The sequence below is a fragment of the Mauremys reevesii genome, linkage group 1 (assembly GCF_016161935.1).
Source record: "Mauremys reevesii isolate NIE-2019 linkage group 1, ASM1616193v1, whole genome shotgun sequence".
Classification (NCBI taxonomy): domain Eukaryota; kingdom Metazoa; phylum Chordata; order Testudines; family Geoemydidae; genus Mauremys; species Mauremys reevesii.
Genome location: NC_052623.1, coordinates 355617177 through 355680913, shown reverse-complemented (window position 1 = coordinate 355680913; position 63737 = coordinate 355617177). Strand labels below are relative to the sequence as shown.

Sequence of the window (63737 nt, the reverse complement as noted above, 5' to 3'; positions counted from 1 at the left end):
GATCCTGAGGATATCGAGGAGTTTTTGTCCACCTTTGAGCGCCTCTGCAGTCTGTACCGGATCCCCGAGGGTCAGCGAGTGCCCGTCCTGCTGACCAGACTGACTGGAAAGGCCAGGGAGGCATTTCATGACTTGGGGGAACAAGAAGCCTGGGATTATGGGCGGTTTAAAGGTTCTGGGTGACGGCGGTTCACGGTGACTCCTGAGTCTTACAGAGTTCGGTTTGGAGAGTTCGAGATGGCTGGTGACTGGACTTTTGTGGAATGTGCTCATAAGCTGAGGGGTTTTGTTAAGAAGTGGGTTGTGGGAGCCAAGGCACAGGGGAGTTTGGAAAAGCTGCTGGATTTAATAACTTTGGCACAGTTCCTAGCCCCTGTGCCTGACCGGGTGAGAGCTGCTGCGTGTGCTAGGGACCCTGAGTCAGTCCTGCGGGCAGCAGAGATTGCGGATGCCCACACCCAACACAGGGCTCGAGAAGGGTGTATCCCCCGGGGAGACTAATCCCCATTCTCCCCAGTTCAAGAGCAGGGAAGGATTTAAAGGTGAACCCGGCCCTGACTCTTCCCGAGGAGCTCATGGGGGCCCAGAGGACAGGAACTCTCACCCCAAGAATAAACAGGTGACCTGCCATCACTGTGGGGTCCTTGGCCACATCACCCCGGCCTGACCCTAAAGGGCAGCCCAAAACCAGCAACCCCAAATGCCACAGCAAATGCTGATCCTGTGGCATAAACTCACAGGCAAACCCCACAGAGCCTGGCGCTGGGGCCCTGCCTGCAAACGCTCTTTCCATGGTCTCCGGAGAATTGGACCTTAAAACCCATATGAAAGCTAAATATGGGAACAACACTGCAGAGTTTATGAGCAGCACGGCAGTGACCGGAGTGAGGTGCGTGGCAGGGAGGGACACTGCAGAGTTTATGAGCAGCGCGGCAGTGACCGGAGTGAGGTGCGTGGCAGGGAGGGACACTGCAGAGTTTATGAGCAGCGCGGCAGTGACCGGAGTGAGGTGCGTGGCAGGGAGGGACACTGCAGAGTTTATTAGCAGCGCGGCAGTGACCGGAGTGAGGTGAGCGGCAGGGAGGGACACTGCAGAGTTTATTAGCAGCGCGGCAGTGACCGGAGTGAGGTGTGTGGCAGGGAGGGACACTGCAGAGTTTATGAGCAGTGCGGCAGTGACCGGAGTGAGGTGTGCGGCAGGGAGGACACTGCAGAGTTTATGAGCAGCGCGGCAGTGACCGGAGTGAGGTGTGGCAGGGAGGACACTGCAGAGTTTATTAGCAGCGGCAGTGACCGGAGTGAGGTGTGTGGCAGGGAGGGACACTGCAGAGTTTATGAGCAACGCGGCAGTGACCGGAGTGAGGTGCGTGGCAGGGAGGGACACTGCAGAGTTTATGAGCAGCGCGGCAGTGACCGGAGTGAGGTGCGTGGCAGGGAGGGACACTGCAGAGTTTATGAGCAGCGCGGCAGTGACCGGAGTGAGGTGAGCGGCAGGGAGGGACACTGCAGAGTTTATGAGCAGCGCGGCAGTGACCGGAGTGAGGTGCGTGGCAGGGAGGGACACTGCAGAGTTTATGAGCAGCGCGGCAGTGACCGGAGTGAGGTGTGCGGCAGGGAGGACACTGCAGAGTTTATGAGCAGCGCGGCAGTGACCGGGATGAGGTGTGTGGCAGGCAGGGACACTGCAGAGTTTATGAGCAGCGCGGCAGTGACCGGAGTGAGGTGAGCGGCAGGGAGGGACACTGCAGAGTTTATGAGCAGCGCGGCAGTGACCGGAGTGAGGTGCGTGGCAGGGAGGGACACTGCAGAGTTTATTAGCAGCGCGGCAGTGACCGGAGTGAGGTGCGTGGCAGGGAGGGACACTGCAGAGTTTATTGGCAGCGCGGCAGTGACCGGAGTGAGGTGTGTGGCAGGGAGGGACACTGCAGAGTTTATTAGCAGCGCGGCAGTGACCGGAGTGAGGTGTGCGGCAGGGAGGGACACTGCAGAGTTTATGAGCAGCGCGGCAGTGACCGGAGTGAGGTGAGCGGCAGGGAGGGACACTGCAGAGTTTATGAGCAGCGCGGCAGTGACCGGAGTGAGGTGTGCGGCAGGGAGGGACACTGCAGAGTTTATTGGCAGCGCGGCAGTGACCGGAGTGAGGTGCGTGGCAGGGAGGGACACTGCAGAGTTTATGAGCAGCGCGGCAGTGACCGGAGTGAGGTGTGCGGCAGGGAGGGACACTGCAGAGTTTATTAGCAGCGCGGCAGTGACCGGAGTGAGGTGTGCGGCAGGGAGGGACACTGCAGAGTTTATTGGCAGCGCGGCAGTGACCGGAGTGAGGTGTGCGGCAGGGAGGGACACTGCAGAGTTTATTAGCAGCGCGGCAGTGACAGGAGTGAGGTGAGCGGCAGGGAGGGACACTGCAGAGTTTATTGGCAGCGCGGCAGTGACCGGAGTGAGGTGTGCGGCAGGGAGGGACACTGCAGAGTTTATTAGCAGCGCGGCAGTGACCGGAGTGAGGTGTGCGGCAGGGAGGGACGCTGCAGAGTTTATGAGCAGCGCGGCAGTGACCGGAGTGAGGTGCGTGGCAGGGAGGGACGCTGCAGAGTTTATTGGCAGCGCGGCAGTGACCGGAGTGAGGTGTGTGGCAGGGAGGGACACTGCAGAGTTTATTGGCAGCGCGGCAGTGACCGGAGTGAGGTGTGCGGCAGGGAGGGACACTGCAGAGTTTATTAGCAGCGCGGCAGTGACCGGAGTGAGGTGTGCGGCAGGGAGGGACACTGCAGAGTTTATTAGCAGCGCGGCAGTGACCGGAGTGAGGTGAGCGGCAGGGAGGGACATTGCAGAGTTTATTGGCAGCGCGGCAGTGACCGGAGTGAGGTGTGTGGCTGGGAGGGACACTGCAGAGTTTATCAGCAGCACGTCAGTGACCGGAGTGAGGTGTGCGGCAGGGAGGGACGCTGCAGAGTTTATTAGCAGCGCGGCAGTGACCGGAGTGAGGTGTGCGGCAGGGAGGGACACTGCAGAGTTTATGAGCAGCGCGGCAGTGACCGGAGTGAGGTGAGCGGCAGGGAGGGACACTGCAGAGTTTATTAGCAGCGCGGCAGTGACCGGAGTGAGGTGTGCGGCAGGGAGGGACACTGCAGAGTTTATGAGCAGCGCGGCAGTGACCGGAGTGAGGTGAGCGGCAGGGAGGGACACTGCAGAGTTTATGAGCAGCGCGGCAGTGACCGGAGTGAGGTGAGCGGCTGGGAGGGACACTGCAGAGTTTATGATCAGCGCGGCAGTGACCGGAGTGAGGTGCGCGGCAGGGAGGGACGCTGCAGAGTTTATTAGCAGCGCGGCAGTGACCGGAGTGAGGTGTGCGGCAGGGAGGGACACTGCAGAGTTTATGAGCAGCGCGGCAGTGACCGGAGTGAGGTGAGCGGCAGGGAGGGACACTGCAGAGTTTATGAGCAGCGCGGCAGTGACCGGAGTGAGGTGTGTGGCAGGCAGGGACACTGCAGAGTTTATGAGCAGCGCGGCAGTGACCGGAGTGAGGTGTGTGGCAGGGAGGGACACTGCAGAGTTTATTGGCAGCGCGGCAGTGACCGGAGTGAGGTGTGCGGCAGGGAGGGACACTGCAGAGTTTATTAGCAGCGCGGCAGTGACCGGAGTGAGGTGAGCGGCAGGGAGGGACATTGCAGAGTTTATTGGCAGCGCGGCAGTGACCGGAGTGAGGTGAGCGGCAGGGAGGGACATTGCAGAGTTTATTAGCAGCGCGGCAGTGACCGGAGTGAGGTGTGCGGCAGGGAGGGACGCTGCAGAGTTTATGAGCAGCGCGGCAGTGACCGGAGTGAGGTGTGCGGCAGGGAGGGACACTGCAGAGTTTATGAGCAGCGCGGCAGTGACCGGAGTGAGGTGTGCGGCAGGGAGGGACACTGCAGAGTTTATGAGCAGCGCGGCAGTGACCGGGGTGAGGTGTGCGGCAGGGAGGGACGCTGCAGAGTTTATGAGCAGCGCGGCAGTGACCGGAGTGAGGTGAGCGGCAGGGAGGGACACTGCAGAGTTTATGAGCAGCGCGGCAGTGACCGGAGTGAGGTGTGCGGCAGGGAGGGACACTGCAGAGTTTATTGGCAGCGCGGCAGTGACCGGAGTGAGGTGTGCGGCTGGGAGGGACACTGCAGAGTTTATGAGCAGCGCGGCAGTGACCGGAGTGAGGTGCGTGGCAGGGAGGGACACTGCAGAGTTCATTGGCAGCGCGGCAGTGACCGGAGTGAGGTGTGCGGCAGGGAGGGACACTGCAGAGTTTATTGGCAGCGCGGCAGTGACCGGAGTGAGGTGTGTGGCAGGCAGGGACACTGCAGAGTTTATTGGCAGCGCGGCAGTGACCGGAGTGAGGTGTGCGGCAGGGAGGGACATTGCAGAGTTTATGAGCAGCGCGGCAGTGACCGGAGTGAGGTGTGTGGCAGGGAGGGACACTGCAGAGTTTATTGGCAGCGCGGCAGTGACCGGAGTGAGGTGTGCGGCAGGGAGGGACATTGCAGAGTTTATGAGCAGCGCGGCAGTGACCGGAGTGAGGTGTGCGGCAGGGAGGGACATTGCAGAGTTTATGAGCAGCGCGGCAGTGACCGGAGTGAGGTGAGCGGCAGGCAGGGACACTGCAGAGTTTATTAGCAGCGCGGCAGTGACCGGAGTGAGGTGAGCGGCAGGCAGGGACACTGCAGAGTTTATTGGCAGCACGGCAGTGACCGGAGTGAGGTGAGCGGCAGGGAGGGACACTGCAGAGTTTATGAGCAGCGCGGCAGTGACCGGAGTGAGGTGTGCGGCAGGGAGGGACACTGCAGAGTTTATGAGCAGCGCGGCAGTGACCGGAGTGAGGTGAGCGGCAGGGAGGGACACTGCAGAGTTTATGAGCAGCGCGGCAGTGACCGGAGTGAGGTGAGCGGCAGGGAGGGACACTGCAGAGTTTATGAGCAGCGCGGCAGTGACCGGAGTGAGGTGTGCGGCAGGGAGGGACACTGCAGAGTTTATGAGCAGCGCGGCAGTGACCGGAGTGAGGTGTGTGGCAGGCAGGGACACTGCAGAGTTTATTGGCAGCGCGGCAGTGACCGGAGTGAGGTGTGCGGCAGGGAGGGACGCTGCAGAGTTTATTAGCAGCGCGGCAGTGACCGGAGTGAGGTGTGTGGCAGGCAGGGACACTGCAGAGTTTATTGGCAGCGCGGCAGTGACCGGAGTGAGGTGTGCGGCAGGGAGGGACGCTGCAGAGTTTATTAGCAGCGCGGCAGTGACCGGAGTGAGGTGTGTGGCAGGCAGGGACGCTGCAGAGTTTATTAGCAGCGCAGCAGTGACCGGGGTGAGGTGTGTGGCAGGCAGGGACACTGCAGAGTTTATGAGCAGCGCGGCAGTGACCGGAGTGAGGTGTGTGGCAGGGAGGGACATTGCAGAGTTTATGAGCAGCGCGGCAGTGACCGGAGTGAGGTGTGTGGCAGGCAGGGACACTGCAGAGTTTATTGGCAGCGCGGCAGTGACCGGGGTGAGGTGAGCGGCAGGCAGGGACACTGCAGAGTTTATGAGCAGCGCGGCAGTGACCGGAGTGAGGTGTGCGCCAGGGAGGGACACTGCAGAGTTTATTAGCAGCGCGGCAGTGACCGGAGTGAGGTGTGCGGCAGGGAGGGACACTGCAGAGTTTATGAGCAGCGCGGCAGTGACCGGAGTGAGGTGTGTGGCAGGGAGGGACACTGCAGAGTTTATTAGCAGCGCGGCAGTGACCGGAGTGAGGTGTGTGGCAGGGAGGGACACTACAGAGTTTATGAGCAGCGCAGCACTGACCGGGGTGAGGTGTGTGGCAGGGAGGGACACTGCAGAGTTTATGAGCAGCGCGGCAGTGACCGGAGTGAGTTGTGTGGCAGGGAGGGACACTGCAGAGTTTATTGGCAGCGCAGCAGTGACCGGAGTGAGGTGCGCGGCAGGGAGGGACACTGCAGAGTTTATTAGCAGCGCGGCAGTGACCGGAGTGAGGTGTGTGGCAGGGAGGGACACTGCAGAGTTTATTAGCAGCGCGGCAGTGACCGGAGTGAGGTGTGTGGCAGGGAGGGACACTGCAGAGTTTATGAGCAGCGCGGCAGTGACCGGAGTGAGGTGCGCGGCAGGGAGGGACACTGCAGAGTTTATGAGCAGCGCGGCAGTGGCCGGAGTGAGGTGTGTGGCAGGGAGGGACACTGCAGAGTTTATGAGCAGCGCGGCAGTGGCCGGAGTGAGGTGTGCGGCAGGGAGGGACACTGCAGAGTTTATTAGCAGCGCGGCAGTGACCGGAGTGAGGTGTGTGGCAGGCAGGGACACTGCAGAGTTTATTGGCAGCGCGGCAGTGACCGGAGTGAGGTGTGTGGCAGGGAGGGACACTGCAGAGTTTATGAGCAGCGCGGCAGTGGCCGGAGTGAGGTGTGTGGCAGGGAGGGACACTGCAGAGTTTATTGGCAGCGCGGCAGTGACCGGAGTGAGGTGTGTGGCAGGCAGGGACACTGCAGAGTTTATTGGCAGCGCGGCAGTGACCGGGGTGAGGTGTGTGGCAGGCAGGGACACTGCAGAGTTTATTGGCAGCGCGGCAGTGACCGGAGTGAGGTGTGCGGCAGGGAGGGACACTGCAGAGTTTATTGGCAGCGCGGCAGTGACCGGAGTGAGGTGTGTGGCAGGGAGGGACACTGCAGAGTTTATGAGCAGCGCGGCAGTGACCGCAGTGAGGTGTGTGGCAGGCAGGGACACTGCAGCAGATATTACTCTGGTTAAAGCGAGTCTCATCAAGGAGGAAGATTATTGGCCATGTGAAAGTGTAACTCAGGGGTTGGCAACCTTTCAGAAGTGCTGTGCCGAGTCTTCATTTATTCACTCTGATTGAAGGTTTCACGTGCCAGTCGTACATGTGAATGTTTTTAGAAGCTCTCTTTCGATAATATAGAACTAAGCTATTGTTGTATGTAAAGGAAATAAGGTTTTTAAAATGTTTAAGAAACTTCATTTAAAATTAAATTAAAATGCAGAGCCCCCAGACGGGTGGCCAGGACCCGGGCAGTGTGAGTGCCACTGACAATCATCTCGCGCGCCGCCTTCGGCACCTGTGCCATAGGTTGCCTACCCCTGGTGTCACTGTTGTAGCTTTATCTGAGTATTTTGTCAGGGTGCCTTTGGCTAAAATCCACCTGAAATGGACGGGATCTGAGGGCACCATGGTTGTGGGGGTAAAAGACACAATCCCTACGGATCTTATGATTGGAAATGATATTAAAGCCGTGTTCAGTCAAGTTAACACAACCCAGGCACAGGAGAGGATTAACCCCAAGGTTGTGTCTGGGGAGAGTTTCTCCAAATGTTTGTCTGAGGAAAAGAGCTGTTTGTCTGTGAATGAAGTTGCTGAATGTCTGTCTAATGTCTCAGGAGTGAATCTGGAATTAGATCAAGACAAGGGAGAGGAGGACAAGATTTTGGAGGAGCCTAGGCAGCCTTGTGAGCTGATGGCTTTGTCTAGTCAGCAGTTTGGGAAGGGAGGGATAGTGGAAGATGAGTGTCCCTGTCCCTTACCTGTGTCCTGTGTGGAGAAATGTGACAGTGGAGGGAATGTGCCTGTGTCTGTCAGGGGTATTGACTTGCCTAGGGAGGAAGCTACCTTGGTCCCCAAGCAGTTGTCTGTGAACGGCCCTGTGTGCTGGGACAAGGGGAATGAGATCCCAAGCTGGGTGTCTGGTGAAGGAGAATGTGTCTCCAGCTCTTCTGTGTCCGTGGAGCAGACAGAAGGGGCCTTTCAGCCTGGGAGGTTGAGAATGGTGCAGTTGTCCCAGAGTTGGTTGTGGATACAGCTAAAGCCCAGGAAGGGAACGGTCCTAAGTTTGTGTCTGCTGGGGAGAATGGCACTGTGACTAGGTTGCATCCAGTTAGTGTCTTAGCAAAATCCCAGAGACCAGACAATTCTGGTGCTTGTAGTTTGCCAGTTGCTAATGTGTGGTTGGAAAAGGGTGCAGCAACTCTGTCTGATCAGGGTGATACCCCAGCCAGGGCACAAGGAGAGCAGGAAGGTGATTTAATTGTGTTACCTACTGATGGTGGGGAAACTTGCCACAAGGAGAAAATGATTCCTAAGCTTGTGTGTGGCGAAGGGAAGGAGAATGCTTCTGACCTTTTATCTAGCGAGTCTATACATTTCCCTGAAAGGGGATTGTGTAGAAATCCGCCTAATGGGCCAAAGGTGATTGTGGATGTAAGTAAGACCCAGGAAGAGTCTGTTGTGGCTCAGGGAAGTGCTCCTTTAGAGCAAGCCCTGGGTGAAGAGGGTAAGAGCAGAATTTCTGTGAGAGGTAAATTGTTGCTAAAGCTGCTAAGGAGAGAAATCCTCATCGTAATCTGTGCAAGCAGTTTACTGGGACTGAAGGGTGTGAAAGTGATTTAATCAAGAAAGTTTCAGTTCCTAACAGCCAGAAATTTTCCATTGTGAATGGATCCCCTGACGTTCCTTTTGAAAGACCCAGTGTGGGCAGCTGTGAGATGATCTCAGATGGAGTAAGAGCTGTTAAGAAAGTTGAGCGGCCCTATAACCAAGTGGCTGGGTTTGGCCAGCTTGTTGGGAAGACCATGGTGTTGGAACAGGAATGTTTCCATGCTAATTCTTTAAGTGAGCAGTCTGTGCTTCAGGGTCTGAGGACAGATTTGGTTACTGGTGTTTCAGAGCAAAACAGTTTTATGGCTGGATGCTTGAGGATGCAGGGGACAGCAAGCAGACTCTCACCCTCAGACCCTTTGGATTTGTGTGGTAACTGTAAACCAGAGTCCAGCCTTGGAATGGGTAGCAGCTAAAAATCTAAAAGCTAGTGTCTGTGTTGATGCAAATTACTTGGCTGGCAGGGAGAAGAAAGAATTGCTAATAGCTGTTAGCACAGAGGGCCCACCCCATCAGCCAGTGAATTCTGTTAAGCAATCAATTCTGTTTGATCCCGGACAAGGAGGAAAGAAAAAAACTGAATTTTGCAAAGGGAAGTCACAGGTTAACCCTAAAATGCCCAAACTCCAATGGTATTGAGCCAAGGGTGCGGCATGACAAACATAATTGCAAATGGACACTTGCAATGAATTTGTTGTTATTGCTGATGGTAATGTTTGTAACTAATGTGTTGCTATTACCAAGAAATGTAAAAATGTACAATATGCCTAATCTTGTGAAAAATCCCTTGAACATGTTGGAAGTAATGCATGAAGACACACTTTATGTTAGAAGGCCTTGTTATACTGATGTTTCACAGTTGATGCCTATAAACAGTCTTGGAACTTTTCACAGGGGAAAAGACATTCCAGACCTAATGTGCTGTATTAAAAGGGAAACTGAGGCACGCTACCATATTGCTTGCATGGCTAAATGCCAAGATACCTGTACAATGAACAACATTAATATCTACATTGGTTTGATGTTAATTGGGTTCCAAACATTGGCCAGAGCTTATATAGATAAAGTAGCTCTGTTCTTTAGCTCTTGGCAAGATCACATGAGACATACAGGAACCCTGCTGCAAGAGCAGATCCAATCCACTATTTCTACAATAGCGGATTGGATCTGCTCTTGGTAAAACCAAGTTTTACCTTAAGTTCATAAAAAGATTCAATCATGTTATTGAACATGAGTTGGGTAAACCATTTCTGTTATACAGTGACATGGCTTCTAACCCAGTACAAGCTGTAATGAGACAGAACCCAGGGTGGGGAGCTTTTGGGAGGCACTCAGTGATGTTTATGTCATCCCTTCCTGCATCAATTTTGCGTTGGGGGTGTGACGTTATGAGTGTAATATAATATCTCATTGGAAGATGACAGGGCCAGAAAGAGTTAATCAACTCCCAGACTGACCTGACCCAGGGGTGAACATTAAGAACTGGTTAGGAAGATCTGTAAATGAATAAAGCTTTGAAATGCAAGTCTGCATTGTTAGACATAGTAGGGGAGATGTTTGCTCAGGTCTTGTAATGTAAGCAAACAAGTCTTGTCTATTGCTATAGTTTTAATGCAAAGATCAAAAAAGGAATATTAACATTTATGATGATACTTGAGTGAAATAGTATTATTGTCTCCGTGTCTCTTTGAAGGTTGTGGTGACCTGTATCTGAACTGTTTAATGGATAAATTACCCTGTGCTAATTGCCAGGATGTTTGGAAGGAGAGTTAAGCCTATTGTTTTCTCAGGCCAAGAGGCTGCTGGAAATGTATAAGAACCTGGGACACGATCCTGCTTCATAGAATCATAGAATTCAAGATCAGAAGGGACCATTATGATCATCTAGTCTGACCTCCTGCAAGATGCAGGCCACATAAGCCGATCCACCCACTCCTGAACTAATTCTCTCCCTTGACTCTGCTGTTGAATGCTCCAAATCGTGATTTAGAGACTTCAAGTAGCAGATAATCCACCAGCAAGCGACCCCTGCCCCATGCTTCGGAGGAAGGCAAAAAACCTCCAGGGCCACTGCCAATCTACCCTGGAGGAAAATTCCTTCCCGACCCCAAATATGGCGATCAGCTGAACCCCGAGCATGCGGGCAAGACTCTCCAGCCAGACCCTCTGGAAAGGGCTAACAATATCCCAACATTGACCCTTTGTACTAATTACCAGTGGCACGTTATTGACCAAACCCGTTATCCTATCGTACCATCCCCTCCATAAACTTATCCAGCTTAATCTTAAAGTCCTGGAGGTCCTTCGCCCCCACTGTTTCCCTCGTAGGCTGTTCATCTCAGATCTGCTTTGGGTTTCAAGAGGGGGAAACCTTAAGCCACAAGGATTGAGATCCCCAGTCACTGACTGGAGCCACCCTGAATATGGATATTGGACTATGAACTATTTCTGAAAGGACTTTTGGCAACTACAAGCTCATCTCCACTGTGTATCTGAACCTCAGGAATTGAACTCAAGTCTGTCTGTAGATTGATCTTTTAACCAACACTCTCTCTCTCTTCCTTTTTTAATAAATTTTAGCTGAGTTAATAAGAATTGGCTGTGGCGTGTATTTTGGGTAAGATCTAAGTTATAATTGGACCTGGGTGTGTGGCTGATCCTTTGGGATTGGAAGAACCTTTTCTTTGATATGATGAAGTAAGATTTTCAGGAATCATCATCATATCTGACAGGTGTGTCTGGACGGAGGCCTGAGGCTGGGCACTTGAAGGGAACTGCGGGGTTTGGACTTCTGAGTGACCAGTGAGGTGCTAGAGAAGCTGTTTTGTGCTGGCTGGTAAATCTAAGTATTGGAATAACCACCAGCTGCTGGGGTTTGTCTGCCCCGTTTGGTTTGCAATTCACCCTGATTGAGTGACCTCAGCTGGCTCCCCTGGGCAGCACCCTCACACCCTTTTTTGATCTTTGAATCAAAGCCATAGCAATAGACAAGACTTGTTTGTTACACCCCAAGCCCTGAGCACACCCCCACCCTTCTACCTCTAACACTGCCGGCTGCATTTCAAAGCTCTGCTCATTTACAGCTCTGCCTAACCAGGCTCTAGAGCTGGGCCCTGGCTCAGGCCAGTCTGGGAGTTATTAACTCTTCTGGCCCTGTCACCGTTCAGTGAGATGTGACATTACACTGAGAACCTCACATGCCGTACGGTAGGTAGGTGGTGGGAAAAGGTTGTTGACACTGGCCCTGTGGCTCGGGCTGGCGGCGCTTTCCCTGCAGGCCCCGGCGGCCGGCGAGCCGGGCCCCGAGCTCCCCTACGGCGAGAACGGTGAGTGAGCCCCGCTCCGACGGCCCGGCCGAGGCGACCCCCGTGCCCCGCCGGCTCCTCCCGGGCGTCGGGATCCGCTGCCCCACGGGGCCCCGCTGGGCTCGGGGTTTGCCTGCTGGAGCGCAGCTCACCGGGCTTGGCTGGGGGGTTCTCAGCGGGGGGCTTGGGGCTGGCTGGGTGGCACGGGGGGTCCCTGCTGCAGGGCCTGGCGCTGGCCCTGGAAGGGGTGAGCCCCCACTGGGCTCAGGGCATTTCCCTGGGGCGCCAGGCAGCCCTGGGCCCCCATGGAGAGTCCGAGAAGACAATGGCCCCTGGCAACTAACACCCATGGAGCCCCCGGCCGGGTGACCAGCCGGGGACCCAGGGGCTGGGAGGAGGCCAGGGGAGGATGCCCACAGAGAACAGAAGAGGGGCCAGGTGGGGGCTGCTGGATGGAGGAGACGAACCAGGCTCAGGGGGCTGGGGGCCGAGCCAGGCGGTAACTTCCCCTTCTCTGGGCTAACCAAGGACTTTCCAGGCTGTCCCCAGACATCCGATAACCCGACTCCCTGGCCCCGCTGGCTGAGTCCTGGCAGGTGCGGGGGGGGGGGGGCTGCTCCCGTTGGGGGTGCGGGTCTCCCCGGGTGTCCAAGCCAGGAGGACCCGCTGCAGGGAGCTCCCGGCCGGACGCAGAGGGTCTGGGGGCGCCAGGATTGGGTCCCAGGAGGTGGGGAAGCCAGGGGAGCATGTGACCCTGCGGGGGCCCAGGGCAGCGGGCTGGGGACCCGTGACCCCCCATTTCCCAGCCGGAACCGAAGCAGGGAAACCAGGGGTCCGGTTTGCACAAGAGCCGGGGCTTGGCCCGCAGGGTTCTGGACCCTGCCCGGCAGGTTCGGGCCCTTGGCCCGGGGCTCGGCTCTGTCGCGCTCGGGCCGAGCTGTCCCCGCCCCTGGTGGGGGGGAGACGCCCCCTTCGCCCAGCTCTGAGCGGGTCCCTTCCGCGCTGCCTCTCGCCCGGCTCCGCTCCGGGTTTTCGCTCCGGCCCCCAGAGGGTCCCGGCGCCGGCCCCCTTCCCCGCAGGGGGGTCCCGCTCCCGCCGCTGCATTGGCACCGAGGGGCGCACGGAGACCGGAGCGCGCCCGGCTGCTGCTCCCCGCGCCGCCGCCCCCCCAGCTCCGCTCCCCGCGGGCCGCCCCGGCGGTGCCCCCAGAGGGGACGGGCGCGGTCCCGGGCCGCTCCCGCTCCGGGCCAAGGCGGAGCCCGGCTGCGCTGCCGGGGGTGGCGCGGGGTCCCCCCGCCCCGTGCGCCCTGCTGCCGCCTGGCTCTGCCCCGGGGGCTCCCTCCCCCCAGCTAAACGTGCGGGACCCTGCGCCGCGCTGCCGCCTGGCTCTGCCCCGGGGGCTCCCTCCCCCCAGCTAAACGTTACAGGGCGGGACCCCCGGCCCCGATCCGGCCGCTCTCCCCCCGCGCTCCGGGCCCCCGGCCCCGATCCGGCCGCTCTCCCCCCGCGCTCCGGGCGCCTGGCCCCGATCCGGCCGCTCTCCCCCCGCGCTCCGGGGCCCCGGCCCCGATCCGGCCGCTCTCCCCCCGCGCTCCGGGCCCCGGCCCCGATCCGGCCGCTCTCCCCACGCGCTCCGGCCGCTCTCCCCCCGCGCTCCGGGCGCCTGGCCCCGATCCTGGCGCTCGGCCCATGGCGCGGCTGCCCCTGGCCCTGTGGCTCGGGCTGGCGGCGCTTTCCCTGCAGACCCCGGCGGGCGGCGAGCCGGGCCCCGAGCTCCCCTACGGCGAGACCGGTGAGTGAGCCCCGCTCCGACGGCCCGGCCGAGGCGACCCACGTGCCCCGCCGGCTCCTCCCGGGCGTCGGGATCCGCTGCCCCACGGGGCCCCGCTGGGCTCGGGGTTCGCCTGCTGGAGCGCGGCTCGCCGGGCTTGGCTGGGGGGTTCTCAGCGGGGGGCTCGGGGCTGGCTTGGTGGCACCGGGGGTCCCTGCTGGGGGGCCTGGCGCTGCCCCTGGAAGGGGTGAGCCCCTGCTGGGCTCAGGGCGTTTCCCTGGGGCGCCAGGCAGCACTTTGGGCCTAGTCACGTTTCTTCTTCCCCGGGGGTCAGGCTGGTCCCTCCATTCTCCCCCGGTCCACGTGCTGCTTCGGCCTGGTCACGGGGCAGGGGGAGCGTGGGGGGGCCGAGAGCCCCAGGGCGTGGGGCTGGATTCCCCTGGGGCCTGTTCCCTCCAGAGGGCCTGCCGGCTGGGACCCAGGCATCCGGGGGCCCCGGTGACATGTGGCTGAGAACGGCACTCTGTGCAGCTGGCCTCCCACGCCCCCCCCTCTCCCCCCCCGGGGCCATCTCCAGATGTTCCTGCCTCTGGCATCTCACCAGATGTGGGGACACTAAAGACACGCGGGCCGGTGCCCTGGGGCATGAACCCACTGGGCTGGGAGTGGGGGATCCTGGTGCTGGTGTCCCCAGGCACAGACCCTGCTGGGCTGGGGGGGGAATGAATCCCAGTGAGATCCAAGGTGTCTGCCTCTCTCCGCCTCTCCTGCCAGTGCCCCCCAGGCAGCCCTCCACCTTCCTCAGCAGGGCTCCCCCGCACAGGGCTCCTGCAGGCTGCATGTGAGCCCAGCCCCTGGCACGCTGCCCCTGGCATGCCGCCCCTGGCACGCCATCCCCAGCACAGCTGCACAGAGCTGTCAGGAACAGCCGGGGACCCCCCCAGCCATCCACCCCCCAGCCCAGCGGGGTCTGTGCCGGGGCACCAGTATCCAGCCCCAGCCACAGCCCCGCACTGGGGTGAGGGGATGGGGCGAGTGGGGGGTGGCTCTTCATTCCCATTTCTTCCGCCTCGCGGCTCCCACTGGGTCACCGTGCACAGGGCCAGCGGCCCATGGCTGGCTGGGGGCAGGTTTCGTGAGGGTCCCCAGCTCCCCTTTGCTCAGGGTAGGCTCCAGGCCCCTTGGGATTTGGCATCGGTCCAGCCAGGGACTCAGCGTGAAAGTGGGGACCGGGGGGGTCCCAGCAGAGACCCCCAAAGTCCCACCTGGGCCGACGGAGAGGACCGGGGGCTGGGGAGAAAGCGGGGGGCAGGGGAGATCCGCATTGCTAACCCCACCGCCCCTGTTTGCTTCGCAGTCATTGACCTGCTGGAGGCGCTGAACGTCACCCGCTCCGTCCCGGGCGTCAGCAGGGCCGCGGGCCCCGAGCCGGGCGCGCCGGCCTGGAAGTTCCGCCAGCGGGTGCCCCACCTGACGCTGCCCTGGGACTACGCCGTCTACCTGCTGGCCAGCTCGCAGGGCGCCCTGGGCTTCCACTTCGTGGCCAGGCAGAGCCGGGGCTCGGCGGGCACCCTCATCTCCCTGGTGTCGCCGGCCGCCGCCGAGCGGGACGGGCGCCCGCTGCTGCAGCTGGCATCCAGCGCCCGCGCCAACCAGCTGCGGCTGGACTACCGCGCCGGGCCCAGCATGGAGCCCGCCTCGCTGCTCTTCCCCGGAGGCAGCCCCTTGGCCCGGGGCCGCTGGGCCCGGCTGGCCCTCGACCTGCAGCCCCACCGCCTGGCGCTCTTCGTGGACTGCCGCCCGGCCGTGCTCCTGGAGAGGGGCAGCCCGGGGGATGTGCTCAGCCTGCTGCTGCCCCTCGACCTGCAGGTCACCTTCGCCAGCCTGCCCGGGGACGCGGCCAGCAAGTTCCTGGTGAGCCCGGCACCCGCAGGGAGCTGCCCCGGCTCCGGCACCCGGGCTGCCCTCTCGGGGACTCTGCTACTGTCCTCCCTGAGCTGGGGCCTGGCGGCAGCGGGAGGCTCCCCCCCACTGCCTTCTGCCCCCTAAGCTCAGAACTGCCTCCCTCCCCAGCTCTGCTGGTGCCCCTCAGTCCTGACCCATGGCCCTGTGCCATCCTAGCCCTGGGCTCCCCCCATACACAGCTCTGCCGGTGCCCCTCAGTCCCGACCCGCAGCCCCCTGCTACCCCAGCCCTGGGCTCCCCCCATACACAGCTCTGCCGGTGCCCCTCAGTCCCGACCCGCAGCCCCCTGCTACCCCAGCCCTGGGCTCCCCCCATACACAGCTCTGCCGGTGCCCCTCAGTCCCGACCCGCAGCCCCCTGCTACCCCAGCCCTGGGCTCCCCCCATACACAGCTCTGCCGGTGCCCCTCAGTCCCGACCCGCAGCCCCCTGCTACCCCGGGCCTGGGCACCCCACACAGCCATCCAGACCCTCCCGCACACCCCAGTTTCATGGGCGCGGTGACATTTGGCAGAGGGCAGCACCTGTTCTCTCTCGCCCCGGTGCTGGTGGGCGACCCAGAGCCTGACGGGCTTCGCTCTCGCTGCAGGGATATTGGCAGACGGCTGAGATCTCCCCCAGCGGGTTCCCACGCCGGCCATGGCACTGCGAGAACCTGGCAGGTAGGAGCCGGCCAAGGCCGCTGGGATGGGCTGGGGGGTGCATCTCCAGGGCTGGATGGGGCCCCACCGGGGAGAGAGCTGCAGAAATCAGCATTGCCCCTGCTTAGCAGAGTGCAAGACACCGCAGAACCCTGCCCCCCCCCCGTGGAGCGCTTGGCAGATCTTGGGGGGACACGTGGGGGAGCTGAGGACGGGGGCCATTAGGGCGAGGAAGGGGGCAGCCCAGGCCGTACTCTCTGGGGATCTGGGGGCGGCCGGTCACCGGGGCTGGGCCCTGGCCAGGCGTCTAGCGGGGCCTGGCCATGTGATGCCCCCCCACCCCGTCCTTCCCCAGGGGCCTGGCTGCTCCGGGCCCTTGGACACCCCCCCCTCTAACCACTAGAGCCCACTCCCCTCCCAGAGCTGGGATAGATCCAGGTCTCTGTTCTCAGCCGTGCGGCTACAATCACTCTGGGCCCTGTCCCCCGGCCTGTCCTCCCCCCACCAACCGCCCGCCCTTGGCTCCTCCCCCCGCATCTCTCCCCGCTGGCCTCAATTCCAGCCCTGGCAACGTAACAGCAGCTGCCCCCACGGCTGCCCCTGGCCTCCTCTGCTAACGAGCGAGCGGGGCCCTGGGCTGGGGCCAGCTCCACTCCACTGCCCCCATTGAGCCAGGGGGCTGGGCCCTCAGCTGTGCCGGTGCAGGCTCCCGGCCCCCGCCTGTGGGGTAACCCCCCTCCCGAGCGCCCCAGCCTGCCCCCTCCCCCCCCGGGCAGTCAGTCTGGGAGGGAATTGGGCGCCCAGAGGCCACCCCCCGGTGCCTGGGCTGGAGGACGAGGAGCTGGGGGGCGGGGAGTGGAGAGTTCAGGGCCTGGCTGGCTGTGGCACAGACGCTGCCCACGTGCTCCCGTCCCCGGGCCAGGCGGCCGCATACTGCTCCAGCTGCCCCTCTGCACCAAGGCCAGGCTCCGGGGAACCCTGGGCAGCCCCCCATCCTCCCCTGCCCCTCTGATCTCCCCTCCCCCGTCTGAGCCCAGCCTGGAACCGGCTGCCGGCCGCTCACCATGGCCGGTGCCAGGACGGGGCTGCCCCTGGCACTGGCTGCCGGGCAAGGGGGAACCGGCTGCTGGCTGTGCTCTGGGTGCTGGGCCCACCCTCGGCTCGGCTGGCGGGCGCTGGGTGCCCTAGGCAGATGGGCGTGTGAGCTGAGCATGGATGGGGTGTATCGGGGGGAGGGGCCCCCAGGTATCAGCCCCCCCACTCTTGCAGCGTGGCGGTGATGTGGGCTCGGCTGCTGAGGTCTCTGGGGAAGGTCTCCGTCTCGTCCCCGCTGCAGTCACCAAAGGCCCCGTGGATGTTGCCCGCCCTGGCCCGGGCCTTGCCCAGCCTCCTGGTGGCACAGGTGCAGGTCCCCGGCTCCCAGGCAGCAGGCCTCCTTTGGAAGGGGAATCCCCCCTAACTCCTAGCAGTCTAGAGCCCATGACACACATCAGGGCTGCTCTGCATCCGTCCAGCAGAGGGCTGGGCTGGGCACCAGCCACCTAACAGGTGCCCTGGCGGCTGCTGGGAACCGGCTTGGAGCTGTCTGGGGGGTGGCGAGTAGGGGAGGGGTTCCCAGGGGAGCAGCGAGGGCTGGGGCACATGGAGCCCCCATTTATCCCTTCCCCCCTCCCCGCAGCTCCCGGTACCCCTCGTATTCGGCGTCCAGGCAGCCATGGGTTTCCACGGGGACGGGCGAGCCAGGCCAGGTGGGGGATGGGGGTGGAATTGGACCCAATGCTGCGGCACCATCTCCCCCGTTCACGCCCTGCCTGCGGTGCCTTGCAGACCCCTTCCCCGTGCCATACACCCTGGTGGAGGAGGGGGACCTGGCCGAGCCCCCGTTTGATCAAGGATCCCCCCTGGCCCTGGAGCCGCCGGCCCTCGCCGACATCCGCAACTACCAGCAGCAGCCCGGCGAGCCTGAGTTCCCCCCGGGGGTGGCGCGGCCCCAGCCGGGCGCCCTGGAGGAGAGGGTGCAGCAGCTGGAGGAGCTGGTGGATGGATTTGGGGCCGTGCTGGACAAGGTCAAAGCGCAGGTAGGAGCCGGGGGCGCGGCCCAGCGGGAGGAAACGCTCCGGGGAAAAGGCGTCCGGAGAGCGGGCAGCTCCTCCAGGCGGTAGGAAAGGTGCCGCTGCAGATAAAACTCCACAGGATCTTTTCAGGGGGCAGGACAAAGAGAACAATTCGATTTATGACCAATAACTAATATCTTAACCCTTATACACACACGTGATGCAGTAGGGACTGTGTGCACGGGGGAGGGGAGAGCAGGGGGTGACTTTAGGTGAGGGACGGGACCTGAGCCTTCCTGGCCGGCTGAGAGGCACTGCGAGGCCCAGGAGGAGGGGTGCAGGGCCTGACTCCCCCACACTCCGTGACATTATTAGGTGTGTAGGTATTATACCTCCCTGTCACGGAGTGTGGGGGAGTCAGGTCCTGCACCCCCGGGCTCCCTGCCATTCACCAGGACCCCCAGCCAGCCAGTAAAGCAGAAGGTTTATTTAGACGACAGGAACACAGTCCAGGACAGGTCTTGCAGGCACAGATAACCGGATCCCCCCGATTAGGTCCATCTTGGGGCCCCACAGCCCCCTCGGGGATCAGAGCCCTTTCCCCCTGCTCCCCTGTTTCCCCAGCCCACAACAGTCTGCCCCCCCCCCTCCGGCCCCTCCTCTCTCCTCCCTTCTTTCCCGGACCAGGAGGTCACCTGACCACTTTGTCTCCAACACCTTTGCAAGGAGGGGCCCGGCCATCAGTTGCTAGGAGACAGAGTGTCAGGCATTTGCTGCATGGCCTTTTGCTGCTAGAAACTAGGATCTGTCCCCAGCCCCCAGTACGAACAGTCCCACTTCGTCACACCCCTCCCCCCTTCGAGACCGAACTGAGCGGGGTCACTCCAGCCAGTGACCTGGGGAAGTTCGAACCCACCTACATTCCCTTGGCTGCCCCAGGGTCCCCCCCGTTCTGGGGGGAAGAGTTACCCCAGGTCATTCCAGTTTCCTGCCCCCCTGTAGGTCGGGGGGACTCGAGGGCACTTGCAGGTTGCAGGGGGGAAGCTTATGCCACCCGCGCCCTTTCCCCACCCCAATACCCCTGGGGTGCCCGCGGGGCTGGGGCCTTCTCCCCACGTTCCAGTCTGGGGGGCTGTGATTCGGGCTCTCTCGGTTCAGAGCCCCCCTTCTGACCCTGGCCCCCCTCTGGACAGGCTCCTCAGGGCGGGGCCCGGGTCTTACAGCCATCTCCCCCCTGTCCCGGGCCTTCCTCCCCCTCTGGCAGGGGTCACAGGAGCGGCAGTGCTGCCGGACATGGGCAAAGACCCCAGGCCAGTAATAGTTCTGCAGCAGCCGCTGCTGGGTACGCCAGGCTCCCTGGTGCCCTGAGGGGGGAATGTCATGGGCCTGGCACAGCAGCTGGCGGCGATACTCCTGGGGTACCACCAGCTGCCTCCTGATCCCCCCTGACTCCATCTTCCCTGGGGGATTCCATTCTCGGTACAGGAACCCCTTCTCCCACAGGAACCTTTTCCGGCCACCTCCCCCCATGGTCTGTCCCCCCCCGAGGCTGGCCAGGTCCCCTATCCTCCGCAAGGAGGGGTCTTCCCGCACCGCGGCCTGGTACTCAGCCGCTGGGGCAGGGGCGGGGATCTGCTCTCTCTCACCGGCTGGGTCTGGGGCCACAGCCTCTCTGAGCCCTGTCCCTGGGCGTCCCCTCCCCACCAGGTCAGGGTCCGGTGCCCCGGGCAGAGTACCTTCCCCGGTGTCAGGGTGCAGAGCCCTGCGCCGACTCTGACTACGGTTCACGGCCGGGGCACCCCGTGTGTTACTGGGCCAGTCCTCGAGATCCCCCCCCATTAACACCTCTGTGGGCAAATGCGGGTGCACCCCCACGTCCTTGAGGCCCTCCTTGTCCCCCCACTTTAGGTGCACCCTCGCCACAGGCACCCTGAATGGGGTCCCGATCACACCCCTCAGGGTCAGGTAGGTGTTGGGCACCATCCGATCTAGGCCCACCACCTCGGGCCGGGCCAGCGTCACCTCTGCGCCCGTGTCCCAGTACCCAGTGACCTCCCTCCCGTCTACCTCCAGGGGAACAAGGCACTCGCTCCGGAGGGGCAGCCCTGTGCCTACCCTGTAAACCCAAAACTCAGGGCGGGGAGCATCCAGCCCCTCGGAGGGGCCGACCCGGGGCCCCCCCTCCCTCCTTCGCAGGTGGTACGCGGCCAGCCCCCCTTTCCTGCGAACGCTGCCCCTCATCCGGCTGGGTCTCTACCCAGTTAACCCGGTGTGGGGTTGGTCTGCTCAGTTTGTCCCGGAGCTTGGGGCACTGGGCCCGTATGTGGCCTTGTTGGCCACACTGATAGCAACCCATGCCTCGTGGGTCCCCTCGAGTGGGATGACTGGACCTGACGCCAGATGCTTCCCTTTGGTGGGGGCCCTCCCTCGGCTCCTTCTGGGAGGTCCCATGGGGACTCTCTCTCTGCGTTGAGGCAGACCTGCTCCTTCGAGACGCCTCCCTGCTATCCCCTGCCCGACGGTCCACAAACTCGTCGGCCAGCCGGCCTGCATGCTGCGGGTTCTCCGGCTTCTGGTCCATTAACCACAGCCTCAGGTCCGACGGGCACTGCTCATACAGGTGCTCCAGTACGAATAGGTCAAGCCAGGTCCTCTTTAGTTTGGGCCCCAGCCACCACTTGCGGGCATATCCCTGCGCCCGGTTGACCAGTTGTAGGTAGGTGCCCTCCCGGGTCTTACGTTGACCCCGGAACCTCTTCCGGTACATCTCCAGGGTCAGCCCAAACTCGCGGAGCAGGGCCTCTTTGAACAGGTTGTAGTCCCGCGCCTCCGCCCCTCTCATTCGGCTGTACACCTCCACGGCGGCGGGGTCCAGTAAGGGGGTGAGGCACCGGATCCTGTCTGCGGGGTCAACCTTGTGCAGCTCGCAGACGTTCTCAAAGGCCATCAGGAAGGTGTCTATGTCCTCCCCCTCCTTACGCCGGGCCAGGAAGCTCTTATCAAAGCTCTTTGTAGGCTTGGGCCCCCCCTCACTCACCGCAGCCGGGGCCTTGCTGTTGTTCAGCTGGGCCAGTTCCAGCTCATGTTTACGTTGCTTCTCCTTCTCCCTCTCCTCGAGTTCACGCTGCTTCTGCTTCTCCTCTCGCTCCTGTCTCAGTTCTTTGCCTCCTTAACTCGAGCGCCTCCCTGTCATATTCCAGCCGCCTCCGCTCCAGGGACAGGGAGCTCCGCCGGGACGATCCCCTGCTGGCCACTGAGCCCTCGGTAGTCGCTGGGCTCCCCCTCCCCCTACGCCTAGGGGTGGGGGGTCTCGGGACGCCCTCAGCGGCCGGCTGACCACTCCCAGCGGGGACAGACACTGGTGCCTGCGCTGCATCTGCCGGGCTGCTTCCCTCAGAGACAGGGACCGTCTCTCTCCTCCAGCCGGGCAATCAGCTGGTCCTTGGTGAGCTTCCCACAGTGCAGCCCCCTCTGCTTGCACAGCTCCACCAGGTCGCACTTGCGTTGCTGGGCATACATCTTCCTGCTGGCCGCTCGCAGGCCGGGGTGCTCACCGCTCCCCACGGGTTCCAGGGGGACCCCTAGTGTGCCAGTCCTTCAGGTCACCACCTCTCTGCCAGGATCGAGCAGCAGCCTCCTCCGCCCCTGGGATTGCTCGCTGCGATCCCCCGGGGGACCCTGTTACTGCAAAGTCCTGCTCTCTGGTCACACTCTCCCAGGGGTTAATCGCCCCTTCGTTTTACTGCTCCCCAGTCACTTACTGCAGGAAGCGCCGTCCACGGGGTGCAGTCGATCCCACCGCTGCCACCAGTTGTCACGGAGTGTAGGGGAGTCAGGCCCTGCACCCCCGGACTCCCTGCCGATTCATCAGGACTCTCAGCCAGCCAGTAAAGCAGAAGGTTTATTTAGACGACAGGAACACAGTCCAACACAGGTCTTGCAGGCACAGATAACAGGATCCCCCCGGGTAGGTCCATTTTGGGGGCCTTACAGCCCCCCTCGGGGATCAGAGCCCTTTCCCCCTGCTCCCCTGTTTCCTCAGCCAACAACAGTCTCCCCCCCCCTCCGGCCCCTCCTCTCTCTTCCCTTCTTTCCTGGACCAGGAGGTCACCTGACCCCTTTGTCTCCAACACCTTTGCAGGGAGGGGCCGGGCCATCAGTTGCTAGGAGACAGAGCGTCAGGCATTTTGGCTGCATGGCCTTTTGCTGCTAGAAACTAGGATCTGTCCCCAGCCCCCAGTGCGAACATTCCCACTTCGTCACACTCACACACACACACACCCACCCATATGTTCTGCAGCTGCTGCATAGTTACCAGTCCTGGACATCGCTTGAGTTTGCAGCTGGGTTTGTAGCTTGTGGCGGTAACTGGCCAGGAAAGCCAGGCACAAGGATGAGCTGGGTCTCTGTTGGGCCTGCACCGATGCCCTTCCCTGTTGGCAGCAGAACGTTACCCTCCAAAGTCTCCCATCTCACCCAGCCTTTTTGTAGGCTTGAGTTTGAATCCAGAGTCTCTAGGTCTTGCTGTGTCAGGCTGCCTCTGGGTTTGGTGATTGATCACCCCTCAATTGCAGGCGACTTTCAGCCTCAGACCTGGCTTTGATCTTCCTTCTATTGCACCTTTTCTTTTTAGGGTGGACTTTGCTTACTTTGTTAGGGCTCTTGTCTGCATCTTCAGCCGGTGGGGTTTGAACTTTATTACATCAGGACAGGCTGGGGCTGGAGGCTGATTCCATCATCCATACATGCCTCAGCCACACGTCTAAACTAACTAATAAGAGTACAGCAGGGTTTGCAAAAGTGAAGGTTGGAGCCAGTTTTTACAAAATGGAGGGAGCGTTTTAAAATGGGGTTTGAATTCAATATGGCAAACAGTGACCAGAAGTTACAATGTAGGCAAGTGTAGTGGATGGTGAACAGACGATAACACTATTGCGATACTGAAACAGTGCAAGTCTCAGGGATTTAAGCAGGAATTGGACTGATAGTGAAACTTACAAAGGCAGCAGGCTGAACAACTGTGGCTCTTAACAAGCATCTTAATTGTTAATTAGCCAGTTATTGGGGTAACCGGTTTTCTGAATGAATGTTGTTTCATTCGTAAAATGTTATTTATGAAGTTCTATTCATAAAGTGAACATTAAAAACAATTTCATTCATCAGTTCTACCCAGACTGCCCCAGGGCAGGAGAGCTGGCGGGTTTCACGCACAAAGGCAGTAAATGGCGAGTGGATACGTCACACGGGTTGTATTACCCCCAGGCCCCGCCAGGCAAGGCCCAGCGTGAAGCCTGGCTGGAGAGGTGATGAGCTGGATTCAGGTCGGCAGGGCCTGGTGAAATTCACCCCTCCCGCAGCAATCCCAGAACCGAGACCTGGCCACCGGGTGAGGGCCCAGGAGGCTGGAGAGAGGAAAACGTGGCACCTACCCTGGGAAAGGGGAACAAACAGGACCCGGCAGCCTGGCTTTGGTGCCTGGAGGCTCGGGAAGGATCGGCTTGTGAGCACTAGATGAGGGGTTCTCAAACTTTCGTACTGGGGACCCCTTTGCGTAGCGACCCCCCTTGTACATTACAAACACTTTTCAAGATATTTATCACCATTCTAAATGCTGGCGGCAAGGCGGGGTTTGGGGTGGAGGCTGACGGCTCACGACCCCCCATGTAATACCCTCGCGACCCCCTGAGGGGCCCCGACCCCCAGTTTGAGACCCCCTGGCCTAGGGGATAGCAGGAGCAGCCAGCAGAGATTGCCTGGAACAAAGCAACCTCATTGCCTTCTTGGCCGGGGTTACTGGCCCGGGCGGGGGGGGGGGGGGGCTGTAGCTGTGATGTAGCTTGATTTTCCGTAAGGCTTTTGACACGGTCCCATGTGACGTTCCCTAGAGAAACGGGGTCATGATGAAATTGCTGTAAGATGGACGTGAAACTCGACCTCCAAGAGTCAGTACCGGGGTTCACTGGCCAGCGGGGAGGCCGTATCGGGTGGGGTCCCGCAGGGCTCAGTGCTGGGTCCGAGACTGGTCAATATTTTCATTACTGACCTGGTTCACGGATTGGCGAATACGCGGCTGAAGATTGCAGGTGACGCCCGACTGGGAGGGGTTGCAAGCACTTGGGTGGGGCAGGGGCAGAACTGGCAAATGGGAGAATTGGTCTGAATTTATCAAGCTGAGATTCAGCACAGACGAGTGCAGAGAGAAATGGCAGGAGAAATGAAAAGCGAAGGACCGGCCGGCTCGGTGGCAGCGCTGGTGAAACGGAGCCGGGGGCTTCAGCGGCGCGTCTGTTGAATGAGAGTCGGCAGGGGTGGAAAAGGCGAATCCGGTCTGGGGTGTGTTTGCAAAGCCCGACCTCGGGGGCCAGGTTAGAACACGGGGCCTGTTTACTCTGCAGAGAAGCCGACTGAGGGGGCTTCTCAGAGCAGCCTGGCTGCAGAGGCCGGGGGTCACTTCTCCATGGGAGGCAGGACAGGTTTGGGTTGGGTAGGAGGAAAAACGTTCTTGCTCTCAGGGTTGTTCAGCTCTGGACCAGGCTTCTCGGGGGGTCGTGGGATCCCTGACACGGGGGGGTCTGGCAGGGCTGGTCCAGGTCTGTATGATCCTGCCTCAGCGCAGGGGTCTGGATGTGACGGCTCGAGGTCCCATCCAGCCCTGACTCTATGAGACTCACCCCCTTCCTGGCCCCACCAGGAATAGTCCAGGCTCCCAGCCCCCTGCTCTAACCACTGGACCCCACTGCCCTCCCAGAGCTGGGATAGAACCCAGGAGTCCTGCCCCCCCCATACCCCACTGCTCTCCCAGAGCTGGGATAGAACCCAGGAGTCCTGCCCCCCACGAGATCTCACTGCCCACCCAGAGCTGGGATAGAACCCAGGAGTCCAGGCTCCCAGGACACCCCCTCCCCCAACTGCTCACTAGACCCCAGCCCGCGCTCACGCCTCGCCCGCTGTCTCCTGCAGAACTCGGAGCTGCTGGCCCGCGTGAAGTCCCTGGAGAGCTGCGAGTGCCGGCGGCCGGTGTGCGTGTGGGAGGGGACGCAGCGCGAGGACGGAGCCTCCTGGGACAAGGACGACTGCACCACCTGCGTCTGCCTGCAGGGGGCGGCGCGGTGCTCGGCGCGCCGGGACCGGCCCCAGTGCCTCGGTGAGCAGGGGCAGAGAGAGCCGCGCTCCTGTGGGGGGGGCTGTGCCATTCAGCGCTGGCTGCCGGTGCTCCGGGGCACCCTGCCCAGCGTGCCCGGTGCTGCGCGGAGTTGGGCTGGGTGCGGCTGTGCCATGCACTGAGCTCGCACCCCAGCCCCGGGCTGGCACCGAGCTTTGCCCCTCTGCTGCCGTCGGGCAGCTCAGCCGCCTGCGGCTCTCATGCCTCTGGCTGAGCGACGGCCGCCAGGGTAACAGCTCTAGTGCTGCTGCTGGGGGGAGTTCCCCCTTCAGCGCCGCTGCTGACAAGCTGGAAATCCCTCCGTGCGCCCAGAGGGGAGCAGGTCTCAGGGGAGGCAGGGGGTTGCGGTGGGTGCCAGTCCAGGCAGGGGCGGGTCACGCGGGGAGCTGGGCGCGGGGCTCGGACCCAGTGCCCCAGGGAGGGAACATGTGTGCACACGTGTGTTCTCCTGGTGCCCCACGTGCCCTCCCCAGCCGGGCTCATGGCCCCATCGCTCGCAATCTATTGGCTGCCGTGACCTGGCCACACCTCTGCCCCCTGCCGAGCCCTGCCCCCTCCCCCCCAGCCCAGCACCCCCCACGAAACTCTCACCCGGCTCCCCCCAGTCCAGTGCCCCCCTGCCGAGCCCCCACCCAGCTCCCCCCAGCCCATTGCCCCCTGCATAGCCCCCTCCCCACAGCACAGCGCCCCCTGCCGAACACCTGGCTCCCCGCGGCCCGGGGGAGGGGGGTGTCCGTGTCTCCCGACCACTCTCCTGTGCCCAGGCTGCGAGTACGACGGGCAGCGGTACCAGGACGGAGACGCCTTCCTGGCCACATCCAACCCCTGCATGAACTGCTCCTGCCTGGTGAGACCCTGCGCTCTGGGGGGGGGGGGGGGAAGGGCAGAGGCAGGGGGGCCAGGACGGGGGTCACAAGGGCTGTGGGTCAGGCCTGAGGGGCACCGGCAGAGCTGGGTGAGGGGAGCCCCCCAGGGGACGGGATCCCCCAGGGAATGGAGTGGGGCTGGATCCCCCCAGGGATGGGACCCCCAGGGGACGGGGTGGGGCTGGATCCCTCCAGGGGATGGGTTTGGGATGGGACCCCCCAGGGGTCGGACCCCCCATGGGACAGGATTGGGATGGGACCCCCAGGGGCTGGGATTGGGATGGGACCCCCCAGGGGACGGGGTGGGGCTGGATCCCTCCAGGGGATGGGACCCCCAGGGGACGGGGTGGGGTCGGGACACCGGCTGTGTCTCTCCTGCCCAGGACGGGAATGTCCAGTGCTTCCGACTCGTCTGCCCGCAGCTCCACTGCGCCACCCAGGAGGAGGTGCCCGGGGCCTGCTGCCCCCGCTGCCAGGGTGAGCCCCGGGGGAGGCAGTGGGGGGAGCAGGGGGCACTGCAGGGTGAGTGGGGGGAGGGGAGGGGAGCGGGGAAGTGGGGGAGGTGGGTGCTGGGCGGGGCAGGGTCAGGCCCTTTTAACAGGAGACGAGAACCTTCCACTGCGGGGAGATGCCCCAGCCCTGCCGGTGCCCCTCACTCCCGACCCGCAGCCCCTGCTAGCCCTGTCCTGGGCTCCCCCCTGCGCCCCGCCCTGCTGGTGCCCCTCACTCCCGACCTGCAGCCCGTGCTAGCCCTGTCCTGGGCTCCCCCCTGCGCCCCGCCCTGCTGGTGCCCCTCACTCCCGACCTGCAGCCCCTGCTAGCCCTGTCCTGGGCTCCCCCCCCAGCCCTGCCGGTGCCCCTCACTCCCGACCTGCAGCCCCTGATAGCCCTGTCCTGGGCTCCCCCCTGCGCCCCGCCCTGCTAGTGCCCCTCACTCCCGACCTGCAGCCCCTGCTATTCCAGCCCTGAGCTCTCCCCCCTCCCCCGCTGGTGCCCCTCACTCCCAACTCATGGCTCCTGCTAGTCCAGCCCTGCTGGTGCCCCTCACTCCCGACCCGCAGCCCCCCTGCTATCCCTGTCTTGGGCTCCCGCGTGCAGCTCTGCCAGTGCCCCTCACTCCCGACCCGCAGCCCCACTCTCCCTGCCCCCGCTAGCCGCGGTCTGGGCTCAGCGATGGCCGGGGTCTAGGGGCCCGGTTGATGCCGATTCTCTCCCGCCCAGGCTGTGTGGACGGAGCCGCCCGGCGGGAGCACGGTGAGGAGTGGGCGCCGCGTGCAGACCCCTGCCAGAGCTGCCGGTGCTTGGTAAGACCATGCCCCCCCCATGTCCCTGGGCAGGGCTTGGGGGTCCCCATCCCCACAGGCCTCAGGGCACCCCCTGCCTGCGCCCTCCCCCGCTCCTCAGGGCAGAGCTCTATCCCGAGGCTCCGCCCCCAGCCTGGCACAGGCTCCGCCCCTCCCATTATTTGGCTGGACCCTTTCCAGGGGGCCCTGGGGCTGGGGGGAGGCGGGGGGACCCCGTGAGCAGCCCCCGGCAGCCCTGACCCCCTCGCCCCGCACAGGATGGCCGCGCCGTGTGCAGGAAGAGGCAATGCGCCAGGCTGTGCCGTCACCCTGCCAGCCCCCGGCCGGGCACCTGCTGCCCCATCTGCGATGGTGAGCCAGGGGCGGGGCAGGGTCGGTGGGGAAGTGGGTCGGTCCCACGGGGTCATTGGGGGGCCATTGCTGGATGGCTCCCTGGGGTGAGGGGGGGCCCTGGTCGTGCCAGGGCCAGTGCCCCCCGCCCAGCCCTGGGGGCCCCCCGAGGGGTGAGGGCTCCATGGTCCCTGCGTGGGGGCCTGGCTGGTGCCAAGCGGGGTGGGGCGGGGGGGTGAGCACTGGCCGTGGGGCCGGCCCCATGCCTGAGGGGGAGGCCCCTGGGTGCCCGTCCCACCCGGCCAGGGGGCGGTGCGAGGGCTGCGGCTGTCCCGGGGGGGACGGGGGCTGGGGGGGCACCCTGAGCCTGCCCCGCTCTGTCTCCCTGCAGGCTGCTCGCTGGACGGCCGGGAGTTTGCCAGCGGGGAGCCGGTGCCCAGCGGGGAGCCCTGCACCCAGTGCGCCTGCGTGGTGAGTGCTTGGGCCGGGGCGCCTGGCCCTGCCAGTCTGCTCACCGGGGGGGGGCCCAGCGGGGGGGGGGAAGGGCCCAGGCTGGGAGGGGTCAAGGCAGCAGGTGGGGCTGGGCCCTGGGGCTCCCCCAGACCGGGGGGGGGGGCTGGGGCAGCGTCTGGTAAAGTGGGGGGCGCATGTGTCGTGCAGAGCGGGAACGTGTTGTGCAAACCCACCGGCTGCCCGGCTGCCCCCTGCCCGGAGCCCGTCCGGAGACCTGGCGAGTGCTGCCCGCGGTGAGTGGGGCTGGGGGAGGGGCGCCGCCCATGGTGGGGGAGGGGCGCTGCCCGCGGTGAGTGGGGCTGGGGGAGGGGCCCTGCCCGCAGTGAGTGGGGCTGGGAGGCGCCACCCGCGGTGAGTGGGGCTGGGAGGCGCCGCCCACGGTGAGTGGGGCTGGGGAGGCGCTGCCCGCGGGTGAGTGGGGCTGGGAGGGCTCTGCCTGAGGTGAGTGGGGCTGGGGAGGCGCCGCCCGCTGTGAGTGGGGCTGGGGGAGGGGCGCTGCCCGTGGACGAGTGGGGCTGGGGGAGGGGCGCTGCCCGCAGTGAGTGGGGCTGGGGGAGGGGCGCCGCCTGTGGGCGAGTGGGGCTGGGGGAGGGGCTCTGCCTGAGGTGAGTGGGGCTGGGGGAGGGGCCCTGCCCACCGTGGGGGGGGCTGAGGAGGCGCTGCCCGCAGTGGAGGAGGACACCGCCCGCGGTGAGTGGGTCTGGGGGAGGGGCGCTGCCCACGGGTGAGTGGGACTTGGGGAGGGCTCTGCCTGAGGTGAGGGGGGCTGGGGGAGGGGCGCTGCCCGTGGACGAGTGGGGCTGGGGGAGGGGCTGGGGCCCTTCCCGCGGTGAGTGGGGCTGGGGGGCTGGTAAGGGGGACCACGGCCTGGAGTGACTGGGGGGCTGGGGCAGGTAGCCAGGGGGAGGGGAGGGGAGGGCTGAGGAGTCCAGGGGGTGCTGTTTGCAGTGGGGGGTGCCCTGGCTGCGCTGCCACCGCCCGCCTCGCCCTAGGTGCCAGGACTGCCTCTCCGACGCCCAGCCCGTCCCGCACGGCGCCGTCTTCACCCCCCCGCAGGAGCCCTGCCTCAGCTGCCGCTGCCAGGTGAGCCGGGCACAGGGCAGGCGCCCCCAGGAGCCCTCTCCATGGGCCACCCCGAACCCCGCAGAGCCTGGGCCAGCTCCTGACCCCCCAGGCCACGGTGCCCTGGGACGGCACAGCCCCTCCCCAAGGGATGCCAGTGCCCCGGGTGGGCTGCTGGCCTGGCAGCCGCACCCTGGGTGTCCCGGTGCTCCTGCCCTGCTCTCCCCCAGCCGCTGGAGAGCACCGGAGGCCTGGCAGTGCCAGGCCTGCCCTGGCCAGGGCCGGCAGCTTGTGGGGCATCACGGCACTGGCTGCGGGGGTGGGGGGACACTGGCTGTGAGGGTGGGGGCACTGGCTGCAGTGGGTGGCAGGACATTGGCTGTGACGGTGGGGGCACTGGCTGCAGTGGGGGGTGGGACACTGGCTGTGAGGGTGGGGGCACTGGCTGCAGGGGGGGGCGGGACACGGGCTGTGAGGGTGGGGGCACTGGCTGCAATGGGGCGGGACACTGGCTGTGAGGGTGGGGCACTGGCTGCAGTGGGGCGGGACACTGGCTGTGAGGGTGGGGGCACTGGCTGCAGTGGGGGGTGGGACACTGGCTGTGAGGGTGGGGGCACTGGCTGCAGGGGGGGCGGGACACTGGCTGTGAGGGTGGGGGCACTGGCTGCAGTGGGGGGTGGGACACTGGCTGTGAGGGTGGGGGCACTGGCTGCAGTGGGGCTGGGCACCTGGGTGTGGGGCAGTGTCGCGCTGGCAGAGGCTCTGTGCCAGGGGGTGGGAGCGGGGGCCTCTCGCCAGCGCCTGGCTGAGCTCTGGCTCGTGCCCGCAGGCCGGGGAGGTGTCGTGTGAGCGCCTGGAGCAGAGCTGCCCGCCCGCGCCCTGCAGCCACCCTGGCACCGCCCCGGGCCAGTGCTGCCCGGCCTGCCACAGTGAGTAGCTGGTGGGGCAGGGCAGGGTGTGGGGGGCGTCCCTCCTGCTGAGCTCTGGGCAGGGCTGGCGCTTCCCTGTGCCCATCCCGCCCGGCTCACAGGGCCCAGCCCATCCCGACCCCCGCCAGACCCGCCCGGGCCACTGGGCGGTCAGAGCCAGGTCTCTGAGGGGGTCTGAGGCACTGGGGTCTCTAAGCTGTTGGGGGGGGCTCTGAGGAGCTGGGGTCTCTGAGCGGGGGGTGTCGTTGGGGTCTCTGAGGGGCAGGGGTCTCTGGGGGTGCTGGGGTCTTTGAGCAGGCGGGGTCTCTGGGGTGCTCGGGTCACTGGGGGTGCTGGGGTCTCTGAGGGGGCACGGGGAGTCTCTGAGCAGGCAGGGGGGGTCTCTGGGGGTTCTGGGGTCTCAGAGTGGGGGGTGTCACTGAGGTCATTGAGCAGGCAGGGGGGTCTCTGGGGGTGCTGGGGTCTCAGAGTGGGGGGTGTCACTGAGGTCATTGAGCAGGCAGGGGGGTCTCTGAGGATGCTGGGGTCTCTGAACAGGGGTTTCGCTGGGGTCTCTGAGGGGCAGGGGTCTCTGGGGTGCGGGGGTCTCTGAGCAGGGGTTTTGCTGGGGTCTCTGAGTGGGCAGGGGTTTCTGGGGTGCTGGGGTCTCTGAGGAGGCAGGGGGTCTCTGAGGATGCTGGGGTCTCTTAGCAGGGGTTTCGCTGGGGTCTCTGAGGAGGCAGGGGTCTCTGAGGATGCTGGGGTCTCTGAGCAGGGGTTTCGCTGGGGTCTCTGAGTGGGCAGGGGGTCTCTGGGGGTGCTGGGGTCTCTGAGGAGGCAGGGGTCTCTGGGGTGCTGGGGTCTCTGAGGAGGCAGGGGTGTCTGGGGTGCTGGGGTCTCTGAGGAGGCAGGGGGTCTCTGGGGTGCTGGGGTCTCTGAGCGGGCAGGGGATCTCTGGGGTGCTGGGGTCTCTGAGGGGCAGGGGATCTCTGGGGTGCTGGGGTCTCTGAGGAGGCAGGGGGGTCTCTGGGGGTGCTGGGGTCTCTGAGGAGGCAGGGGGTGTCTGGGGGTGCTGGGGTCTCTGAGGAGGCAGGGGTCTCTGGGGTGCTGGGGTCTCTGAGGGGCAGGGGGTCTCTGGGGTGCTGGGGTCTCTGAGGGGCAGGGGTTTCTCTGGGGGTGCTGGGGTCTCTGAGGAGGCAGGGGTGTCTGGGGTGCTGGGGTCTCTGAGGAGGCAGGGGTGTCTGGGGTGCTGGGGTCTCTGAGGAGGCAGGGGGTCTCTGGGGTGCTGGGGTCTCTGAGGGGCAGGGGTTTCTCTGGGGTGCTGGGGTCTCTGAGGAGGCAGGGGGTGTCTGGGGTGCTGGGGTCTCTGAGGAGGCAGGGGTGTCTGGGGTGCTGGGGTCTCTGAGGAGGCAGGGGGTCTCGGGGGGTGCTGGGGTCTCTGAGGGGGCAGGGGGGTCTCTGGTGGTGCTGGGGTCTCTGAGGGGGGGGGTGGAGGCAGAGGGGGCCCTCTGAGGGCTCTGGGGTATCAGAGTTGGGGGGAGCACTGGGGTCTCTGAGCCGGCCTGGGGGTCTCCGGGGGTTCGGCTGGGGCTGGCAGGCTGCCCCCCGTGCGGGGCTCTTCACCCGTCTCTCTCCGCGGGCAGCGTGTGAGTACGAGGGGCGCCCGTACCGGCACGGAGAGACCTTCACGCCCCCAGGCCATGGGCCCTGCGCGCGGTGCACCTGCTCGGTGAGTGACCTCGGGGACTCCTGGGATGGTCGCACATGGGTTGGGGGGGGGCATCACCTCCACGTAACCAGCCCCCCCTGTGCTGGGGCGCCCAGCCACCGGGCACAGAGAGCAGGGGATGTGAGTCCCTGGCACCGAGCTAGGGCAGAGCAATGGAGGCCTGGGGGGTGCTCGGCTAGGGGAGGGCGGCTCGGGGGCTGAGTGGGGGTGGGCAGAGGCTGTGGGGGGACACTGGCACGCCCGGGTCTGTGCCCACACACCGCTGACCCCGGCTCTCTCATGCAGGCTGGGCACGTGCGGTGCCAGGAAGAGGGGTGCCCCCCCGTGCCCTGCGCCCAGCCCATCCGGGACCCCCAGCGCTGCTGCCCCATCTGCAAAGGTTGAGTAACGGCCGGTTCTGGGCCAGCCCCGGCCTGACGGCGCCCGCGGTGCAGCAGCGCTGCCCCCTGCGTGGGCCGGGGGACATCGCCAAGGCCGGACGCTGGGAGCTGCCAGCCCTGGGGCAGCCCCCGACTGCAGCTGAGCCTGGGGCAGGGGAGCTGGGAGCGTAGGAACCGGGGGGCAGGACGGGAGGGCAGGGCCATGTGAGGGCTGGGAGCACAGGGGTCTGGGGGGCAGGAGGGGAGGCAGGGCCGTGTAGGGGCTGGGAGCACAGGGGCCTGTGGGGCAGGACGGGAGGGCAGGGCCCTGTAGGGGCTGGGAGCGTTGGAACCGGGGGGCAGGAGGGGAGGGCAGGGCCCTGTGAGGGCTGGGAGCACAGGGGGCTGGGGGGCTGGCGGGGAGGGCAGGGCCATGTAGGGGCTGGGAGCACAGGGACCTGGGGGGCAGGACGGGAGGGCAGGGCCATGTAGGGGCTGTGAGCACAGAGGCCTGGGGGGCAGGAGGGGAGGGCCGGGCCCTGTAGGGGCTGGGAGCGTAGGAACCGGGGGCAGGACGGGAGGGCAGGGCCCTGTGAGGGCTGGGAGCACAGGGGTCTGGGGGGCAGGAGGGGAGGGCAGGGCCCTGTGGGGGCCGGGAGCACAGGGGCCTGTGGGGCAGGACGGGAGGGCAGGGCCGTGTAGGGGCTGGGAGCACAGGGGCCTGGGGGGCAGGAGGGGAGGGCAGGGCCCTGTGAGGGCTGGGAGCACAGGGCCCTTGGGGGGCAGGAAGGGAGGGCAGGGCCCGGTGGGGGGCTGGGACTGGAAGGGCCGGGGGGGTGAGCCGGCTGGGTCCCCGGGGGCTGCGGCAGGGAGTCCCCCTCACGCCCTGCCTCCCCCAGTGTGCGTGGTGGCCGGGGAGGAGTTCGAGGAGGGGGCGCAGTGGGAGCCGGACGGGGACCCCTGCAGCACCTGTACCTGCCTCGCCGGAGAGCCCGTCTGCCGGGCCCTGCCGTGCCCGCCCGTCGCCTGCCAGCACCCCGCCCGGCGGAGCGGTGAGAGCCCCCTCCCCACTGAACCCCCGTTCCCGCCCGGCGGAGCGGTGAGAGCCCCCCCTCCCCCCCACTGAACCCCCGTTCCCGCCCGGCGGAGCGGTGAGAGCCCCCCCTCCCCCCCACTGAACCCCCCATTCCAGCCCGGCGGAGCGGTGAGAGCCCCCTCCCCACTGAACCCCGTTCCGCCCGGCGGAGCGGTGAGAGCCCCCTCCCCACTGAACCCCCATTCCAGCCCGGCGGAGCGTGAGAGCCCCCTCCCCGCACTGAACCCCGTTCCGCCCGGCGGAGCGGTGAGCCCCCTCCCCACTGAACCCCCATTCCAGCCCGGCGGAGCGGTGAGAGCCCCTCCCCACTGAACCCCCCGTTCCCGCCCGGCGGAGCGGTGAGAGCCCCCTCCCCTACTGAACCCCCATTCCAGCCCGGCGGAGCGGTGAGAGCCCCTCCCCACTGAACCCCCGTTCCCGCCCGGCGGAGCGGTGAGAGCCCCCTCCCCACTGAACCCCCATTCCCGCCCGGCGGAGCGGTGAGAGCCCCTCCCCACTGAACCCCCATTCCGCCCGGCGGAGCGGTGAGAGCCCCCTCCCCACTGAACCCCCATTCCCGCCCGGCGGAGCGGTGAGAGCCCCTCCCCACTGAACCCCGTTCCCGCCCGGCGGAGCGGTGAGAGCCCCCTCCCCACTGAACCCCCGTTCCCGCCCGGCGGAGCGGTGAGAGCCCCCTCCCCACTGAACCCCGTTCCCGCCCGGTGGAGCAGTGAGAGCCCCCTCCCCACTGAACCCCGTTCCTGCCCGGCGGAGCAGTGAGAGCCCCTTCCCCCACTGCCTCCTGCTCCCCACCCCACTGAACCCCCGTTCCCACCCGGCCAAGCGGTGAGAGCCCCCCACTGAACCCCGTTCCTGCCCGGCTGCGCGGTGAGTGCCCTCCCCTGCCTCCTGCTCCCCCTCCCCCTTGCCCTCCCGCACTGTCCCCATCCTCCACTGCCCCCTACTCCACCCAGCTCAGTGGTGGGTGCCCACCTGGCCCCACCCCCTCCGTTCTCTGGCCCCCCCAGCGCAGAGGTGCTGCTCAGTGCCCGGTACCGTCCATGCCCCCCGCCGGCCTGGCTCCGCACCCCGGCCTCCGGGGGTCTGCGTGGCACTGGGCCCATGGCAGACACTGGGCGCCGGGGGTCCAGCCAGCGGGGGCACTCACCCCTCAGCGCCTCCTGCTGGCCCAGCCCCCGCCTGCCCTGGGGCCAGCCGTGGGGCGGGTGGGATCGGGGCACCCCGCTGCGCTAACCCGCCCGTCTCTCCTCGGCCAGGCGACTGCTGCCCGACCTGTGCCCAGTGCTCCTACCACCAGCACGTCTATGCCAACGGGCAGCCCTTCGCCGACCCCCACAGCCCCTGCCAGCGCTGCCAGTGCACGGTGAGGGGGCGGCCCCTCCCCCAGGGCCAGGCTGCAGCCCCGTCCCCCCATGGGGTGTTGCCCTGGTGCTCCCCCCAAGGGTACCTGTGCCTCGGGTACGGAGCCCAGCGGGGGCTGGAACGAATGGGGGGGTCTGAGCCATGCTCAGCCTGGGGCCCAGGGTCAGGGGTGGCGAGCGCGGCCCTGGAGGATCTGGGTTGGGGCAGAGCAGAGTGGGGGCCCGGGGTGGGACGGGGAGGCTGGGAGCACAGGCCCGGGGGATCTGGGGTCGGGGCAGAGCAGGGTGGGAGGGCTGGGGCCCCGTGGGGTGGGCTGGGAGGCTGGGAGTGCAGGCCCTGGGGATCTGGGTTCGGGGGGCAGAGCAGAGTGGGGGGGGCCCGCGGGGTGGGACGGGGGAGGCTGGGAGCGCAGCCCAGGTGGAATCTGGGGGTGGTGGCAGAGTCGGGGGAGGCCTGGGGGCCCCACGGGGTGAGACGGGGGAGGCTGGGAGCACAGCCCTGGGGGGATCTGGGGTTGAGGGCAGAGCAGGGGGGGCCCTGGGGGCCCCACAGAGTGGGTCAGGGGAGGCTGGGAGCGCAGCCCCAGGGGGCAGCCGGGGTCAAGGGCAGAGCAGAGTGAGGGGGCCCCAGGGGGTGGGTCGGAGGAGGCGGGGAGCGCAGGCCCTGGGGGGATCCAGGGTTGGGGGCAGAGCAGGGGTGCCCTGGGGCCCTGCAGGGTGGGCTGGGGAGGCAGGGAGCGCAGGCCCCGGGGGGATCCAGGTTCGGGGGCAGAGCGGGGACCCTGGGGCTCTGTGGGGTGGGCTGGGGAGGCAGGGAGCACAGGCCCTGGGGTCAGGGGCAGAGCGGGGCTGGCGGCCCCACAGAGTGGGTCGGGGGAGGCGGGGAGCACAGGCCCTGGGGGGGTCTGGGGTTGGGGGCAGCGCAGGGTGGGGGGGGCCGGGGGGCCCCGCGGGGGGGGGTGGGGGGGGCGGGGAACGCAGCCCCAGGGGGATCCAGGGTCAGGGGCAGAGCGGGGGAGGGGGCCCCATGGGGTGGGTTGGGGGAGGCGGGGAGCTCAGGCCCTGGGGGGATCTGGGGTCAGGGGCAGAGCAGGGGGGGCCTGGGGGCCCCACGGGGTGGGTCGTGGGGGATCTCAGGAGCTGCCGTGACCTGGCCTCTGCCCGCAGGACGGGACCGTGCAGTGCTCGCCCGTCGCCTGCCCCCCGCCCAGCTGCCCCCGCCCGGAGAGGCAGCCCGGCCAGTGCTGCCCCACGTGCCCAGGTGAGTGGGCCGCTGAGGGGCTGGGCACTCCTGGGTTCCCTACCCAGCTCTGCCCCAGACGGGGAGATGGCGCTGAGCTCCCCCCCCCCCCCCGAGAGGCTGGTTCCCCAGGGGACCAGAGGCAGCGAGTGGCCCCCAGGGCTGGGGGGAGGGGCACGGGGCCGGCAGCCCCCTCGGAGCTCCCTGGGGGGCACGGGAGGCACCAGCACCTCCGCTGGGGCTGCAAACGGAGGGAGGGGCTGGGGTGAGGGAGCCAACCCTGGGGGGCTGGGCCTGAGGCCCCCTTACACTGAAGAGCTGGTGGATCCCAGCCGGGGGGGCAGGACGGGTGGGGGTTGTTGGTTGCTGACATCTGCCCCCCCCAGGCTGCAGCGTGGAGGGGGCCACAGTGGCGGCGGGCGAGCAGTTCCCCAGCCCGCGGGACCCCTGCCAGCTGTGTGTCTGCACCGCCGGGGACGTCAGCTGCTCCGCCCGCGACTGCCCCCGTGCCCTGTGTGCCCGCCCCCTGCCCGGCTCCTGCTGCCAGAACAACTGCAACGGTGAGAGGGTCCCGCACCCGACCCCCTGCCACAGGCCAGCCCCCCCCCACACCCCACCCCCCTGCCCACGGGGGCCACGGGCCAGCCCCCCCCCCGATCCTCTGCCACGGGGACCACGGGCCAGGCCCCGCCCCCCCACCCCCCCCCCCCGCCCGCCACTGCCCCAGTGCCCTGTGTGCCCACCCTCTGCCCGGCTCCTGCTGCCAGAACAACTGCAACGGTGAGAGGGTCCCGCACCCTGACCTCCTGCCACAGGCCAGCCCCCCCCACACCCCAACCCTCTGCCCACGGGGGCCACGGGCCAGTCCCCCCCCCCCGATCCTCTGCCACGGGGACCACGGGCCAGTCCCCCCACACACACCCCAACCCCCTGCCTGCGGGGGCCACGGGCCAGTCCCCGATCCTCTGCCACGGGGACCACGGGCCAGTCCCCACACACACCCCAACCCCTGCCTGCGGGGCCACGGGCCAGTCCCCGATCCTCTGCCACGGGACCACGGGCCAGTCCCCCACACACCCCAACCCCCTGCCCGCAACTGCCCCAGTGCCCTGTGTGCCTGCCCCCTGCCCGGCTCCTGCTGCCAGAACAACTGCAACGGTGAGAGGGTCCCGCACCCTGACCTCCTGCCACAGGCCAGTCCCCCCCCCCCCCCACCCCCCCGCCCCCGGGGGGCCACGGGCCAGTCCCCCCTCCCGATCCTCTGCCACGGGGACCACGGGCCAGTTCCCCCCCACACACACCCCAACCCCCTACCCGCGACTGCCCCAGTGCCCTGTGTGCCTGCCCCCTGCCCGGCTCCTGCTGCCAGAACAACTGCAACGGTGAGAGGGTCCCGCACCCTGACCTCCTGCCACAGGCCAGTCCCTCCCCACACCCCGATCCCCTGCCTGTGGGGGCCACTGGGCCATTCCCCCCCCGATCCTCTGCCCACGGGGGTCATGGGCCAGGGCCCCCAGTCCTCTGCCCGCAAGGGCCACGGGCCAGTCTCCCACCCTCATCCTCTGCCCACGGGGGTCATGGGCCTGGGCCCCCCCCCAGTCCTCTGCCCGCAAGGGCCACGGGCCAGTCTCCCCCCCCACCCTGATCCTCTGCCCGTGGGAGCCACGGGCCAGGGCCCCCTACCCCAATCCTTTGCCCGCGGAGGCCTCAGGCCAGTCCCCATCCCAATCCCCTGCCCGCGGGGGCCACAGGCCAGTCCCCCCTACAGACCCTGATCCTCTGCCTGCGGAGCCCACGGGCCAGTCCCTCCCCACACCCCGATCCCCTGCCTGTGGGGGCCACTGGGCCATTCCCCCCACCCCGAACATGGGGGACCCCACCAGGCTAGTTTCTCCAGCCCCAGTGGACACGGCTCTGCCTGGGCTGGGGGCAGATCGGGCGCCACTGCACTGGGCACAGACCCACTGGATGGAGTCTGGGCTGGCACCTCAGGGGCCCTCGCCCTCTGCCCCATCCTCCCAGCATGCACTGCAGAGGCGGGGTGCCCCCATTAACCCCCAGTGTCCCCGCTCGCTCTGCCCTAGGCTGCAGCTACGGGGGGAAGGAGTACCCCAACGGCGCCGAGTTCCCACACCCCACGGGCCGCTGCAAGCAATGCCACTGCCTCGTAAGTGCCCGGGGGCGAGTGGGGGGCCTGGCCCGAGGCCGGCTCAGCGTGACCCACCGGACACCTGGGTCCCAGCCCGGGCTCTGCTGCTGCCTTGCTGGGGGAAGCGGGGACCAGTCGGGCAGCCAGCACCCCGGCCGGCCCCGCTCCCCGCGTTACAGGTGGGGGAACTGAGGCACAGAGCAGGCGAGCATGGCAGAGCTGAGAATAGAACCCAGGCGTCCTGGTCTCCAGTCCAGTGGCTGATCCACGGCCCCCGAGGGAGGGGCCCATTTAACCCCGTCCCTGCCCCTGGGGGCCGGGGTGTCACAGCGGGCGGCGGTTTTCACGCTGTGCTGAGCAGGTAGGGGGTGCGGGGTGGGGTTGAGGGCTGGGCTGGTGGGCACAGTCTGGGGCAGGGGGCACGGGATGGGTGGGATGCTGTGCTGGGGCATAGTGTGGGGGGTGGGATGGGGACTGGGAGGCAGGACTCCTGGGTTCTCTCCCCAGCGGTGCCTGGCTGGCTCTGACCTGCATCTCTCCCCTGCAGAATGGCAACGTTCAGTGTCTGTCACGGCGCTGCCCCCCCCTGCTCTGCGCGGAGCCCATCCTGGTGCCCGGCGGGTGCTGCCCCCAGTGCCCAGGTAGGCAGGAGCCCGATCGCTGCTGTTTCCTCCTTGGCCATGAAGGGGGAGCTCATGGCCCCTTCGCAGCAGCCCCCCATCTGTCCGGGGGAGGGGGGGCTGGGAGGTTCTGAGGGACTGTTCGCTGGCAGAGCCAAGCTGAGCCTGGCCCATCTGGGCTTCTGGGAGGGGCCCCCCAGCGCTGACCCCACTGGCTAAACTTTCTGCTGCCTTGAAACCCGCCCCTGCCATGGCCAAGGTCAGAGAGAGCCCATCTCTGTGGCCTCCCGCCTGCCCAGCTCTGAGCTCTGCTGGTGCCCCTCACTCCCGACCCGCAGCCTCCTGCTACCACAGCCCTGGCCCCCACCCCCGTGCCCAACCCAGACTCCCGTGTAACGATGCTGATTCTGGTGGGACCCAACGGAGAGTATCAGTCCAGGACAAATCGCTCAGAGCTGGGCAGTCACAGCCCCGGCTGGGGTTTCTCTGCACACCCAGGCAAACCAACCCAGCCGGCCAGAGGGGACTTTGGGGTCTCACCCCACTGGCTAACCACAAGTCCCACCAGCAATTCCCTCAGACACTCCGGTTCCCCAGGATCACCACCAGGGCCGCTCGTGATGGGGACGAATGGTTATGGAAACCAACACCCCAGTAAAAGAAAACAGTTCTCCTGATCCCCAAGGACCAAGCCCCAGACCCAGGTCAATATACACATCAGATCTTACCCACAAATCACGCTGGTGCCAAACCTTTAGAATCTAAAATCCAAAGCTTTATTCATAAAAGGAAAAAGGTAGAGGTGAGAGCTAGAATTGGTTAAATGGACTCAATTCCGTACAGTAACGGCAAAGTTCTTGGTTCAGGCTTGTAGCAGTGATGGAATAAACTGCAGGTTCAGATCAAGTCTCTGGAACATCCCCCGCTGGGCTGGGTCAGTCAGTCCTTTGCTCAGAGCTTCAGCTTGTAGCAAAGTCCCTCCAGAGGCAAGAAGCAGGATTGAAGACAAGATGGAGGAGCTGCAGCGGTTTTTTATGGTCTCTTGTCATGTGGCCTCTTTCTTTGTTCCCTAGACATTCATCCAGCACATGGCAAGAAAAAACCTGAGTTGTGTCCATAGGCAGGGCCCTGCCTGCCTTGCTGAGTGACAAGGCGTATCTGCCCTCTCTCCATGGGGCAATTGTCTAGCTGAGGGTCCTTCATGGGCCACCAAGCAGGCCAGGCAGAGCTGAGGCCAAACTGTCTGGGGTGTCTCCCAGACGCAGGGCACAGGTTTGAAATACAGACAGGATCGAGCCAATATTCATAACTCTAAATACAGAAATGAAACCTGCCCCCAGCTAGCACAGCCAGAACCAGCCACCCAGAACCTCGTCTGAGGCACCTTGTTTGACCCCCTTCACACGAGATTTGGTGCCACTACAGGGCCTTGGTTGCCACAATGATCTAGCTGGTCACAGGTCATATTAGAATCCTAGAAGCTCAGGGCTGGAAGGGCCCTCAGGAGGTCTCTAGTCCAACCCCCTGCTCCAAGCAGGAGCCAGCCCCAGGCAGATTTTTACCCCAGATCCCTGAATGGCCCCTCAAGGATTGAGCTCACACCCCTGGGCTTAGCAGGTCAATGCACAAATCACTGAGCTACCCCTATTAATAATGTCACCCCTCCCCTGATGCTCCTCACTCCCAATCCACAGCCCCCTGCTGTCCCAGCCCTGGGTCATTGATTGGACTGAGACTTGGGGGTTCCCTGCCCTCCTGCCCTGGGCTGCGCCTGTGGGTGTCGGGCGCTCGATCCCGGCACCCCCCCAACCGCCCCTTTCTCCTCCCAGAGCCCCCGGCTGGCTGCCTTTATGCGGGCGTCTCCTACCAGCACACGCAGCGATTCTACGACCCCTCGGACTCCTGCCGCCACTGCATCTGTGCCAACGGGACTGTCACCTGCCAGCGCCAGCCTTGCGCCCCCGTTCTCTGCACCCACCCCCTGCAGCAGGACTGCTGCCGCTCCTGTGATGGTAGCCCTGAGCCCCCCGCTGGGCCCCCCACGGACCCCGGGTCCCACTGGGGCCCCCATGGGCTTCCCTGAGGCCCCTGCTGACACCCCCTACCTCTGTGTTCTGCACCCACCCCCTGCGGCGGGACTGCTGCCGCTCCTGTGACGGTACCCCCCTGAGTCCCCTGCTGGGCTCCCCAAGTCCCCCCATGGGGGCCCCCAGCCTCGGCCCTCTGCGCCCACCCCCTGCGGCGGGAACTGCTGCCGCTCCTGTGACGGTCCCCCCCGAGTCTCCTGCTGGGCCCCCCAAACCCCCTGCAGCCCCGTGCTCTGCTCCCCCCTGCAGCAGGACAGCTGCCTCCTACAACAGGAACACGGCCCCTGCCCCACGTCTCTGCTCCTGCCCTGCTCTCGTGCCCGATGCCATCGCCCGCTCTGCCCCCAGGCTGCCTGTACCAGGGGAAGGAGCTGCCCAATGGGGAGCAGTTCCCGGACCCCGCGGAGCCGTGCCGTGTCTGCACCTGCTGGGAGGGCAGCATCTCCTGCCAGCCCAGGACCTGCCCGCCGCTCCAGTGCCCCTTCCCTGCCCGGGGGCCGTGCTGCCAGGTCTGCGAAGGTGGGTTGGGCGTGGGGTGTGGGCGGAGGCCGGGCTGGGGTAGCCCAGGGGGGTGCTGGGCTCCACCAGCCGGGGTGCCAGGGCTGGGGGGTGGGTCAGTCGCTGGGGAGTGTCTTGGGCTCTCACCCCACAGCAGCGCCTGGCACCGGGCTCACTCTGTCCGGCCCCCCACAGGCTGCGAGTACCTGGGCGAGGGTTACCTCGATGGCCAGGAGTTCCCAGACCCCCAAGACGCCTGCGGCCACTGCACCTGCCTCCGTGGCTTCGTCACCTGCACCAAGACACCCTGCGACCCGCCAGGCTGTCGCCACCCCACCAGTCCCCCTGGCCAATGCTGCCCCGTGTGCCAGGGTGAGTGGGGCTCGGGGGGGGGGCACCGCATGGCAAGGCCACTCTCTGCCACCACCGGGCACGGCTGGGGAACCGCAGTCCTTGTTAAAGTGAAGGGGTATGGCCAGCACCCCCCAGCCGCACTGGTGTCCCTCACTCCTGACCCTCAGCCTCCTGCTAGCCAGCCCTGGGCTCCCCCAGTGCCCCTCAATCTCAACCTGCAGCCCCTGCTGTCCTAGCTCTGCCCCCTCCCAGACCCACTGGTGCCCCTCACTCCTGACTCGCAGCCCCCTACCAGCCCAACCCAGCTCTGCCCCCTCCCAGCCCTACTGGTGCCCCTCATGCCTGACCAGCCCTGGGCAGAGCCATGGGGCAGGGTGGAGCCAATCGATGGCTCCAGCGTTTCCGTTCCTCACGGGCACCACAGGCAGGCCTGGGCCGGTACTGGGCAGAGCTGGTTCGGCCATTCCCAGTGACGTGGCGGGTGCCGGGGAGGGGTGGGAGGGTGGCCCAGTGGTTAGGGCTCGCGTGGGGTGGAGGAGGCGGGTTTTACTCCCGCCCTGCTGCCGATGCCTTGCTTGACCCTGGGCAGGTTCTGGGCCACAATCTCTGGCCTGGCCACTGTGACCCTGCCCCCCCCCCCCCGCCCTGAGCGGAGCCTGAGGTGACGCCGGCCCCGACCCCCCCGGCCTGCACCCCCCTCTGAGCGGAGCCTGAGGCGACACTGGCCCTGGCCTGGACCCCGAGCGGAGCCTGAGGCGACGCTGCCCCAACCCCCAAGCGGACCCTGAGGCGACGCCGGCCCCAGCCTGGCCCCCCCCCCGAGCGGAGCCTGAGGCGACGCCGGCCCTGGCCTGGCCCCCCCCCGAGCGGAGCCTGAGGCGAGGGCAGGCACAGGCTGGGTTGGGGGCGTTGCTGGCTCTACGGCGGGAAGGTGCTGGGCCTGGGGCCGGGCGCAGGATCGGGGCCAGATCTCCCACGGGCTGGGGGGGCTTGGGATTGGCGGGTGTGTGGGGGGGACCTGGGATGTGGGGGTCACAGTGTGGGGGGCTGGTTCTCCCCCGCCCTCAATGTCTTTCCTCCCCTCCGGTGCCAGGCTGCCACTTCCAGGGCCAGGACCTTGCGGACGGGGAGACCTTCCCGGCCCCCAGCGGGTGCTGCGAGCAGTGTCGCTGCCTGGTACGTGGCAGGCCCTGTGGGCAGAGGGCCGGGCACCGCCCCGGGGGCGCAGGGAGCCTGGCACAGGGCTGGGGTTGTGCCAGGGGGTGGAGCCCGAGGGGAGCAGGGGCACTAGGGGGGGCTCAGCATGGCAGGGGACCTGCCCCCCTCACCGCCGTGCCCTGCCCTCTTGCAGCGGGGAGAGGTGTCCTGCGGGCCCCTGCCCTGCCCTGGGGTGACGTGCCCCCACCCGGCCGTGGGCCCCTGCGACTGCCCCGTGTGTGACGGCTGCAGCTTCCACGGGCGAGCGTGCAGCAACGGAGAGCGCTTCCCCGACCCCCACGATGCCTGTCGCCTCTGTTCCTGCCTGGTGAGTGCCCCGGGTCCACCCCCGAAATGCAGCCAGCTCTGGGGAGGGGCCGAGCAGCAAACAACGGATCGCAGTCCTGGCGCCAACCACCTCTGCTGGGGGTGCTAGAGTCACCCCGGGGCCTGGCCCAGGACAGTGGGCGGGGCCTGGCCCAGGAGCCAGTGGGCCGGGAATAGCCACATACAGGCAGGGCCTTGGGCTCGGCTAAGGCAGTTTCTCCAACAGCACAGTGCCCACTAGTGCCACCCTGGAGCCAGCACTGAGTGCCAGGAGAGGTGCCCCTGCAGAACTAGCCCCTCCCCACGGGTTTCCCAGCGCTGGCCCGGCCCTGCCTGTGGGCACCACGGGGGCTTGAGGCCCCAGGGACGGGCTGCTGGCTCAGGGGGGGCTTTCGGTCTCTTGCCTGCCAGGCCGGAAGCCCGGCCAGATGTGATGCCAGCGGCTCTTGCCCCGCAGGATGGCAGCGTGACGTGTGTGCCCGTGCCGTGCTCCCCCGCCCCCTGCCGGAACCCTGTCGCCCTGCCCGGCCAGTGCTGCCCCCAATGCTCCGGTGCCTGCCGCTACCAGGGCCACCTCTACGAGAGCGGGACCACCTTCCGCCCCCCAGGGGGGGACCCCTGCTCCACCTGCACCTGCCTGGTGAGTGAGTCCCCCCGCGGTGCCCGCCTGCTCCACTCCACGCCCCCCAGCCTCCACCCGGTTCCCCCTCCGACCCCTGCCCCGATACACCCGGATCCCTCCGACCCCCGCTCAGTTCTCCCCTCCGACCCCTGCCCTGATACACCCGGATCCCCCCGACCCCCAGTCAGTTCTCCCCTCCGACCCCTGCCCCGATACACCTGGATCCCCCTGACTCCCACTCAGTTCTCCCCTCCTACCCCTGCCCCGATACACCCTGATCCCCCTGACCCCCCCTCAGTTCCCCCCTCCCACCCCGGCCCCGATACACCCGGATTCCCCTGACCCTCGCTCAGTTCTCCCCTCTGACCCCGCCCGATACACCCGGATCACCCTGATCCCTGCTCAGTTCTCTCCTCCGACCCCGCCCGATACACCCGGATCCCGCCGACCCCGCTCAGTTCTCCCCTCCGCCCCGCCCGATACACGGATCCCCGACCCCCAGTCAGTTCTCCCCTCCGACCGCTGCCCCAATACACCCGGATCCCCGACCCACCCTCAGTTCTCCCCTCCGACCCCTGCCCTGATACACCCGGATCCCCCTGACCCCCAGTCAGTTCTCCCCTCCGACCCCAGCCCCGATACACCCGGATCCCCCTGACCCTCGCTCAGTTCTCCCCTCTGACCCCGCCCGATACACCCGGATCCCCGACCCCAGTCAGTTCTCCCCTCTGACCCCTGCCCCAATACACCCGGATCCCCGACCCTCGCTCAGTTCTCCCCTCGGACCCCTGCCCCTATCCACCCGGATCCCCCCGACCCCCAGTCAGTTCTCCCCTCCGACCCCTGCCCTGATACACCCGGATTCCCCTGACCCCCGCTCAGTTCTCTCCTCTGACCCCCGCCCTGAGACACCCGGATTCCCCCTACCCCCACTCAGTTCTCCCCTCCGACCCCTGCCCCGATACACCCGGACCCCCCCGACCCCCCGTCAGTTCTCCCCTCCGACCCCTGCCCTGAGACACCCGGATCCCGCCGACCCTCGCTCAGTTCTCCCCTCTGACCCCTGCCCTGATACACCCGGATCACCCTGATCCCTGCTCAGGTCTCCCCTCCGACCCCGCCCTGATACACCCGGATCCCCAACCCCAGTCAGTTCTCCCCTCCTACCCCTGCCCCGATACACCCGGATCCCGCCTACCCTCTCTCAGTTCTCCCTTCCGACTCCCGTCCCACCCTGCCTGGATCCCCCCCGGCTGACCCTCACCTCAATCCCCCAACCCTGATCCCCGACTTCTGCTGGGTTCCCCCTCTGATCCCTTCCCCACTCTAGTCAGATCTGCCCTTTCTGACCCCCACTTGGATTCCCCCGGATTCCTCCTGCTCCCCCGGATACACCCCTCCAAACCCCACCTGGTTCCCTCCCTCCACCTCCTTGCCCGTGCTCGGACCCCCCTACAACTGGTGCTCCACCCAGATCGCCCCAATCCCCCCACCCCCATCACTGCCCAGCTCCTCCCAGATCCCCCCCCAGCCCTGCTCCTCTCATTCACCCCCTGCTGTCTCAGTACCCCTCCCCCCCTTCCCTTGCAAGCCCCCTCCTGCAGCCTAACAGCCCCATGTGCCCGCAGGACGAAGCAGTGACGTGCCAGCGCGAGCCCTGCCTGCAGCAATGCACCCACCCCGTGCCGCCCGCCGCCCCCTCCTGCTGCCCCGACTGCGACCGCTGCCTCTTCGAGGGCCAGGAGCTCGCCAGCCGCCAGGCCGTCACCCCGCCCTCGGACCCCTGCCAGCGCTGCCACTGCCTGCATGGCAACGTGCTCTGCACCCCCGTCCTGTGTCCCCAGGCCGCCTGCGCCAGCCCCGTCCGGCGCCCGGGCCACTGCTGCCCCGAGTGCCCAGGTGAGGAGCCCGCTGCCTCTCGGGGGCCCCGCGCACGGCGCTGCCTCCTCCTGCCTTCTAGCTGCTGCTGCGGGCGGCTGGGCGGGTTCGGGGGCAGCAGAAGCCACAGAGGTGCCAGATGAGCTGCCTCCACTAGGGGGCGCTGCTGGCAAGGCATAGCCGGGGGGAGGGGGGAGTACAGTCAGGGGCAGGGGGCTGGGGGGAGGAGGGGCACGGCCCAGCCGGGAGCTTGGGGGAGAGCCAGGGGGCTGGGGGAGGGCCAGGCCGGGGCGGGGAGCAGGGGCCGGGGGCTGGGGGGAGGAGGTGCACGGCCCAGCCGGGAGGTTGGGGGAGAGCCAGGGGCTGGGGAGGGCCAGGCCGGGGCGGGAGCAGGGGCAGGGGCTGGGGAGGAGGGGCACACAGCCCAGCCGGGAGGTTGGGGGAGAGCCAGGGGCTGGGGAGGCCAGGCCGGGCGGGAGCAGGGGCAGGGGGCTGGGGGGAGGAGGGGCACAGCCCAGCCGGGAGGTTGGGGGAGAGCCAGGGGGCTGGGGGAGGGCCAGGCCGGGGAGCAGGGGCAGGGGGCTGGGGGGAGGAGGGGCAGAGCCCAGCTGGGAGCTTGGGGAGAGCCAGGGGCTGGGGAGGGCCAGGCTGGGAGGCAGGGGCAGGGGCAGGGGGCTGGGGGAGCACAGCCCAGCTGGGAGGTTGGGGAGAGCCAGGGGCTGGGAGGGCCGGGCCGGGAGCAGGGGCAGGAGGCTGGGAGGAGGGGCACGGCCCAGCAGGGAGCTTCGGGGAGAGCCAGGGGGCTGGGGGAGGGCCAGGCTGGGGCGGGGAGCAGGGGCAGGGGGCTGGGGGGAGGAGGGGCACAGCCCAGCCGGGAGCTTGGGGGAGAGCCAGGGGGCTGGGGGAGGGCCGGGCCGGGGAGCAGGGGCAGGGGGCTGGGGGGAGGAGGGGCACAGCCCAGCCGGGAGCTTGGGGGAGAGCCAGGGGGCTGGGGGAGGGCCGGGCCGGGGCGGGGAGCAGGGGCAGGAAGCTGGCGAGAGGAGGGGCACGGCCCAGCAGGGAGCTTCGGGGAGAGCCAGGGGCTGGGTGGGCCAGGCTGGGGCGGGAGCAGGGGCAGGGGCTGGGGAGGAGGGGCACAGCCCAGCCGGGAGCTTGGGGAGCCAGGGGCTGGGGAGTCTGGGGACGGGCAGCCCCCTGCAGTGGCTCACTTCAGCACAACTGGCCAGGGCGGCAGGGGCTCAGGCCGCGGGCACTGACCAGCCCAGGCGCCCGGGGGCTCAGTGCCGCAGTGGGGCGGTCACCCCCCCCAGGCCAAAGCTGAACCCAGCTCAGCAGGCTGGCTCGGTGCCGGGCATTCATTACCCAGGTCAGGGCGGGCGTCAGCCAGACCCCCCAGTGCCACGCCGGTCCAGGGTGCCAGGGAGCCGGGCACTAACACCACAGGTTCCTGGGGGGCTGGGGCGGGGACTGTGTGTGCAATGCCCATGAGCACCAGCTAGTTCTTCCCTCTGGGGAGAGCCCCCCACGGCCTCTTTGCTGTGCCCCGGGGGTACTGACCCCCCCTGGGCGCGTGTGGGTTACAGCGCCCCGGTGCCCCCCGTCTCTGTGCCTGGAGAGGCAGGTGTCATGGCGTCCCTGGGCGATGCTCTGGAACTGCTCCCCACAAAGCCAGGCAGGAGCTCACCCGGCTTCACCTTCCTGGGTCTGGCCCCGGAGCATTCAGCATATGCCCCTCCGTGTGCTTCCCCCAGCGAGTCCGGCCCGGCGGGGACCTGGGGCAGCCAGAGGGCCCTGCCCCCCCACTGCGCAGCCAGCCGGGACTCTCAGCCAGCCAGTGACACAGAGGTTTATTCGATGACAGGAACAGGGTCTAAACCAGAGCTTGTAGGTACCGCGAACCGGACCCCTCGGCCGGGTCTGTTCTGGGGGCAGTGAGCCAGACCCCCACGTCTGCACTTCACTCCCCGTCCGCAGGCAGCTCCAGACTGACCCCCCCAGCCCCTCCTCTCTGGCCTTTGTCTCTCCTGGGCCAGGAAGTCACCTGACCTCTTTGTTCACCTTTAGCCATCCCCTTGCAGGGGGCAGGGCCCCGGCCATTTGTTGCCAGGAGACAGAGTGTCGGCCATTTATGCAAACCGGAGACTTAAGAAAGGCATATGGGGAAACTGAGGCACCCACCCACTATTCAGAGGAAACATTAAGAACAGTCCCACTCGGTCACAGCAGGTTGGACCCGGCTGTCCTGGCCCCGCCTGGGCGTGGGGGTCCCAGGATTTGATTGTTTTGCCACATTTTGCAGGTGTTTGTCCAAGCCCCCAAAGCGGCGCTGTCCTGGGCCTGGCGACAGGCCCCCCGGCTGGGCTGGGCTCGCTGGATATTTTTCACTAGGTGGCAGCCACCGGGGATTTGGTGCAAATGTTCCGCCCAAACGCCGCTGGTCAGCGAAGACATGGCCCAGACCAAGGGCGTTCGACCTTCGACCCTGGGCATCGGCACCCGCAGCTGGGGCAAGAGCCCCATCTACCCATTCCCCAGCCCCGGTTCGTGCTCCGGGTGGAGGGGGCGTATCCCAGGCCAGGGGCTCCCCCCATGCTGACGGCTTTGCCTTTTCCCCCTCAGGGTGGGGACGTGCTCTGTGTGATGGCCCCGTGCCCCCTGCTGACGTGCACCCACCAGGTGACAGAGCCCGGGGACTGCTGCCCCCGCTGCAAAGGTACCACATGCCCTGGCCGCTGCCCGCCCAATGTCCCCCAGGTGGCATCGGGCCTATCCCTTTAAGAGAGCCAGGTCATCTACATAACTCCGCCCCAAACAAGTGGTCTGTATCAGTCAATAATGACTCGTTAGCATGGGTGGTCGGCGACTTCTGTTGGTCCATATTGGGCCAATAGTGCCCGCCCGGACAGGCCGCTGCAGGCTCTGGCGTGGGGCAGTGGGCGCCCATTGGTCCGTATCGACCTGATGCTCCTGTGTGATGGACGGTGCAGAGGGCACAGGCGTGACATTGGTGTGAGTCTGACTCGCTGCTCTCCCGGTGCCCGCAGGCTGCATGTACGACGGGCAGGAGCACGCCAATGGCACCAGCTGGTTCTCCTCCCCCTGCGTGTCCTGCCTGTGCATCCACGGCATCGCCACCTGCGCCCAGATCCGCTGCCTCGGCTCCTGCCTCCGCCCCGTCCAGGTGCTGGGGGAATGCTGCCCACTGTGTGCAGGTGCGAGGGCGGGAGGGGAGGGGGCACAGGGGGCTCAGAGGTGGGCAGCTGCTGCAGAAGAGGGCCCGGGGGCTGGAGCTGGGGAGTCGTAGAGTCGAAGGCTGGACGGGACTGTCTGACCCAGACAGGCCCCAGGGGTCGGAGCTCTGCAGGGCGTCTCCGGCTGTGCACACGTTAGTGCCCCAGGGACGTCCTCATGCCCGGTGGCCCCGTGTGCGCCCCAGGATCACAGCCTGGCGCTGGGCATGTGGAGTCGCTTATCGACTGAGCCCTGGATCCTGCCCAGCGTCTCCGCTCTGCGGCCTGCGCCCCTCGGGCCTGCTGGGGGGACTTGGCATTTGGCTGCATTGACCGTTTGGTTTGAGCGGGCCCAGCGTGCCAGGCGAGGCAGATGGCACCATGGGACGGCCCCTCCTCAGCAACGTTAACTTCCCTGCCCCCAGGCTTTGCAGCGGCCACAGGCATTATCAGCAGTGATTCTACATTTACTGCTTCTTTGACTAGTGGCTGATCGGGGAGCCCAGACTCCTGGGTTCTGTCCGCGGCTCTGGGAGGGGAGTGGGGTTTAGTGGTTAGTGGGGCGGGGCTGGGAGCCAGGACTCCTGGGTTCTGCCCCCGGCTCTGGGAGGGGAGTGGGGTTTAGTGGTTAGTGGGGCGGGGCTGGGAGCCAGGACTCCTGGGTTCTGCCCCCGGCTCTGGGAGGGGAGTGGGGTTTAGTGGTTAGTGGGGCGGGGCTGGGAGCCAGGACTCCTGGGTTCTGCCCCCGGCTCTGGGAGGGGAGTGGGGTTTAGTGGTTAGTGGGGCGGGGCTGGGAGCCCGGACTCCTGGGTTCTGCCCCCGGCTCTGGGAGAGGAGTGGGGTTTAGTGGTTAGTGGGGCGGGGCTGGGAGCCAGGACTCCTGGGTTCTGCCCCCGGCTCTGGGAGGGGAGTGGGGTTTAGTGGTTAGTGGGGCGGGGCTGGGAGCCCGGACTCCTGGGTTCTGTCCCCGGCTCTGGGAGGGGAGTGGGGTTTAGTGGTTAGTGGGGCAGGGCTGGGAGTCCGGACTCCTGGGTTCTGCCCCCAGCTCTGGGAGGGGAGTGGGGACTGCCCTGAGTGGGGTTTCTCCCCAGACTGCATGTTGGAGGGCCGGCCGTACAGCCCCGGGGAGAGCTTCCAGCCGTCGCTGGACCCCTGCGAGATCTGCACCTGTGAGGTAAGGGAACAGGGAGCCTCCCGCACTGTACACGCGCCCTGGGGGTGCGGCAGCTTTGGGGGTCTGCTCTCCCCTTGGGAGACTCATCAGGGAGGGGGTCATTCCAGCGGGGCTGGCAGGGGCTGTGCTGTGAGGGGGCGGTAATCAGCCTGGCCTCTGCCTTCCCTTCCAGCTGCTGGCGGCCGGGGGGCCGCACGTGCGCTGCTACCGCAGACAGTGCCCCAGCCTGGTGGGCTGCCCCAGGAGCCAGCTCCAGCCGCCCGGGCCGCACCACTGCTGCCCCACCTGTGCCCGTGAGTACCCTGTGGGCACGTGCCAGGGCGTGGCACAGGGCGGGCATTGCTCTGGAACACCCCGTGCCTACCCCACAGTGCCCCCTGCTGGGCAAGGCCAGGCTGGAGTCTCCAGGAACTCCCCCCACAGCCAGTGCCCTCACCTCACTCCCCCAGCACCCCCTGCTGGGCCAGACCGGGGCTGGAGTTCCCAGGAGCTCCCCCCATGGCCAGTGCCCCTCCCCCCAGAGCCCCCTGCAGGGCCAGACCGGGGCTGGAGTTCCCAGGAGCTCCCCCCATGGCCAGCGCCCCTCCCCCCAGCACCCCCTGCAGGGCCAGACTGGGGCTGGAGTTCCCAGGAGCTCCCCCCATGGCCAGTGCCCCTCCCCCCAGAGCCCCCTGCAGGGCCAGACCGGGGCTGGAGTTCCCAGGAGCTCCCCCCATGGCCAGCGCCCTCCCCAGCACCCCCTGCTGGGCCAGACCGGGGCTGGAGTTCCCAGGAGCTCCCCCCATGGCCCGTGCCCCGCCCCCCAGAGCCCCTGCTGGGCCAGGCGGGGCTGGGTTCCCAGGAGCTCCCCCATGGCCAGCGCCCCTCCCCCCAGCACCCCCTGCTGGGCCAGACCGGGGCTGGAGTTCCCAGGAGCTCCCCCCATGGCCAGCGCCCCTCCCCCCAGCACCCCCTGCTGGGCCAGACCGGGGCTGGAGTTCCCAGGAGCTCCCCCCTTGGCCAGTGCCCCTCCCCCCAGCACCCCCTGCTGGGCCAGACCAGGGCTGAAGTTCCCAGGAGCTCCCCCCATGGCCAGCGCCCCTCCCCCCAGCGCCCCCTGCTGGGTGAGGCCGGGGCTGGAGTTGCCAGGAGCTCCCCCCATGGCCAGTGCCCCTCCCCCCAGCACCCCCTGCTGGGCCAGACCGGGGCTGGAGTTCCCAGGAGCTCCCCCCATGGCCAGTGCCCCTCCCCCCAGAGCCCCCTGCTGGGCCAGAGCGGGGCTGGAGTTGCCACGAGCTCCCCCCATGGCCAGCGCCCCTTCCCCCAGCACCCCCTGCTGGGCCAGACGGGGCTGGAGTTCCCAGGAGCTCCCCCCATGGCCAGCGCCCCTCCCCCCAGCACCACCTGCTGGGCCAGACGGGGCTGGAGTTCCCAGGAGCTCCCCCCATGGCCAGCGCCCTCCCCAGCACCCCTGCAGGGCCAGACCGGGGCTGGGTTCCCAGGAGCTCCCCATGGCCAGCGCCCCTCCCCAGCGCCCCTGCTGGGTGAGGCCGGGCTGGAGTTCCCAGGAGCTCCCCCCATGGCCAGTGCCCCTCCCCCCAGCACCCCCTGCTGGGCCAGACCGGGGCTGGAGTTCCCAGGAGCTCCCCCCGAGGCCAGCGCCCCACCCCCCAGCGCCCCCAGCAGGGAGAGGACGGGGCTGCCCCATGGCCAGCGCCCCTCCCCCCAGCGCCCCCTGCTGGGTGAGGCCGGGGCTGGAGTTCCCAGGAGCTCCCCCCATGGCCAGCGCCCCTCCCCCCAGCGCCCCCTGCTGGGTGAGGCCGGGGCTGGGCTGTTTCCCGTCACACGGGTGTCTGGCCCTGGCTCCCTCCAGCAGGGTGGGGCTGGCTCCGTGCCCCGGCCCCTCGCCCGGTCCCTCACCCCGCTGCCTTTGTGCCTTGCAGAGGCCTTGAGTAACTGCACGGCCGAGCTGGCCGGGAACGAGCTCCAGGCGGCCGACGACCCCTGTTACACCTGCCAGTGCAAGGTACGTGGGGGGCTGCTCTGTCCCTCTGCTGGGCAGCGGCTGCCTGGGCGCCTGGCTCAGCTGAACGTGGCCCCGCTGTGTGGTCAGACCCCCAGGCCGGCGCCTGCTGCAGGGGGGTGTGGACACCTCCCTCCCTCAGCCCTTCGCATCCCAAGATTGCCCCACTGGGCTGTGCCATGCAGCCACTTCTGGTGCGGGGCAGGGAGGCTTGTAACAGCGCAGTCATTCGGGGAACGAAGAGTCTCGTCTCCGCTGCACACAGCGCCTCAGGGCGAAGGGAAATGAGCTGCCTGCCCCCCATGTCACCCCCACCACCCTGGCTATAGGGTCAGTGCGGAGTGCAGGGGAGAGCGCCCCCTCCTGGGCCCCTGCCCTATTCCCTGCAGCCCAGCGCCCCCCAGCACCACAGTGGGCAGGCGCTGACTGCCAGGGGAGAGCGCCCCCTGCTGAGCCCCCTGTTCCCTGCAGCACAGCGCCCCCTAGTGCTTCACTAGGGCATTGGGGCCAGCACTGACTGCCAGGGGAGGGCGCCCCCTGCTGAGCCCCCTGTTCCCTGCAGCACAGCGCCCCCCAGTGCTGCACTAGAGCATTGGGTCCAGCACTGACTGCCAGGGGAGAGCGCCCCCTGCTGAGCCCCCTGCCCTGCCCCCTGCAGCACAGCGCCCCCTGCAGCACAGCGCCCCCTAGTGCGTCACTAGGGCATTGGGACCAGCACTGACTGCCAGGGGAGAGCGCCCCCTGCTGAGCCCCCTGCCCTGCTCCCTGCAGCACAGCGCCCCCTAGTGCTTCACTAGGGCATTGGGACCAGCACTGACTGCAAGGGAGAGTGCCCCCAGCTGAGCCCCCTGCCCTGCCCCCCTGCAGCACAGCGCCCCCTAGTGCTGCACTAGGGCATTGGGACCAGCACTGACTGCCGGGGGAGAGCGCCCCCTGCTGAGCCCCCTGCCCTGCACCCGGCAGCACCGCGCCCCCTAGTGCGGCACTAGGGCATTGGGACCAGCACTGACTGCCGGAGGCGCCCCTGCTGAGCCCCTGCCCTGCCCCTGCAGCTGGCGCCCCTAGTGCTTCACTAGGGCATTGGGGCCAGCACTGACTGCCAGGAGGCGCCCCTACTGAGCCCCTGCCCTGCCCCTGCATCCCAGCGCCCCTAGTGCTTCACTAGGGTATTGGGGCCAGCACTGACTGCCAGGGGGGAGCGCCCCCTGCTGAGCCCCCTGCCCTGCCCCCTGCAGCACAGCGCCCCCTAGTGCTTCACTAGGGCATTGGGGCCAGCACTGACTGCCAGGGGAGAGCACCCCACTGAGCACCTCACCCTGCTCCCTGCAGCACAGCGCCCCCTAGTGCTGCACTAGGGCATTGGGACCAGCACTGACTGCCAGGGGAGAGCGCCCCCTGCTGAGCCCCTGCCCTGCCCCCTGCAGCACCCTGGGCTTTCCTTGGCGGTCTCCCATCCAAAGAGTGACCGGGCCCAGCCCCGCATGGTGTGAGATGGGGCCAGAGACCAGCAGGGGGAAAGGGGGGTTCATGGCCCTTGATTTTCAGGGCCCCCCCCACAGTGTGAAGGCTCCAGCCCTCCCTCCGGTGACCCTCGGAGCCATGGGGAGCACGCTGTGTGCGGCCCATCTGCCCCATGGCTCCCCTGCCGGACCCCTCCCCTCTCACCCCATTAGCAGCAGGCTGGCCAAGAGAGCATGGTTGGGGGGCGCTCAGCTCCGGGCGCTGGCCTCCGAATGCACAGCCGCCCCCGGGGTGTGTGTGCAGGGGGTGCCGTGGCCCCGTCCCGGGGGGGTGTGCCCATCCCGCGGCCCCGTCCCGGGCTGGCACCTGTGCCATGGCTGAATCCCGGCCCCCGCTCTTCTCATTGCAGGATCTCACCTGGGTGTGCGTGCGCCAGGGCTGCCCGCAGCTCAGCTGCCCCCTCACTGAGCAGTTCACCCCCCAGGGCGCCTGCTGCCCCGTCTGCGACGGTGACGTATGGCCAGCGCCCACTCGTGCCCAGAGGCCTTGCCGATGGGCACCTCAGCGCACATTTCGTTGGGGAGGGGAGGGGGAACAGCATGGCACCACGAAGCGGGGGGCTGGGATCTGGGGAACCCTGTGTTCCAGGCAGCAGCTTCCCCCGCTTCTCAGCTGGGCATGGAGCCCTGTGGCTGAGGTGCTTGGAGCTGGGACAGCAGAGGCCAAGCGGGCGAGGGGGACCCTGAGGCAGTGACCTTGGGTTAGCTTCCCCCAGCTCTGTCTGTCCAGGCACCCGTCCCTGCAGACAGACAGCACAGCACTAGCTCTGAGCCCCGCCCAGCCCAGGGCTGATAACTCTGAAGCCTAGTGATGGCTATGTACCAGCCAGCACAGGACTGACTGTGAGAATCCCCTCCCGTCCCATCATGTGGCCCCCCCGGGAACCGTCCTGCTCTGTCATTGGTACAGCTGCTCACAGGACGGCTGTCTGCCCACGCAGTTCCCAGTGCCCATCCCCGTGGGTCTGGGGGCAGCGGCTGACACCCCCCCCCTTGCAGAGTGCGTGATCGAGACTGGAGGGCGCCGGGTGTCGGACGGTGAGAGCTGGACGGACAGCGAGGACGACTGCGTCAGCTGCACCTGTAATGTAAGCCCTGGCCTGGCCCAGCGGGGCAGCCCCCACCCCATCCCAGTGCGCCTGTGCCCTGGGGCATCCCCTCCCCCCCACCTGGTGCATCTGTGCCCTGGGGGCTCCCTTCCCGCCCCCAGACTGGCGTGTCTGTGTCCAGCGATTCCCCAGGCGCCAGGCAGGGAGGGGAACCCAGGAGTCCTGGCTCTGTGGCAGGGATCCCTGGACAGGCCATGTGGCACCGTGCTTGGGCTGCCCCCTCCCGGCCAGCGGGTGCGCGGTACCGAATTGGGAGGGGGCGTGCCCGCCTGTGTGCCTGCGAGGCCAAGGGGTGTGTTTGGGGGGCAGAGGGCAGGAAAGGACGGAGCAGCCCCCCTGCAGCAGGCGTGCCCTCTGCAGACTGGCTACCGTGCCCTCTGCGCCGTGGGGGTGCCTGGCCGGGGGAAGGGGGCAGAGCGCTGCCAGGTGCTGTGCCCGGGTGCCCCCTCCTCTCTGGTGTCTCTGCCGTGCAGCGGGGCCACGTGGAGTGCCACATCGCAGAGTGTGAGCCCGTGGAGTGCCAGGGCGGCCTGCGGAGGGTGCGGATGCCCGGCTCCTGCTGCTACGAGTGCCAAGGTAGGAGCTGCTCCTGGTGGGCTGGCCAGGTGCAGGGCCCACATCCGAGGAGAGGAGGGGTGCCAGACCAGTGACTCCACAATGCCAGGCTCCCTAGGGGCGGGGGGGTGCCCAGTTCGGTGCCAGCCCCTCGCTGGCAGATCCCGGAGGGCAGCACGGAAGAGGTTAGAGGGGCTATGCACAGACGGCGCCTTCGGCTGTGTTGGTGCCAGTCTGAGCGGGGTTAATTCACAGCCTCTGCAGTGAGGCTGACCAGTGTCCACCCTACACCCCGGATGGGGAAACTGAGGCACGGAGCAGGGAAGGGGCCAGTACTGGGATGTGCTCTGCTCGAATCACCAGCCGTGCTGCCTTCTGCATTCACACTGTCAGGCGGCACACCGGCCCCTCGCTGGGCGGGTGCCCCTGCCTGCGCCGTGCCAGTCCTGCCCCCTTGTCAGGACCCAGCGCTGCCCCCAGGCCGCTGTCTTCTGGCCCTGGGAGATCCCCACACTGCTGGCTCCATCCTCTGCCCCCAGCCCCGGATGGCTGCTGCTCCTACCAGGGCCAGCGGTACCAGGCCAGCGAGCACTGGCAAGTGGACACCTGCACCACCTGTACCTGCGTCTCCGGGGAGGTGCACTGCCGGAGCCAGCGCTGCCCCCCAGCTGCCTGCGCCGCGGTGAGTGGGGCGCTCGTGGGGGGCCCTCCCTCTCCCCGCTGGTCGAGCTCCTGGGCTGGCTTCCCCTCCAGCCCATGGGGGTGCGTCAGGGGCCCCGGCGAGGACTGGCCTTGGCCATTGGGGTGGGAGTGGTGTCCCATTGCCGGGGTCATTGTGCCACCCCATTACCCGGGGGGGGTCCCATAGCCATGCCGGGGGGGGCACCCAGGGTGGAAGCCAGCTGCAGGCGTGCCGGGGCCGGGAGGGGGATGGCAGAGGGGCAGCCAGCCGTGGGCATTGCAGGGACAGGAGGGGGCAGAGGCTGGCACCCGCAGCCCCGTAACGGCCCCTGTGCGCCCAGGATGAGACACCCGCGCTAACGCCAGGCATGTGCTGCCCTCACTGCCTGCCCCGCCCCGCCACCTGCCTGGCCTTCGGCGACCCGCACTACCGCACCTTCGACGGGCGACTGCTGCACTTCCAGGGCACCTGCACCTACGTCCTGGCCCAGGACTGCCGGGGGGGCGACTTCAGGTGAGAGGGGTGTGGTGACATGGGCAACAGCCCCAGGGACAGGGGCCGGGGGGGGAAGTGGGGCCTAGTGGTGAGAGCTGGGGGCAGGGGCCAGGACTCCTGGGTTCTATCCCCAGCTCTGGGAGGGAAGTGGGGCGTAGTGGTTAGAGCAGAAGGCTGGGAGCCAGGGCTCTTGGGTTCTATCCCCCGCTCTGAGAGGGGAGGGGTTAGAGCAGGGGGGGCTGGGAGTCAGGACTCCTGGGTTCTCTCCCCGGCTCTGGGAGGGGAGTGGGGCCTAGTGGTTGGAGGTTTGGAGCCTGGACTCCTGGATTCTGTTCCCAGCTCTGACCCTAGCCCACCGAGGAAAGCCCCCCCACTCACAGCCCGGCCTACTGACCGTGGGCCCGTCTCCTGCCCGCAGCATCCACGTGACCAATGACGACAGGGGGCGCCCGGGCGTGGCCTGGACCAAGGAGGTGACGGTGCAAGTCGGGGATGCCGTGGTGCAGCTGCTGCAGGACTGGCTGGTCAGGGTGAGACAGGCAACGCTGCCGGGCCGGACACCCAGTGCCCCCCGAGCCTCTGCCCACCACTGCCCGGGGTGGAGCCAGGGCTGGAGCCCACGCTGGGCGGGGCAGCTCGGGGCTCTGGTTCGGTTACAGGGAGGTTTCCTGGAGCCCGTGCTGGGCAGGGCCCTGATTCGGTTACGGGGAGGTCGTCTGGAGCCCGTGCTGGGTGGGGCAGGGCAGGGCCCTGATTCGGTTACGGGGAGGTCGCCTGGAGCCCGTGCTGGGCAGGGCCCTGATTCGGTTACAGGGAGGTCGCCTGGAGCCCGTGCTGGGCAGGGCCCTGATTCGGTTACAGGGAGGTCGCCTGGAGCCCGTGCTGGGCGGGGCAGGGCAGGGCCCTGGTGCGGTTGCGGGGAGGTCGCCTGGAGCCCGTGCTGGGCGGGGCCCTGATTCGGTTACAGGGAGGTCGCCCGGAGCCCGTGCTGGGCGGGGCCCTGATTCGGTTACAGGGAGGTCGCCCGGAGCCCGTGCTGGGCGGGGCCCTGATTCGCCCGGAGCCCGTGCTGGGTGGGGCCCTGATTCGGTGACAGGGAGGTCGCCTGGAGCCCGTGCTGGGCAGGGCCCTGATTCGGTTACAGGGAGGTCGCCTGGAGCCCGTGCTGGGCGGGGCAGGGCAGGGCCCTGGTGCGGTTGCGGGAGGTCACCTGGAGGCAGGAGGGAGCCAGGCTGCACAGATGGGACCCCGGTGTCCTGTGGTGCCCGCTGAGCCCCTGCCCTCCCCTCCCAGGTGGACGGCCAGGTGGTGACGCTGCCCTTCCTCAAGGAGCCCCACCTCTACGTCGAGCGCCAAACCAACACCGTCCTGCTCAACACCAACATCGGCGTGAAGGTAACGGCCGGGCGTGGGGTCCTCTGCCTGCTGCTGCCCGCTGGGGTGCCATCGCCGGGCCCCCCATCCAGGCTGCGCCAGTGGGCGGGCGCTGCCACGCGGACATTGCAGACCCCTCCTGGCGGTGCCCGATCCAGCCCTGGGCCTGGCAGGCAGAGCGGCACGTGACCTGCATTGCGGGATGCTGCCCATCTCCCCTCTCCCCCAGGTGCTGTGGAGCGGGCGCTCGCAACTGGAGGTCAGCGTGCCTGGCACTTACAAGGGGCACACGTGCGGCCTGTGCGGCGACTTCAACGGGCACCCGCAGGACGACGCCCGCCTGCGCTCGGGGCAGCTGGCCCGTGCCGAGGCCGCCTTCGGCAACAGCTGGAGGGTGAGTCGGGGCCGGGCGGGGCTGCCCCAGGAGCAGAGAGATGGGTCCTGTGGCTGCCCCCGGCCTGGCTCCCTTCCCCCCATCGTCCCCCCAGCCTGGCGCCCTGCCCCCCAGCCCGCCCCCCGGCCTGGCTCCCTTCCCCATAACCTCACCAGCCTGGCTCCCTTCCCCATCGTCCCCCAGCCTGGCTCCTTCCCCCTTCTCCTTCCCCATAACCCCCAGCCTGGCTCCTGCCTCCCATAAACCCCCAGCCTGGCTCCCTTCCTGCCATCATCCCCTGGCCTGGCTCCCTTCCCACATCGTCCCCCGGCCTGTCTCCCTTCCCCACCATCATCCCCTGGCCTGGCTCCCTTCCCCACATGTCCGGCCTGGCTCTTCCTCCCATAACCCGCCCCCAGCCTGGCTCCCTTCCCTGCCATCATCCCCCGGCCTGGCTCCCTTCCCCACATCATCCCCAGCCTGGCTCCTTCCCGCCATCATCGCCCCGGCCTGCTCCCTCTCCTTCCCCCATTGACCCCCAGCCTGGCTCCCTTCCCTGCCATCATCCCCTGGCCTGGCTCCTTCCCACATCGTCCCCCGCCTGGCTCCCTTCCCACATTGTCCCCGTCTCCCTTCCCCACCATCATTCCCCTGGCCTGGCTCCCTTCCCACATCCTCCTTCCGGCCTGGCTCCCTTCCCTGCCATCATCCCCATCCCCCTCCCTTCCCCATCATCCCCCGCCTGGCTCCCTTCCCGCCATCATTGCCCCCGGCCTGGCTCCCTTCCCCATCGACCCCCGGCCTGGCTCCTGCCTCCCATAACGCCCCCGGCCTGGCTCCCTTCCCCTATCGTCCCCCAACCCAGGCCTGGCTCCGTTCCTCCCATAACCCTCCCCAGCCTAGCTCCCTTCCTGCTGTCATTCCCCGGCCTGGCTCCCTTCCCCATAAACCCCGGCCTGGCTCTGTTCCCCCATCAGCCCCCAGCCCAGCTCCTAACCCTGCATTGCCCCCGGCCTGGCTCCCTTCCCCCATAACACCCCATAGCCCAGCTCCTAACCCCCATCAGCCCCCAGCCCAGCTCTTTTCCCCCCATCGCCCCCCCAGGCCTGGATCCTTTCACCCCATCACCCCCCAGCCCAGCTCCCTTCACCCCCACATTGCCACCCAGGCCTGGGCCGGCAGAGGAAGCTCTCAGCATCCCTCTGGGGCAGTGGTCCCCAACCTTTTTCGTCTGGCGGGTGCCGGATGACGAGCCACTCAGGACCGTGGCCGGCGGACGAGCATCCGCTGAAATGCCATCGAAAATCAGCGGCATTTCGACGGCGACGCCTCTGGGTGATGCTGCTTGTTGGCAGCATTTCAGCAGATACTCGTCCGCCGGAGAGTACACGGGCGCACCTGGGCACCCCAGCGGGCACCGCATTGGGGACCATTCCCGTCACAACCCCCAGGTGCCCTGGAATGAGGGCTGCGACCCCTGACTAGGGGGGATTTGAGGCAGAAGGGAGACACCCATGGGAAGGAGGCAGCCAGGACACGGGCTCCCTGCAGCGCCCCCCAGTGCCACACCAGGGCATTGGAGTCAGCACTGACTGCCAGGCGAGAGCGCCCCCTGCTGAGCCCCCCACTCCCTGCAGGACTGCGCCCCCCAGTGCCACACCTGGACATTGGGACCAGCACTGACTGCCAGGCGAGAGCGCCCCCTGCTGAGCCCCCCACTCCCTGCAGGACAGCGCCCCCCAGTGCCACACCAGGGCATTGGAGTCAGCACTGACTGCCAGGCGAGAGCGCCCCCTGCTGAGCCCCCCACTCCCTGCAGGACTGCGCCCCCCAGTGCCACCATGGAGCGCTGGCCCCCCCCAGCCCCGGCTCTCCCTGCCTGCAGCCCCCGGAGACCCTGGCGGCTGCCATGCCCAGGCTGGGTGGGTGCTGACGGCGTCTCTGGGGCAGGTGCCGAGCGGGAACGGCACGGGCGGGCCGTGCGCCGACGGGCGAGATGTGGATCCCTGCAAGGAGGCCGGCTACCGCGCCCGCAAGGAGGCCAACGCCCGCTGCAAGGTGCTGAAGTCGGGGGCATTCGAGCCCTGCCACCCCCTGGTGCCCCCGGAGCCCTTCTTCGCCGCCTGCGTCTACGACCTGTGCGCCTGTGGGGCCGGGGCCGACCAGTGCCTGTGCGACGCGCTGGAGGCCTACGCCGCCCTGTGCCGCCGGGCCGGGCTGGCTCTGCGCTGGCGCTCACCCACGCTCTGCGGTGAGGGGGGGTCAGCGCTTCCCTCGCAGCCCCGGCCCGGCACTGACCCCCCCAGTCGGGGGGCAGCCCCTGGGCTGGCTCAGAGCGGGGGGAGCCCCTGGGGGGGGCAGGCCCTGGGCTGGCTCAGAGCGGGGAGAGCCCCTGGGGCAGGCCCTGGGCTGGCTCAGGCGGGAGAGCTCCTGGGGGCAGGCTCTGGGATGGCTCAGGTGGGGGCAGGCTCTGGGCTGGCTCAGGCGGGAGCCCTGGGGGCAGGCCCTGGGCGGGCTCAGAGCGGGGGGAGCCCCTGGGGGGGCAGGCCCGGGGCTGGCTCAGAGCGGGGGGAGCCCCTGGGGCAGGCCCTGGGCTGGCTCAGGCGGGGAGCCCCTGGGGCAGGCCCGGGCTGGCTCAGGCGGGAGCCCCTGGGGCAGGCCCGGGCTGGCTCAGGCGGGGAGCCCCTGGGGGGCAGGCCCCCGGCTGGCTCAGAGCGGGGGGGAGCCCCTGGGGGCAGGCCCGGGCTGGCTCAGGCGGGAGCCCCTGGGGGCAGGCCCGGGCTGGCTCAGGCGGGAGCCTGGGGGGCAGGCCCGGGCTGGCTCAGGCGGGGAGCCCCTGGGGGCAGGCCCGGGCTGGCTCAGGCGGGAGCCCTGGGGTGGGCAGGCCCGGGCTGGCTCAGGCGGGGAGCCCCTGGGGTGGGCAGGCCCCGGGCTGGCTCAGAGCGGGGGGAGCCCCTGGGGGGGGCAGGCTCTGGGCTGGCTCAGCGGGGAGCCCTGGGGGCAGGCTCTGGGCTGGCTCAGGCGGGGAGCCCCTGGGGGCAGGCTCTGGGCTGGCTCAGGCGGGGAGCCCCTGGGGGCAGGCTCTGGGCTGGCTCAGGCGGGGAGCACCTGGGGCAGGCCCAGGGCTGGCTCAGGGTGGGTGGAGCCTCTGGGGGCAGGCTCTGGGCTGGCTCAGATTGGGGAGCCATTGGGGGCAGGCACTGGACTGGCTCAGGGCAGGTGGAGCCTGGGGGCAGGCTCTGGGCTGGCTCAGGCGGGGAGCCCTGGGGGCAGGCCTGGGGCTGGCTCAGGCGGTGGGGAGCCCTGGGGGCAGGCCCTGTGCTGGCTCAGAGCGGGGGGAGCCCCTGGGGGGCAGGCTCTGGGCTGGCTCAGAGCGGGGGGAGCCCCTGGGGGGGGCAGGCCCGGGGCTGGCTCAGAGCGGGGGGAGCCCCTGGGGGGGGCAGGCTCTGGGCTGGCTCAGAGCGGGGGGAGCACCTGGGGGCAGGCCCAGGGCTGGCTCCGGGTGGGGGGAGCCGCTGGGGGCAGGCTCTGGGCTGGCTCAGAGTGGGTGGAGCCACTGGGGGGGCAGGCACTGGACTGGCTCAGGGCAGGTGGAGCCCCTGGGGGGGCAGGCTCTGGGCTGGCTCAGAGCGGGGGGAGCCCCTGGGGGGGGCAGGCTCTGGGATGGCTCAGGGCGGGGGGAGCCCCTGGGGGAGGCAGGACCCAAGCTGGCTCAGAGCGGGGGGAGCCCCTGGTGGGGCAGGCTCTGGGATGGCTCAGGCGGGGAGCCCTGGGGCCGGCCCGGGGCTGGCTCAGCGCGGGGGGTGCCCCTGGGGTGGGCAGGCTCTGGGCTGGCTCAGAGCGGGGGGAGCACCTGGGGCAGGCCCCAAGCTGGCTCAGGCGGGGAGCCCTGGGGGCAGGCTCTGGGATGGCTCAGGGCGGGGGGAGCCCCTGGGGGGGCAGGCTCTGGGCTGGCTCAGAGCGGGGGGCGCACCTGGGGGGGCAGGCCCGGGGCTGGCGCAGGGGGGGTGGAGCCTCTGGGGGCAGGCTCTGGGCTGGCTCAGAGTAGGGGGAGCCCCTGGGCGGGCAGGCTCTGGGCTGGCTCAGATTGGGGGGAGCCATTGGGGGGGCAGGCACTGGACTGGCTCAGGGCAGGTGGAGCCCCTGGGGGGGCAGGCTCTGGGCTGGCTTAGGGCGGGGGGGTGCAGAAAGGGGCAGGTGGTGGGCACAGCCCCACCCCCTGAGGAAATTCAGGCCGGCCCCATGGCTGTGGGGGCAGTTCTGGCGTCTCACCCTTGGGGCTGAGCCTGGGGTGAGGGGAGAGGCAGGTCCCAGGTCTGCCACCCCACCCCCGAGCCCTGCACTGACCCCTCCCCCATCTCCCCGCAGCCGTCGGCTGCCCCCAGGACCGGGGCTACGTGTTCGACGAGTGCGGCCCACCCTGCCCCAAGACGTGTTACAACAAGGACGCGCCGCTGGGGGCCATCGAGTCGCGCTGCTTCACGCCCTGCGTGCCCGGGTGCCAGTGCCCTGCCGGGCGGGTAGAGCACGAGGCCCACTGCATCCTGCCCGAGGCCTGTCCCCGGGTCGTCTACGGCAGCCTCTGAGCCCCCGAAGCCCCTGCCCCCGGGACTCCCGTGCCCTCCGCCATGGCCCCGGGGCCGGCCACCCTCCCTGCCACAGCCCCCGGGACCCCCGCGCCCTCTGCCATGGCTCTGGGGCCGGCCACCCTCCCTGCCACAGCCCCAGAACACCCGCACCCTCCGCCATGGCCCCGGAGCCAGACACCCTCCCTGCCACAGCCCCCGGGACCCCCGCGCCCTCCGTCGTGGCCTCGGGCCCGGCCCACTCCCAGTTAGTGCCCTAGACGTGACCCTTTGTGAGGAAGTGGGACTGTTCTAAATGTTTCCTCTGAATACCGTGTGGGTGCCTCAGTTTCCCCAAGCATTTCTTAAGTCTCTAGGTGGTGGGATAAGGGGGTGTGATTGTTGCAGAGCAAAGGGTCAGTGCACATACATGGCCGACACCCTGTTTCCTGGCAACTAATGGCCCACAAGGCGATAGCTGAAGGTGCTGGAGAACAAAGGAATCAGGTGACCTCCTGGCCCGGGAAAGGGACTGAGCAGAGGAGGGGCTGGAGGGGGTTGGTCAGTCTGGAGCTGGCTGGGGACGAGGAGTGAGGGCAGATGAGGGGGTCTGGCTCACTGCCCCCCAGAATGGACCCGGCCGAGGGGTCCGGTTCTCTCTACCTACAAGCTCTGTTAGACCATGTTCCTGTCTATTAAACCTGTTTTCCCAGCTGGGCTGAGAGTCATGTCTGACTGCGGAGTTGGGGGGCAGGACCCTCTGGCTGCCCCAGGACCCCACCTGGGCAGACTCGCTGGGGGAAGTGCACGGAGGGGCAGGGGATCCGGTGGACATTGGGGGATCCAGTGGACATAGTGTACTTAGATTTCCAGAA

General features: G+C 67.2%; 1 protein-coding gene across 1 annotated transcript; it reads left to right on the top strand.

Moving 5' to 3' along the window:
* Positions 1-13380: 13380 nt before the first annotated feature.
* LOC120380406 (kielin cysteine rich BMP regulator) lies at positions 13381-63439 on the top strand. The gene is made up of 44 exons (XM_039498174.1): positions 13381-13483; positions 14820-15376; positions 16016-16088; positions 17895-18145; positions 25082-25265; positions 26048-26130; positions 26533-26626; positions 27371-27453; positions 27711-27804; positions 28175-28254; positions 28444-28529; positions 29289-29379; positions 30188-30287; positions 31910-31995; positions 32281-32374; positions 33254-33406; positions 34707-34813; positions 35979-36072; positions 36438-36611; positions 38136-38218; positions 38748-38841; positions 40650-40832; positions 41256-41426; positions 41601-41777; positions 42853-42935; positions 43111-43284; positions 43741-43923; positions 45534-45804; positions 48172-48290; positions 48403-48496; positions 48828-48995; positions 50105-50187; positions 50360-50480; positions 52110-52192; positions 54060-54159; positions 54709-54797; positions 55292-55394; positions 55913-56055; positions 56396-56568; positions 56969-57080; positions 57844-57945; positions 58154-58318; positions 60248-60548; positions 62666-63439. The coding sequence occupies exons 1-44, from the start codon at positions 13381-13383 to the stop codon at positions 62881-62883; spliced, it is 6180 nt and encodes a 2059-aa protein (XP_039354108.1). The 3' UTR covers positions 62884-63439.
* The last annotated feature ends 298 nt before the right edge of the window (positions 63440-63737 follow it).

Coding starts and splice junctions, on each gene's coding strand:
- LOC120380406 (XM_039498174.1), top strand. CDS start 13,381: ATGGCGCGGCTGCCCCTGGCCCTGTGGCTCGGGCTGGCGGCGCTTTCC. Junction 26,627..27,370: donor CTGCTGCCCCCGCTGCCAGG/GTGAGCCCCGGG, acceptor TCTCCCGCCCAG/GCTGTGTGGACGGAGCCGCC. Junction 29,380..30,187: donor GCCTCAGCTGCCGCTGCCAG/GTGAGCCGGGCA, acceptor TCGTGCCCGCAG/GCCGGGGAGGTGTCGTGTGA.